General features: G+C 40.0%; 2 protein-coding genes and 1 long non-coding RNA gene across 3 annotated transcripts; all 3 read right to left on the minus strand.

Moving 5' to 3' along the window:
* Positions 1-14,904: 14,904 nt before the first annotated feature.
* LOC143850419 (cinnamoyl-CoA reductase 1-like) lies at positions 14,905-26,643 on the minus strand. The gene is made up of 6 exons (XM_077359674.1): positions 26,460-26,643; positions 20,067-20,236; positions 19,693-19,878; positions 18,798-18,969; positions 15,572-15,758; positions 14,905-15,302 (listed from the first exon to the last, which is right to left on the minus strand). Exons 1-6 carry the CDS (start codon positions 26,569-26,571, stop codon positions 15,164-15,166), a joined length of 966 nt encoding a protein of 321 aa, XP_077215789.1. The 5' UTR covers positions 26,572-26,643; the 3' UTR covers positions 14,905-15,163.
* Positions 26,644-28,794: 2,151 nt separating this feature from the next.
* On the minus strand, positions 28,795-41,693 carry LOC143850435 (cinnamoyl-CoA reductase 2-like). Its single transcript, XM_077359689.1, has 6 exons — positions 41,502-41,693; positions 35,808-35,977; positions 35,434-35,619; positions 31,961-32,132; positions 29,145-29,334; positions 28,795-29,059 (listed from the first exon to the last, which is right to left on the minus strand). The coding sequence occupies exons 1-6, from the start codon at positions 41,611-41,613 to the stop codon at positions 28,921-28,923; spliced, it is 969 nt and encodes a 322-aa protein (XP_077215804.1). The 5' UTR covers positions 41,614-41,693; the 3' UTR covers positions 28,795-28,920.
* A 6,379-nt stretch (positions 41,694-48,072) lies between these two features.
* On the minus strand, positions 48,073-48,718 carry LOC143850442 (uncharacterized). The gene is made up of 2 exons (XR_013235989.1): positions 48,220-48,718; positions 48,073-48,117 (listed from the first exon to the last, which is right to left on the minus strand). It is a non-coding gene; the product is annotated as an uncharacterized LOC143850442 (long non-coding RNA).
* Positions 48,719-53,623: the final 4,905 nt, after the last annotated feature.

Raw genomic sequence — 53,623 nt, forward strand, 5'->3', positions numbered from 1 at the left:
CTGATTTCTCTCATTAATTAGAAATGATTATTCTTATTTCATAGATACTTAATAGAATCATTAAATCTTTGGTACACTTTGCCTAAATTAGGATTTTAAATCACAAAGATCTTAGTTGAATTTGATTCTTAGATTGAATAGAATATACGCTTATATATAGTGTTGGCTCCGAGGTCTAAGTCCACGGAAATCCTGAGTCCATTCCAGGCAACATTATATCATAGCTAGTATTCTAATCGGTAAAAGAATAGGATTGACAACTAGATTTCTCTTCCTTGAGTTTGACCCGTATTTACACGATCCGTGCACTTGCGGTTATTTAATTTTTCAAACAGAGAGCCCGGGAGAGGCAGATAGCGGTCGTTGAGGAGGCCGTGCAGAAGAAAGAGGACGAACTTATTAGTTTGTCCAGTGAATCCTACAAGCTGGGATTCTTTGATTGCCTTGGGCAGGTCAAGGAATCCAACCCGGCTGTGACCTTGACGGGCCTCGTTCTCCCTGATCTGATGGTGGTTGCCGATGATGAGCAGGACACTACCCCTGCCCCAGAGGTCCCGGAGGCACACCCATCACGGGGTGGTAGCCACGGGGTGTCTTGAGCTCCCTTTCTTTCTTTTGAATTGGTCATTGGAGACCCTACTTTTTGTAATGGCCCTTCGAGGCCCTATTTTTTGTAATGGCTCTTCGAGGCCCCACTTTCTCATGAATAGAAATTATATTTTGTTATCCACTGTCCACTTATGTCTGCCTCTGGCTAATACTGTTTGATTCTATACTGTGTGTCAAAAATACTCAGGGCAGACGTTCGAGCTTCGGTTGACCCGAGTCCTTGCGGGGGCAAACCGAGGTGAACTAACCAGCGAGTACCCTAGTTTTAGTGAACTGGGTTTCCAAGTAGCCTTGGTTTTTGCTGTCCGGACTCGTTCCTGACCAAGAGTGCGCTCCCAGTCTTTGCGGAGACGAGCCGATGCGAACCAGGCAGCGAGTACCCTAGTTTAAGTGAACTGGGTTTCCAAGTAGCGTTGGTTTTTGCTGTCCGGACTCGTTCCTGACCAGGAGTGCGCTCCCAGTCTTTGCGGAGACGAGCTGATGCGAACTAGGCAGCGAGTACCCTAGTTTAAGTGAACTGGGTTTCCAAGTAGCCTTAGTTTTTGCTGTCTGGACTCGTTCCTAACCAGGAGTACGCTCCCAGTCTTTGCGGAGACGAGCCGAGGCGAACAAAGCAGCGAGTACCCTAGTTTTAGTGAACTGGGTTTCCAAGTAGCCTTGTTTTTTGCTGTCCGGACTCGTTCTTGACTAGGAGTACGATCCCAGTCTTTGTGGAGACGAGCCTAGGCGAACCAAGCAGCGAGTGCCCTAGTTTTAGCGAATTGGGTTTCCAAATAGCTTCGGTTTTTGCAGTCCGGGCTTGTTCCTGACCAGGAGTGCGCTCCCAGTCTTTGTGGAGACGAGCCGAGGCGAACCAAGCAGCGAGTACCCTAGTTTTAGTGAACTGGGTTTCCAAATAGCTTAGGTTTTTGCAGTCCGGCCTTGTTCCTGACCAGGAGTGCACTCCCAGTCTTTGCGGAGACGAGCCGAGGCGAACCAAGCAGCGAGTACCCTAGTTTTAGTGAACTGGGTTTCCAAATAGCTTCGGTTTTTGCAGTCTAGGCTTGTTCCTGACCAGGAGTGCGCTCCCAGTTTTTGCGGAGAGAGCCGGGGCGAACCAAGCAGCGAGTACCCAAGTTTTAGTAAACTGGGTTTCTGAGACGGTTTGGTTTTTCTGCGCGGGCCCGTTCCCGACCAAGAGTGCGCTCCCGGTCTTTGTGGAGACGAGCCGGGGCGAATCAAGCAGCGAGTACCCAAGTTTTAGTGAACTGGGTTTCTGAGATGGTTTGGTTTTTCTGCGCGGGCCCGTTCCCGACCAGGAGTGCGTTCTCGGTATTTGTGAAGATGAGCCGGGGCAAATCAAGCAGCGAGTACCCAAGTTTTAGTGAACTGGATTTCTGAGATGGTTTAGTTTTTCTGCGCGGGCCCGTTCCCGACCAGGAGTGCGCTCCCGGTCTTTGTGGAGACGAGCCGGGGCGAACCAAGCAGCGAGTACTCAAGTTTTAGTGAACTGGGTTTCTGAGATGGTTTGGTTTTTCTGCGCGGGCCCGTTCCCGACCATGAGTGCGCTCCCGGTCTTTGTGGAGACGAGCCGGGGCGAACCAAGCAGCGAGTACTAAAGTTTTAGAGAACTGGGTTTCTGAGATGGTTTAATTTTTCTGCACGGGCCCGTTCCCGACCAGGAGTGCGCTCCCGATCTTTGTGGAGACGAGCCGGGGCGAACCAAGCAGCGAGTACCCAAGTTTTAGTGAACTGGGTTTCTGAGATGGTTTGGTTTTTCTGTGCGGGCCCGTTCCCGACCAGGAGTGCGCTCCCGGTCTTTGTGGAGACGAGCCGGGACGAACCGAGCAGCGGCATGATCTGAGGAACTCGGAACTTTGCAAAGAAGCAGTAGCCTTTTTTCATTATCCACACAAGCGTAAATACAATGGCATCTGCTTTTGTGTCGGGCGGCAGGCTATTGATAGTATTTTTTGAGGTCTTCGGCGGGTTCAGTCACCTGGGCTTCGTCTCTCAGATCAAGTAGCTCAATCGGCAACGATTCCGATGCATCTTTGCCTTTTGAGTGCCATGTCATAGCACTCCCTGGACTGTGGTTGATCTCCTCTGACGTCACCCACGCCGTTTGGTGTTATAAACTTCATCTTCTAGTGATATGCTGAGGCTACGGCGAGGATGCGGTTCTGGCCGAGTCGTCCCAAGATAGCGTTATAGACCGAAGTGGCCCTCACTACCAGGAAGTTGACCATTGTGAAAGCTTGACAGGGAGGCTCTCCGACGAGGACTGGGAGTTCAATCTGTCCTTCCACTTTCACGACCTCCCCTGAGAAACCGAACATATCGGAGTTTGCTGGCCTCAACTGGTCGTCTCCTATCATCATTTGCTTAAAAGCATGATAGTATAGGATATCGGCTGAACTTCCGTTGTCGACAAGGATTTTCTTCAGCTCCCAGTTTGCGACGAGCATGGTTATGACCAGTACGTCGTCGAGAGGTAGTATCAAGTTGTCGAGATCTGCATCTGAAAAGGCGATTTCGTTCTCCGTCTTCATCTTTTTGCCGCACGTGTGCACGACATTGACTCGACGAAATAAAATCATATTCAATTGAAGGATCCACAACCTAATATAAAAAATAAACAACCAAAAGACCCACTAAATTGTCTGCAAGCTACTCATATAAAAACATAACCAGATACAAAAATACCCATGATAAAAAAAGAACCTGGGTCTCTGACCGTCCCATGAACCATGTAACCCTTAGAGATGAGAAGCTTCACCAACCATGATGCCACATACCCTCCTGCACCCGTTACACATACTCTCCCTTTCTTCTCCATTTCCATCTCTCTCTCTCTCTCTCTCTCTCTCTAGTTGATCAGACTATGGCTATATCTTTCACGTCCTCCTGTTGAACTGACTTTTTATAGTTTTCTTCTTGGTTCGACCAAGTCAAGTTCCAGGAAACTAGGTAGCAGTCACATTTATCATGCATCTATCTTCTTTTTATGATGTTTTTATCCTAGAGAAATTATATGATGAGCCTTTGTTTTTGGGAATGGGCTGGATATGAGTGCGCTCAACCTATAGTAAAGCCCATGCCTAGGTCTGTTTGATAATGACACTCTTGAGCCCAACCCAATATTTGCAGAAAGAAGGGCTACCCTTATTAAGGAATGATAATATGAGAAGCTCTTGATAATTAAAAAGTCGATTGCCGTTGGATCAAATATCAAGGGTGTACTTATCACACCATCTTGTACTAACCCAGTAGCCAAGGTCCATAACCATTGTAACATTGGGCTGGGCCTCATATATATGACAATTGGGAAATATTATGCAACTTTGGTAATGAGCACTTTTCTAAGCAGAATGCTCAGAAATAGTCAAACAAAAGGGGTGGATAAGCTGAGAAAGGGGGTGGAAATATCATTAATTTTATGGATAGATAGATCAATCCTTTGTGATTTGCATGCGTAAGCACTTACGTACAGGGGGGTCTAATTGAAATAAAAGGGCAGATCCATCCTTCTTCGGCCATAATAGACAGAAATGTTTAAATTGGGTATTTATGGTCATCTAAGAAAAGAAAGAAAGATGTCTACATAAGAGAGTTGGACTTCTTCCTATCTTGTCTTTTCTTTGTGATTCCAAGTGGTCCTTGAAGAATAGGATGCGACTTCATCCCATTTCTAAACTTGTGCGAGTGAATATAGTTGAGAAAGGTTCTGAGTAGGGCTGCAACTCGAGCCGGGTTTTACCCGACCCGCACCGACCCGACCCGAAAATAGCCAGGGTTGGGTTCAGGTTTCATGGGTTTCGGGTCGAGCCGGGTTGAGCATTCAAAAGCCCGCATGAATCTCGGGTCGAGCCGGGTTTGAAGGGGCCCGACCCAACCCGACCCGAGTTACATAAGTTATAGTATGTACATTTTTTTTTATTGTTAGTTAAAAGTTAAAAGTGAAAACCCACGCACCCACTGTTATTGTATGTGAGTGTAATTTCTGCTTCTATGAGTTGAGTTGATTCAAGTGTTTGATTCAGCATTGTTTGATTGTAATTACAACATTGTTTGATTACAGTATTGTTTGATTCAAGTGTAAAGTGAGTGTAATTACATCATTGTTTGATTCAAGTGTAATGTGAGTGTAATTTCTATTTCTATGAGTTGAGTTGCCTTGCCAAACAAGAATTTTCCTTAAAAAATTGCGTCAACGTGAAAAAACCCGACCCGACCCGAGATATTTCTCGGGTAGGGTTGGGCTCTCCAAAACCCGACCCGCCCAACCCGAGTTGCAGCCCTAGTTGTGAGCCCTTTTTACTCTTCCTCGTGATGCTCACTCCAAACCACAAGCATTAGATGTACCGTTGAACGATACAAATCTTTCAACTGGTGGGCCTATCAATAATCATAGTTTCAGATGATTTTAATCAGTCAGGGGTCGACGAAAGACGCTTTGATGATGAAGAAAAATTCAAGTTCTCCACCTGTTTTAGGTGAGATGATTTTAATCAGTCAGGGGTCGACGAAAGATGCTTTAATGATGAAGAAAAATTCAAGTTCTCTACCTGTTTTAGGTGAACTTAGGACAAGTTGTTTATTTTTATATTGGGAAAATTACATTTACACCCACACTAGTTTCTGACACATCCACTTCTACCCCTGTAGTTTAAAAAGTGACAAGTACACCCCCCTGTAGTTTCAATTTGTATAAGGTAGGCCACCTCAGTTGACGGTTCGTCCACAGATTGAAGGGTTAGGATGATCCGATGGAGCTGATTTTTTGGGCACACCCTATCTATGTCAGGGCCCATCAAATGAACGCTTTTAGGATCATTTGATGGGCCCTGACATAGATAAGGTGTGCCCAAAAAATCAGCTCCATCGGATCATCCTAACCCTTCAATCTGTGGACAAACCGTCAACTGAGGGGGCCTACCTTATGCAAATTGAAACTACAGGGGGTGTATTTGTCACGTTTTAAACTATAAAGGTAGAAGTGGATGTGTCAGAAACTAGAGGGGGTGTAGATGTAATTTTCCCTTTTATATTCGGTGGCTTAAAGTCCACGTAGACACGAATGACGCTATGAGGATGAAGAAAATTGAAAGTTCCACCTGTTTTAGGTGAACTTAGGACAAGTTGTTTATTTTTATAGAGAAATTATATGATGCCCCACCGTGAGAATGTAAAGGGCGGGTAGAGACAAAACCTGCTGCCTTGGTTTTTGAACCAAGGAAAAGTCGGAAAAAGGGCTTTCTCTTGGATTAAAAATCAAGGGGGAGATGGTTTTCTCTCTCCGCCCTTTATAACCTGACGGTCGGGCATCATATAAGTTCTCATTTTTATATTCGGTGGCTTAAAGTCCACGTAGACACAGTCACTAATTTCAACCAACTTACAACTAATTACACATTTTAGAGTTCCCCAAAAATGACTCATGCAACTAATGCGGGGGTTGCATAAATCCCTTCTGATTAAGATCCTATTAACCTGGGGCTGATGCACATATAGCATGAGGGGGTCCATGGCCCCCAATGTCTTGCAAAACTCTATTTTATGGTGCAAGGTTGTACATGCATGCTTAGCTAGTTTAGTGGGCATGGCCCTCCAATGACCAATGTAGGCAAGTGTAACAACAAAATGGCTGCTAATCCTTATTTAATAGACAGGGGACCCTTAACCAGATAGTTAGGATTATTCGATGAATGTGTCTGTGTTGTTGGGGGCTCATTTATCATCACCCTTCTATTTTATTCATTAGTTTCTTACTATCATTTCAGATTCTCTTTCTTTTTCGTTTTTCTATGGCTCTATTCACTTCTTTTCCCCGGAAAGGAAAGGAAAGGATTTCCTTTTCCTTTCCTTTCCAGGTGACATGGCAGAAGGAAAAGAATCCAGGGAAACTGTCAAGGCTCTGTTCACTTCTTTTCCCTGGTGCTGTTTTTCCTAGAAAACAGCCTTTTTTTCTGACAAGATCTTGACAAGACAGAATTTCTGTGTTCACTTCTGTTCTAGGGAAAAATATTATCAGATGTGGAATTTCTTATTTAAAAGCTAAAAATGACGTGGAAATTGACTTTTTCCCTGTTACTCGAGATTTGGTTTCCGATTAAATATATCGGAAAGAGGTTTTTCTAGGAAAATGAAACCTTGTCCTTGACAGTTTCCTGGATTCCTTTTCCTTCTGCCATATCACCTGGAAAGGAAAGGAAAACAAAATCCTTTCCTTTCCTTTCCGGGGAAGAGAAGTGAACAGAGCCTTAATCGGAAATCAAATCTTAAGTAACAGGGAAAAAGTCAATTTCCACGTCATTTTCAGCTTTTAAATAAGAAATTCCACATCTGATAATATTGTTACCTCGAAAAGAAGTGAACACATAAATTCTGTCTTGTCAAGGTCTTGTCAGGGAAAAAAAGGCTGTTTTCCAGGAAAAATAGCACCAGGGGAAAGAAGTGAACAGAGCATATGTGGAGACTTGGTGCCTCTTTGGATTCCACCGTAATAGCTCTTTCCATGCAATAAGATTAAAAAAAAGGTAAACTTACATGCGAGGGATTTGGTAGGCAATTTCACTGCTCACTTTTGGACGAGAGAACAGCCACACGGTTTGATTTTTTAACACATTTTGTCTTATTCATTTAAATCATATGAGGTGGCTTTTTCCTCATGCAAAAGTGAAGCTTTCTGTGAAATTGGCTAGCGAACCCTTATATACAAATGGGACTTTAAAACTTCATAGGAGGCCATCAGCTATTTAATTTGAGGGATTTGCTAGGCAATTTTGCGGAAAGCCATTTCGCGGCTTACTTTTGCACGTGAGAACAGCCACACAGGGGTTGACTTTTTTGCTGATTTTGTCTTTTTCATTAATTCTTGTGGGGTGGCTGTTCTATAATGCCAAAGCTAGTCGTGAAATGGCTTTCTGTGAAATTTGCCTATCAAATACCTTAATTTGAAGATAGATATAAAAGTAAGATGGTTTGTTAGGAATACCCTATCTATGTGAGGTTCTATAGAATGAATGGGTTGGATGAGTCAAACAACATGGAGAGGGTGTATTTATAGTGACTTGCTCAAGCTGAGCTATAGCACAGAATCCTCGTCCCCAAGTAAGGGAAAAGGTTTCTGAGGTATCGCGCAGCCTGAGGAGCCCACTATATACACGATCTCCCATGTTGTTTGAGTCATCCAACCCATTCATTCTATAGGACCTAACATAGGTAGGGTGTCCCTAAGAAATCATCTCCATAGGATCATAGTAACCATTAATTTGTGGAGATTTAGAATGGACGGCTAGAAAATGGGCTTCTACAGATCGAATGGTTAGGATGATTGTATGGAGATGGTTTGTTAGGAACATCATATCTATGTGAGGTTCTATGGAATGAATTGGTTGGATAAGTCAACCAACATGGAGATGGTATATTTATAGTGGCTTGCTCAGGCTGAGCTATAGCTCAGAAACCTTGCCCCCATAAAAGTATAAAACTATGAGAAATATCCATGATAACTAACGAGAGAGAAAAGGTCCGATTTTTGTGATTTTTCCCCATCACTCTCTCTTTAGTTTTACGGATGCCCCCCCCTCCCTCCTCTCTCATGTAAATGTTAAATCTCTTCTCTCTCTCTCTCTCTCTCTCTCTCTCTCTCTCTCTCTCTCTCTCTCTTCCCTACTTTTAATTTGCTTAAAAATCCCCAAATCCTCGCTTCGAAGTAGCCTCCGAAACACAAGTTGCTACTTCTTCTCGCTACCCTCTTCAACCAAATTCTCTGATTAGCAAAGTGACTTATGTTGGACGTTTTCTCTCTTTATGTGGGTTTCCAAAATTAAAATTTCTTTTTGGAATGCAATTCTATAACATTGTTGAATGATCTAGAATTGATAAATAGGCTTGTGGCTTTGCATTCAAGCAACCTTTCATTACATATTAGAAACCATTAAGTTTAGTAACGTTTGGATAAGGAAAGTTACCCCAAATTTGGTTTAGTAATGTTTGGATAAGAAAAGTTACCCCAAATTACTCTTTCTATCTTGGGTGTAATTGCCAAGCGAATTTGGATACTCTAGCAAAGCTCTATAGGAGCTTTTGCCTATAAAAGAGAGCCTTGGTCCCTCTTTCTACATACTACGAACTTGAGAGCAATCGAGAGATTGAGAGTTTGCTCAAAGAAAGGTTTCCATAGACTAGATGGTGTGCAGAGAAAGAGAAAATCAAAGGGGCATTTTTGGGCCCTTCGCCGTGCTCAGAAGAGCTATGAGGATTGTCGGATTACACACCTTCAAGCACAAGCCATGGTGAAAGGTACATCAAACCCATCTCTCGTTAAAATCAAGTTTTTCTTTGTTTTCAATGCCAAAGATCCGATGGGATCATTAAGTTAATGTTTAGAATAACAATTTAAGCCTACCAATTGTTTGAGAAAATGCTCAAGATGAGGTCAGGGCTTCATCTTGTACTTCATATATTCTAATTTAGAAATGGAAGGGTCACGTGTGTTTTAAGCAGCCCTTCTATATTCATCTTTTCCTTACTTTTCATAATCATAATTTCAAATGTTCAACACATTTTTTAATCCGCCACTATGTTGTTAGCTAATACAAGTCATTGTGTTACAGATTGAAATATGGCAAAAGCAACTACATGAAGAGATGCAGTTGCGTGTGGTCTTTGAAAATGTTGTAGATCATGTTGTAAAATTATCCAGTTTATTGTGCCCCCCACCCATTGTAAGATGTTAATTTTATGGATTATGTTTTGTATAAAGCTTAAACTTTGAAATACAGTACTAATGTTAAGTTTGGAAATGTAGTGAAATTTCGCCAAATAGGCCCAGAAAATGACTGCTATCTTTTATTGTCTATAAATTCTAATCGTAGTTTTAAAACTCTGCCCCCTGCATCATCTTGGACTCCCCCGATTCATCTCCCTTTTCCTTTGACCACGTTTCTTGTTTTGCCCCCATGTTCCACGTTTTGCCCCTACATAGTCAATAAGACTCCTTTGAATCTCCTGAATTATGACTGAGTCAACCGAGTACTCGACCACATCGTGCCGAGTCAACTAGGATTTTCTTCGACCGCGTTTTGACCTGTTGGATACTGACCCGGCATGGTCGGACTTTCTCTTTGTCTAAGTGGCACATTACTCTATAAAATAAAGACTTTGTGTATAGGAGGATGGGTTTAACCCTTAATGATTCTATAATGGGACGATCTCGCCAAGTACGTCTCCCAAAATGAATTATTGAACGAGAGTTAGGATGACGGGTTTGATGCACCTTTATCCTAATGGTTGGCCACCACTAAAGAGAAGTGGAGTGAGGTTCCTCGTTAGAGGAACCAAACGGAACGCTTCTAAGAAGATACAAGTCTTCAAATATTCCTAAAAGTAGGAAGTACTACTGTGCCGTCATGAGCGTAGCGAATGGAGTAAGGCCTAAATTAGGGATTAATTAAGCCCTGAATCTCGAGCCTCCCCCATGATTAGTTCATGATTAGTTTAATTAGGTAATTTAATTAGAAAATAAATAAAGGTCATTTAACAATTTTACTTTGTTTAGAATTTTTTTGGGTTAATTACGTAGGAAAAAGATTTATTTTTAAGCCTCGTTTGAATCTCCCTAGTTTGTTAAAGACTCTCATTTTTAGCCAAATTCGAAATTAAGGTCTTGTATATGGATTGTAAGAAAAACTTTTCTCCTGGAGAGTATTTTCCTTTATAAAATTTTCCATAAACTCTTGCAATCCAAAGAGGCCTTGAATTGATAATTGCACCCACCTTTTACAACATCAAAATGAATTTTCAAAGACATTAAAGGGGGTTTTATTTTCTTTTTGAAAAGCCATTTACTTCCTAGAGTGTGCCAATGAAACCCTAGATATTAGATAATTGTAAATCAATTTAAGACTTGGACCAATTTGAAATCTCCCAAATGTTAGTGGCACTCATGTTTGTTTAACTAATCTTGAAATTTTCATGTGTCGCTCAGACTTTGGGGGTTAAGGGTGCAACTCGGGGCAGGAGGAACCCATTTTCCAACCCGACCCGGCCCGAGGAACCCATTTTTCCAACTCGAACTCGACCTGAACCTAGTTCAACCCGACCCAACCCGATTTTTTAAGCTAGCTTAAATAAAAAAATGATAAAAAATGCCGGGTTTCACTCCGGTCGGGTTGCCAAACCCCTCAACCCGACCCCGACCCGACCCGACCCTAACTCAACCCGGTTGGGAAACTCAACCTGAACCGGAACCCGAACCGAACTCAAAATGACCCGACCCGACCTTTTTTCGGGTTGAACCCTACTCGACTTGCACCCCTAGACTTCTCTTAAGATGGTTTCTCTGATATAAATGGCAGAGACGAAAGAAGAAAACTAGGTTTGATATGATAGAAATGGCAAAGAAGAAGGAAGAAAAAGGGGCTCTCACGTTTTGGGGGAAATGGGCTGCAAAAGCCTAAAGGAGGAAAAACAAAGAGCTCTTGCTCTAGGGTTTGTGAAGAAGAAGAAGGAGCACAGAAATGTCGGAAAACACACGGCAATCGCAATCGTCCTTGCCCACTCTAGGTGATGTTATCTTCCATTTTACGATATTAACACTACCACATTTTAACAATTGCACAAGATCATCTTGTCTTTTCTGTTTTAATTAGTTTCTTAGAGCTTTTTTTTTGGTAGAACTGTAATATAATCTTTCATGGTTGTTTTAATAAAAGAGAAAAATGAGTTTAGTGCAACTATCAAAATAGGGTAGTGACCACTGACCCCATCAGCACTCTTGTCCGGTGATATTGGCGCTATCACGATTTAGATAATTGCACAAGCTCAGATTGTCTTTTTCATTCCTCTTAGCTAGTTTGTGAGAACTTTTCAAGTAATAAAATATCAACATTAAAATAGGTAAGTGTACGACAAAGCCATTAGTTTCATTTTTAAAATAGGGGAGTGATAAATCGACCCTTAAAATATCGTAGTGCAGATATTAGCGGTTGGTTATTGAAATTAACACTATCAGGTTTTTGATATTTGCACAAAATTATCTTGTCTTCTTTACTTTCGTTGATTTTCTTTCTTATGGAATCTTTTGGGGAACCATAAAAGGTCCCTAATAAAGGCTTTAATAATAATTAAAAAAGAATGAGATAAGATTAGTTTAGTGGAATCATAAAAATTGGGTAGTGCTCATGTTGATATTCCTTTTCTTTTATGTATTAATCACCTAGAAGCCATGTATTAGCACTAGATAGGATGTTCGATTTACTCTCTTTCTAGATTGTTTCTGATTGTATACAATTGTACTTGGGATTTGCTAGTGTCAATCGCAGAAGGCATTTTGCGGATGGTCTGTTGCATGTGACAGTAGCCACACAGGCTCACTTTTAGGCACATTTTGTCTTCATTCACAAGGTGGCTGCTGTCACATATAACAGACCATCTGCAGAATGCCTTCTGCGATGGACGCTAGCAAATCCCATTGTACTTTCATTTTCATTAATAAGAAAAATCCTTTCTATATTCTCCGTGTCGCTTTGGTTAATTAGAATAATGGAAAGATATGGAAATCTATGGGTGCCATGTGGTCACAATTTCTGAGACTTGTGGGTCTAGATACAGATAAACCATTGCCATCTTGGGTTTTTAAGCGAAAATTAATTGAAGGAAACATAGCTAATATTTAGAGCAAATAAGGCTCAAGTTCACGAGACCGGTCTTAACCGGGCGGGGACAGTGCCTAACACCTTCCGTTACCGTAACCAGACAACGAATCCCATCTAAGGAGACACAGACATTATGCGCATAACCATTCATGGGTCTTGGGCTCTAACTCAGGTGGTGACTCCAGTCTATTTTTTTTGTAAAATCCGGGTCTTTGACCTCAAATTCATGGGAAATACGAAATTACGCAAAAAAGGTAAAAATAACACCATAAACATAAAAGCAACGCCATACGCGGGAAGATTGATTGACGACGGGTGTTCGGTAGAGGAAAACAAGAGCAGCTCACCTCTTAAAATTTCCCCTTTGCGAGATCTGACTGGAATGTCGCTCGATCGGGCTGCGGCGCGGGTCCCACAATGTGTTATAGGGATTTTACCATACAAGTCAAATGCATAATTTTAAAAATAGTTTGGCTCAGGAAGGTTTTCTTACAATGAAGAGATCATAGAAAATGCTTCAATGTTTATAAACTAAGGAGGATAGAATCAAATAAAACTTCATATTAGCAGATGATAGAAAATGCTTTCATGTGAAAGAAGGTTGATAATTGGAATGACTATGGAATTAACATTTCATACCATATCTAAATTTCCAAGTATTTGAAATAAACTAATAGCATTGCACCATGTAAACAATGAGGTGCCCAATTAAATAGCTAAAATAAGTGAATAACTGGTTTCTTCTACAACAATGGGTGTTTTTCCACCTCTTTATGATTCAAGATTAAAAATGTTACTGAAATTCTAAAACGAAGGAAGCTTTAATTAAACCCGAAGCCTCAAAATTTAAGGAAATCGGCATAGAGAGGAAATATTATAGAAGAAAAATGCAATAAAGAAATACATGTAAAGAGGAGGATTTGAAGCATGCTGTGGGTTCCTTTCATAATTACTATGGTCAATCCAAAAGCTGTTGTCAGTGTCCAAAGTACCAAAATAGAAAAAATTGAACCAACTAACTCAAACAGCTTTAGCATGTCATTGGTTCATTTTTGCTTAGAGGAATAAGTGAGACGAAATAATCAACTAAATCAAAGAGCTTTAACCTCTCATTGGGTGATTGTTACTAAGAGGCATAGGAGAAATAAAACAATTGGTGTATATCCGAGAGATCTCCTTTATTCTTGTGATGTTTCTTTAAAAAGCTATTTTAAATGCAGAGAAATTGGGAAAATCTCTCTCTCTCTCTCTCTCTAAAAAGCGATTTGAAATGCAGAGAAATTGCAAAAAAAAAAATGTGTAAGTTTGTTTGAAGGAAAGTAGATAGAAAATTTTCAAATAAAAAGTGATAAGAGTCACATGTAGTCCATAAGTTTGGATATAATAGAATAAAATCTAAATCTATTATAGGCATTTTATATGTTTGGAAATAATAGAGTAAAAACTAAATCTGCATAGGCATTTTACCATATAGGTGAAATGCATATTCTAAAAACAGTTTGGCTTAGGAAGGTTTGCTTATAATGAAGAGATCATTGAAAACGCTTTCATGTTTATAAATAAAGAGGATATAATAAAAAAAAGAATTAATCATTCATAGGTTCAAATCAAGGTCATTTAGAATTTTGCCCAAACACTTAGATGCAAAAATTGCATGAAAAAAGGACCAAGGCCACATGAAAACTCTGGGTTGTGAACATATAAGTAGAGATTGCAAACTCAGCTCATAACTGTTTGACTAAAGAAACATCAGGAAAATGGTGAAGAGTTCAATGAAAATTACAATAATCTTGGAGAGACCTAGTGTTGGGATGAAGATGATAGAAAATGGGTATAATACTTGATGGAAGTCAGAGTAATATGCAGATCAAACCTTTCTTATGCAAAAAAGGAGATAAGCATACAAAAAAAAAACTGAGGTTGACTTCATGACAGAGATAGAGATAAGAGTGTCTATATAGTAGATGATGTGATATTCCAACTGCCTATCAATAATATCCATTAAAAATCCAACTAAATTAATGGAATAAAAAATAAAGAGTGTGGCAGATGGATATATCATTTGCAAACATGATTTCATGTAAACTACATAAAAGTCTCTATACATAGCACATGCATATTGTTACCTGCAAGCTTAACAAAATATACATAGCACTCTCTATACATAGCACATGTATATTGTTACCTGTAAGCTTAACAAAATATACATAGCACATCACATGTATAAAATTAGAGCAGAAATGAACACTCTTAGAACCAAAAAAATACCTTATTAAACTTGAATTTTTAATACCTTATTAAACTTGAATTTCTTGTATATTGTTACCTGTAAGCTTTACTAATACCTTATTAAACTTGAATTTTTCTTTTTCCTTTTTTTTTCCTGATAACATTTTGCTAACTACTGTTTCGATTACAGTGTTAACTATCATTTTTCACATTTTTCTCAGGCAGAGAAACCAATATAAAATTCAAAAATTGAATAAGCAAATCCTTGTATATTAATCTCTAGAGACCGTGTTTCATGAACTTGGGGGGGTTCTTAATAGAGAAACAACAAATTTCAGTAGGTGAACCCCCCAAATTTCATAAGTTTCATTATAGACAAGGGATGGAAGGTAAAGGACAACAGTTACCTTCAAACAAACATTAATAGAGAAACAACAGGAACATATATCAACTTTATTGTATTTCAGTCAAACATGTTGCAACAGAAAGATAACCATGAAAATGAGTAGGTGAACCCAAATTTCATAAGTTTCATCATAAACAAGGGATGGAAGGTAAAGGACAACGGTTACCTTCAAATAAACATTAATAGAGAAACAACAGGAACATATATCAACTTTATTGTATTTCAGTCAAACATGTTGCAATAGAAAGAAAACCATGAAAATGAGATGAAAAACAATCTAAAGCTTATCTACAAGACCAGCCTCCTGAAAGTATACAACTGAGTCAGAAAGGGTCTCTTCTAATGGCCTGCATTTCCATCCCAAACTCTGTAGTTTCTCTGAACTCATGTTCTGTTCTTCCTCTCCCTCTATATAACTGCCAGTAGAAAAATGTATTCATGTAACAATGAGAACCATAAAAGCATAAATTGAACTAGGGAAATGTTATCGGCACAACCATATTTTGACTGCACGAACCCACCTGTCTTTTCTTCTTTAATTGGCTCCTGAGAGCTTTTTTTGGGTAATGTATTAAACTTTTAACAGCTCTTTGAATAACAAAAGACAAGATGGTTTGTGAAAATATCAAAATATGGTTGTGCTGATATCATTTCCCATTGAACTAGTGTAATAAAAGAACCTTACCTCTTAACATAGTTGTAGTTATGATACATATTCCTCAGCTTTTCAACAAAATCTCGGAGCCGAATTGTATGCGATGTACATATGTATCTTCCAGCCGCATCTGGCTTCTCATATGCCAGCAGCAGTGAGTCGGCGACATCTCGGACATCAACCACAAAATGAACACTGTTTTTCAATGTATCAACTCCTGTTTATAATCATTCAAGATAGTAGTCAATTAGTAAGAGGATAAGCTAAGAGTCTCAATGCTCTGTTTACATGACATGTTAGACTATTATCAACGTCCAGAATGAAAAACCAAATGCAGATGGTTTGTGATTGATCTTTATAAACTAGCATCCACATAACAAATGTGTTAATCATGGAAAAATATCTTAAGATTTTTTTTCCTTAAAAAGTAGCAATTAGAAACATTTATTAAACGAAAAAGACTAAGAAAATAGAAAAGAGAGACTATATAGAGATTGCGCAATAGAAAAAGGTCATTAGTAAGCCATAAACTGAGAGAAAAGCAGGCATTGACCCTCCAGACAAATCCAAAACCTCATCCAATCTCCAAGGACCTGAATTACTTCTTGTCTGTCAAGTGATCACACAAGTTGTTTGGATGCAGGAAAAACTTATCTTGGAAAATATTTCCATGAGAAATGAGTTTTCCAAACATGGGAAATCTTTTCATCATAAACAAAATTTCCCTGCTTACTAGAAAAATTGCAACCCTTTCTTTTGATAGGAAAGCCGGTTGAAGAACAGAGACTCGAGCTGTGAGATAGGGCCTCAATCTCGAAAAGTTGCAACCCTAGTAGACCCAATAATTTTTTTTATGGAATATTGATTTTATTTAGAATTTTTTCCCATAATTTCCCCATCCTCCTTGCTGCTCTCTGAAGGTACAGACATGCTCTTAGAAATAAAGAACAAATGAATAGATTAGCTTCCAGAATGAATTTCTTTTCCATGGAATATTAGCTTACCCAATGGTGACGGGGGCCTGAGAGGGAGATACTGAGAGGAACTAAATGAGATCGTGAGAAAAGGCTGAAAAATAAGGAAACGAAAAACTCCGCTCAAAATACAATTTATTTTTCCCTTCTCAAAATACAATTATGCCTTCTCAAGTCTCTCCTTCTCCCATCCTTCACCACCACTCTCTCATCACTTGATAAACTAATATTTAATAGGAAAAAAAATCATGTTAGCTAAACATGGGTAGACCGAAAACAACTTGGGTAGAAACAGTAAGGAAAGACTTGATAGCTAGGAACATAATAGAGAACATGACCTTAAATAGGATAGAATGGAAGAAAATGATACACGTAGAAGAACCCAACAAGAGCCGGGATTAGATCCGAGTAGATTCCTTTCACCTTTGTTAAGTGAGAGAGGAAAAAGAGAAATAGTGAGTTAGGGCTGTCTCCCCCTCCTCCCCCTCATTGATTTATTTATATACTGAAAGACAAAGCACAAGTACTAGAATGCCCATACTAGGCTTATTCTAACACTCCCCCTCAAGCTGGAATGTATAAGTTATACATTCCCAACTTGCTACAAATGTCACTCAACTTTGCTTTATTCAATGGCTTTGTGAACATATCAGCAAACTGTTTCGCAGAACGAGCGAATACAGTACATATCTCCCCCTTCTGAATTCTCTGATGAATGAAATGACAGTCGACTTCGATATGCTTTGTTCGCTCATGGAAGACTGGATTTGTCGCAATATAGATGGCAGCCTTGTTGTCATAATACAACTGTGAAGGCAAAGGAAACACAATACCAATCTCAGACAGGAGTGATCTCAACCAGATAATCTCTGCACTAGTGTGTGCCATGGCTCTATATTCTACCTCAGCACTTGACTTTGCAATGACATCCTTCTTTTTGCTTTTCCATGAAACCAGGTTGCCTCCCACAAAGGTACAATACCCGGTAGTTGATCTCCTATATCCAGGAGATCCAGCCCAATCAGCATCAGAAAACCCATCAATTCGCATATGACCATGTCGTTTGAATAATAAGCCCTTTCCTGGTGCACCCTTCAGATATTTGAGGATTTGAACTACTGCACTCCAGTGTGAAGTACGAGGAGAGGTCATGTACTGATTGACCACCCCAACAGCATAGGATATATTAGGACGAGTAACAGTAAGGTATATGAGCTTGCCCACAAGCCTTCTACACCTACCAGGATCCTCCAACAAGTTACCCTCTTCTGGAACTAGTTTTACAATGGAATCCATAGGTGCAGACACAGGTTTTACACCAAGATTTCCTATTTCCTCCAACAAATCAAAAACATACTTTCTCTGTGATAGAGACAAGCCACTAGAGGAGTATGCCACTTCTATCCCAAGGAAGTATCCGAGACGTCCCAAGTCCTTTGTAGCGAACTCTTTTTGTAAGAAAGCCTTTAGTTTCTGAATTCCCCCTGAGTTACTACCTGTAATAATGATATACGGGTGGGAGACGGGAGATGGGAGACGGGAGACGGATGGGGAGGGGCCACGGGAGACAGAAGGGAGGGGGAGGGGTATACGTAACAGAGAGAGGGAGACGCGAGTGAGACCACGGAATGTGGAGTTGGAGAAGATGGGTTGGAGATGGAGAAAGGCTTGCGAATGGAGAGAGAGAGAGAGAGAGAGAGAGAGAGAGAGAGAGAGAGAGAGAGAGAGAGAGAGAGAGAGAAGACGGGTCGGGGCGGTGCAGTAAAGGGATTTGGCTTTGGGTGGAGGCTGGAGAAGGAGAAGATGGAGGCTGGCGTTTTGTCCCTAGGGATCGGAAACCCTAGGTCTCTGATACCATGTTACGCGAGAGAGGAAAAAGAGAAATAGTAAGTTAGGGCAGTTTCCCCCTCGCTGATTTATTTATATACTGAAAGACAAAGTACAATATCTAGAATGCCCATACTAGGTTTAATCTAACAACCGTCTTCATGAAATTTTTCTAAAGGATTCATTTTAGCCGACCCGAACTAGTTTGGGACAAAGGCTTTGTTGAGTTGAGTTGGTAGCTAAACATGGGCTAAATGAATAACAAAAATGGAGAATGACACAAGTACTCTTGTTTACATCTAGCAATATACACAAGCTTGTTTCATTTCTGCAGCAATAGCTAGCATGTAATAATTGAGATTTTACAATTATCAAAGTTAATGCCAATATCATGTTATTAAACACAATAAAGAGTAGTTTTAGCATGGGTTGAGAGTTTTAGTATGGGTGAAGACCTTTTAATAGACTAAGGATAAACCCCATGCTAGAATTAATGGTAGGTTGAAGTAATGGCCCATGAACCGCAGATGGACAAATTGTTACAACTTCGAGCTCACTTTTCTCTCCATACTCCAAAGCCTCTCTTTCTGCTGCTGTTTTGGCAAGGCAGTACCAGCCAAACGCGTTCTGGAATAAAATGAAATGGGGAGCTTAGCTTTTACACTGAGAAACTCTTCACATAACCAGTACATAAAAATAAATTCGTGAGTTAAAGAATGTTGAACCATATTATATAGGCCATCCATACAATGTGAGTTTTCTTTAATAAAAGGATTTTGCCTACAATCCCTATTTTGTAAAATATTTTCTAAGAAAATCATGAAATGGAAAAAAAATGAATTTTTTTGAAGAATTCTTCAAAAATCCCAAAATAACATATCCAACTTTTGCTGATGAAGAAAATTATGCCATTACCTAGAAATAGAATGATCAATTCTCCCTGATGTATACAATCATACAAATAAGGAGATGAAATACATAAATTCCTCATTGCATAAGACTAACACATAGAAAGAGATAACTACAAGCATGCCCCTTAAAGGAGTAGACATCTATCAACACCTTTTTTCATATAGTTCTAAATTCAAATTTTTTCATATGTTGTAACATAAATGCAAAAGTATTTCATTTTTGAAAGATATTTATTTTTTCATATGTTGTGGCATAAATGCAAAATATTTATTGAACAAGAACTCAAGCAGTTGTTTCAGTAATCATCTAGAAGATTCTATTAATATATGTAGTGAGACTTCATGAGGATCATATAAGGAGTTCCAATTTAGTAGTAAACTACTAAATTTTAGCAAACTAAAGCCATTTAATGGTAGATTTTGTGCAAAGAATAGTTACCTCAAGTGTCTTACAATATTCCATGTCAGACCAACAATTCTCGTCCATGACTCTATCCTGTGGCAAATTTGGATTCATCATAACAGTGGCAATAGAAGACACAACTACGACCCGTTTTACTCTTGCCGCGGAACATGCCTTGAGTACATTCTGTGTACCCGTGACAGAAGGCTCTACAAAATCAATCTGCAAGACATTCAATGTGAGCACATTGATGCAAGAAATTTCTCAAATAAATGCTCTTTCTGCACTATAATATGTTAAAAACCTCTATGCAAAGGAATAGTAGTTCATATAAATGACAAGTTGAATTATGAGCTGCATTCAATCTCCATCATAATTAATTGAATGGCCTAATTCTGATATAATCTTGCCTCTTTACTGGGACCATTGGGAGACGGAACTGGACATGCAACATGGATGACTCCATTACATCCGGCGATGGCAGCATATATAGAATCATAGTCTAGCAGTTCTGCTTTGAAGAGTTGTAGGTTCTCTGCCGCCCTGTCTAGCTTCTTCAAATGGGCATTTTTCGCATTATCTGACAAAGATTTTGGTGGAATTGGAGAGGTGTTATTGAACAAAATCTGAGGCGGAACAAACTGATATGGATTGTCAATTAAAAATATTTCCAAATACATGTTTTTAAAGATAAATGAATTTAGTAGTCACATTATTTCGCAAATGGAATATGAAAGCCTCTCTGAAAGTAGAAGCCCCAATGGACCCGGATCGTCGGACATATGTGAAAATTATGGATCCATATTTGGGATCTTCCGGACATGTTCAAAAGCCTAATTAGGGTCAGATAAATTACAAATTACAAGGATATTTTATGATATGATAATATAATATACATTATAAGGATATTTTAATAATTGCTTTTGTTACGTGCCTAGATGGGACCCACTTGTGGTGGAATAAATTAGTTTAGGTCTTAGCAATTCATAGGATTTGCTTTGTAGTGTCCGGTATGTGGAGGAGTCTTAAAGATAAAGTTTAGGGTTTCTGGATTAGCTAGGGTAAGAGTTTTAGAGGAAGTGGTAAGTGAGTATTTTCTTTATAAATAACATGTATTCACTCTTTGGAAAAGAATGAAGAAAAATTGTGTGTTTGTGCACAAAGGAGGACCGATCCTTCCCTCGAAGTGGATTAAGAGGCTGATCTTCCCTCTAAGAAGATCAAATCCGTTGCGAATTGATTCGGGTTCGTAAATTTTTTATAGAAAATATCTAAATTATTCATGTTGAGAAAATCAGCTAGGCAAATCAGATCCGATCGTGCAAAATTAACGAAAAAGTAAAATAAACACAAACTACAAGATGAACACAAAGATTTACGTGGTTCGGCCAAGATGCCTACATCCATGGGCGAGAGCACGATCTACGAGGAAGAACCCAAAAGGGAAAACCCCAAAAAAAAACCCTTATTCTTCTTCTCTTTTTCCCTCCTCTCTTTCTCTTTCTCTTTTTCTCACTCCCAAAAGCCCTAGCCCCCACACCCAAGCTAGTGAGCTTCAAGGCATTTTATACTTTAGGTATTCCTAAAACCTGAAGTTTCTATTTTGCCTTCCTGTGAAAATAGTTATTGGTGGGAAACAAGGCAACTTTCCCGACAGTTTGCTTCTTGCACTAGGCCTAGGTAGTAATATAATTTGCATCAACCATTCAAATATATATATATATATATAGGGGAAAGTGATTGTGAGCGGCCCCTCATATAAGCTTATATGAGGTGACCGCTAAAAACATGATGGGCCCACATTTTTGGGGTGATCCGAACCAGTCATTTGATAGGCCCTGGCATAGATACGAAGTGCCCAAAAAATCAGCTCCATAGGATCATCCCAACCCTTCGTACTGTGGAGGTGAAAGAGGGGAAAATGGACGGATAAGTGGGCAAATTTATACCCGCGCATTTTCCCCTCTTTCACCTCCACAGTTTGAAGGGTTGGGATGATCCTATGGAGCTGATTTTTTGGGCACCCCCTATCTATGTCAGGGCCTATCAAATGACCGGTTCGGATCACCCAAAAAATGTGGGCCACCATGTTTTTAGCGGTCACCTCATATAAGCTTATATGAGGGGCCGCTCACAATCACTTTCCCTATATAGGGGAAAGTGATTGTGAGCGGCCCCTCATATAAGCTTATATGAGGTGACCGCTAAAAACATGATGGGCCCACATTTTTGGGGTGATCCGAACCAGTCATTTGATAGGCCCTGGCATAGATACGAAGTGCCCAAAAAATCAGCTCCATAGGATCATCCCAACCCTTCGTACTGTGGAGGTGAAAGAGGGGAAAATGGACGGATAAGTGGGCAAATTTATACCCGCGCATTTTCCCCTCTTTCACCTCCACAGTTTGAAGGGTTGGGATGATCCTATGGAGCTGATTTTTTGGGCACCCCCTATCTATGTCAGGGCCTATCAAATGACCGGTTCGGATCCGCTAAAAACATGATGGGCCCACATTTTTGGGGTGATCCGAACCAGTCATTTGATAGGCCCTGGCATAGATACGAAGTGCCCAAAAAATCAGCTCCATAGGATCATCCCAACCCTTCGTACTGTGGAGGTGAAAGAGGGGAAAATGGACGGATAAGTGGGCAAATTTATACCCGCGCATTTTCCCCTCTTTCACCTCCACAGTTTGAAGGGTTGGGATGATCCTATGGAGCTGATTTTTTGGGCACCCCCTATCTATGTCAGGGCCTATCAAATGACCGGTTCGGATCACCCAAAAAATGTGGGCCACCATGTTTTTAGCGGTCACCTCATATAAGCTTATATGAGGGGCCGCTCACAATCACTTTCCCTATATAGGGGAAAGTGATTGTGAGCGGCCCCTCATATAAGCTTATATGAGGTGACCGCTAAAAACATGATGGGCCCACATTTTTGGGGTGATCCGAACCAGTCATTTGATAGGCCCTGGCATAGATACGAAGTGCCCAAAAAATCAGCTCCATAGGATCATCCCAACCCTTCGTACTGTGGAGGTGAAAGAGGGGAAAATGGACGGATAAGTGGGCAAATTTATACCCGCGCATTTTCCCCTCTTTCACCTCCACAGTTTGAAGGGTTGGGATGATCCTATGGAGCTGATTTTTTGGGCACCCCCTATCTATGTCAGGGCCTATCAAATGACCGGTTCGGATCACCCAAAAAATGTGGGCCACCATGTTTTTAGCGGTCACCTCATATAAGCTTATATGAGGGGCCGCTCACAATCACTTTCCCTATATAGGGGAAAGTGATTGTGAGCGGCCCCTCATATAAGCTTATATGAGGTGACCGCTAAAAACATGATGGGCCCACATTTTTGGGGTGATCCGAACCAGTCATTTGATAGGCCCTGGCATAGATACGAAGTGCCCAAAAAATCAGCTCCATAGGATCATCCCAACCCTTCGTACTGTGGAGGTGAAAGAGGGGAAAATGGACGGATAAGTGGGCAAATTTATACCCGCGCATTTTCCCCTCTTTCACCTCCACAGTTTGAAGGGTTGGGATGATCCTATGGAGCTGATTTTTTGGGCACCCCCTATCTATGTCAGGGCCTATCAAATGACCGGTTCGGATCACCCAAAAAATGTGGGCCACCATGTTTTTAGCGGTCACCTCATATAAGCTTATATGAGGGGCCGCTCACAATCACTTTCCCTATATAGGGGAAAGTGATTGTGAGCGGCCCCTCATATAAGCTTATATGAGGTGACCGCTAAAAACATGATGGGCCCACATTTTTGGGGTGATCCGAACCAGTCATTTGATAGGCCCTGGCATAGATACGAAGTGCCCAAAAAATCAGCTCCATAGGATCATCCCAACCCTTCGTACTGTGGAGGTGAAAGAGGGGAAAATGGACGGATAAGTGGGCAAATTTATACCCGCGCATTTTCCCCTCTTTCACCTCCACAGTTTGAAGGGTTGGGATGATCCTATGGAGCTGATTTTTTGGGCACCCCCTATCTATGTCAGGGCCTATCAAATGACCGGTTCGGATCACCCAAAAAATGTGGGCCACCATGTTTTTAGCGGTCACCTCATATAAGCTTATATGAGGTGACCGCTAAAAACATGATGGGTCCACATTTTTGGGGTGATCCGAACCAGTCATTTGATAGGCCCTGGCATAGATACGAAGTGCCCAAAAAATCAGCTCCATAGGATCATCCCAACCCTTCGTACTGTGGAGGTGAAAGAGGGGAAAATGGAGGGATAAGTGGGCAAATTTATACCCGCGCATTTTCCCCTCTTTCACCTCCACAGTTTGAAGGGTTGGGATGATCCTATGGAGCTGATTTTTTGGGCACCCCCTATCTATGTCAGGGCCTATCAAATGACCGGTTCGGATCACCCAAAAAATGTGGGCCACCATGTTTTTAGCGGTCACCTCATATAAGCTTATATGAGGGGCCGCTCACAATCACTTTCCCTATATATATATATATATATATATATATATATATATATATATATATATATATGAGGAAACTGTTGGTGAGCTTAAGCTCACCAAACTTATGGTGAGCTAGCTTGCCCAATCACATGGGGGCCCACTTTGTTAGGATGATCCATACCATTCATTTGCAAGGCCTTATCATAGATGGGGGGTGTACCAAAAATCAGCTCCATAGGATCATCCTAACCCCTCCATTTGTGGAGGACAAAAATGGACAGACACAAGTTTGTCCATTTTTGTCCTCCACAAATGGAGGGGTTAGGATGATCCTATGGAGCTGATTTTTGGTACACACCCTATCTATGATAAGGCCTTGCAAATGAATGGTTTGGATCACTCCCCAAAATGTGGGACCCATGTGATTGGGCAAGCTAGCTCACCATAAGTTTGGTGAGCTTAAGCTCACCAACAGTTTCCTCTATATATATATATATATATATATATATATATATATATAATTTGCATCATTTTTGTAATGATAGTAAAATAGTTTTTTGTTTTGTTGTTGGTTCCTTGTTACGGTCCTGAGTGGGTGGGGGGGGGGGGGGCTGCTTAGGTATGGGACTAGGTGGAACCCAACTTGGTATGGGACATGTTTAAAGGGCCTTGCCTAACACTTTCCATCAGCTCTCTAGCCTATGGTGTATTGGTAAGGTACCTAACATTCCTAGACTCAGTTAGAATGAAATTTGATTCAAAATCAAACAGGATCTAAGGAGTTATCTAAAAAATTCCTCCTGCTTCAAAAAAGGAGTTATCTAATTAGGAACCAAGCTTATTGTGACTTGGACATTGGTGGATTCGATCTGAATCCAGCCTGTTGACACCCCTATTTAGAAGCTAGAAACTATATCATTTCTGAAATGATTATAACCATTACTTGTAAATAATCATATGGAACTTCAAACCCAATTTCGTACAAGGTCATATACCAAAGATATCATAAAGTTTGAATCCTACTGCCTTTTAGTTTCTATAACTAATAACGAAAATATGATATGTACTGAGTATATTTAATAAATTAATTTATCTTCGTTTACCCACGAGAATGATATATATGCATTCATTTTTTTTCCATATCTTCATTTGTTTTTGTTTTGAACTTCTCTAAGGGTCTGTTTAAATTGGAAGAGAAAAATCAAAGTAAAAGGACACATTTCCTTTTCCTATCATTGTTTGGTTGCCATTTACTATTCACGTGACAATCCTTGTCGGCTGTAATTTTTCCAAATGCAAATCCTTTTCACTGTTTGAATTTCCTCTCAAATCAGGAGGAAAAGGAAAGTAATGAAATTGGAATCTTTAGCATTCAAATATATATATATATATATATATATATATATATATATATATATATATATATATATATATATATATATATTTTTTTTTTTCCATTTACTTACTGTTTGGATTGCAAGAAAAACATTTTTGATGAAAATATTTTCTTGGTTTTTTTTTTCTTTCCACCACTTAGAGGGAAATGATATGATTGTGGTTGATTTAAAGGGATATTATAATAAATTGAAGGTCTTCCAATTAAAAATTGAATAGGGTTGGTTTAAATTATCTTTTTTTGTGTGGAAAAAAGGCAGGGACTTTTAGAAATATTTTTGCTTTCCAAACTTTTTCAGAAAATTCCTGCAATCCTAACAGGACCTAAGTACATCCAAATGGACCCTAGGCATAAATCTGCCGATCTAACCCCTTTCTCCCCCAAACCAAATCGTTTACCAGAAATCAACAAGAAAATAAACCCTATTGTCAAAAATCTTAATTAATCAAAATCTATTGGCATGTTCTACAGAGCTGCTTTCATCTTTGACTCTCCACAATCGTATCAACAGCTCTACTAGGACTCCCTATAATCAATTTCCTTCAAATTTAACAGGCACCCAGAAAAGTAAAGGTATCAAATAAGGAGGTGAGTGCTATCGAAATAAGAGTGTAGATATCATATCCCTTTACAAGCATCTGGCGTTGATTTTTGAAATTTGTTTGAGCTTCTACTTGAAATCAGATAAGATTCGAGCTGAAACCAGCTCAATTTTATAGCAAAAGCTCATCAAGAACAAACCCAAGTTGAATCTAAACCAGTTTAGTTGAAAACTAAGAGAACTTTTAGGTGTAAACAAATGGTCTAAAAATTTAATAGTTGAGACAACCAATTGGATTATAGGCTGCTATAGGAGAAGTAGTTTCCAGATTACCAGTTTTACTCAGTCATCATACAACTGAGCACATGCTGAGAGTTTACAACTTTGGTAGTCTAAAGGCTAATATTAACAAAAAGGGTACCTGGATCTCTAACAGTTCCATGCACTATGTAACCCTCAGAGAGAAAAAGCTTCACCACCCATGAAGCCACATATCCTCCTGCTCCTGTTACACACACTCTTCCCTTCTCCATTTCAATGTCCCTTCTCTCTCTCTCTCTCTCTCTCTCTCTCTCTCTCTCTCTCTCTCTCTCTCTCTCGCAAAACCAGACTCTTGAAAAAAGTGATAGATCATAGATATCACCATGCTTTGGCTTATTTATAGACTTTTCACTGTGTTTATATCCCACCACGTGGAATACAAAGATGCTAAGGTCTTGGCTTTTATGTTGAACTTTATGTACTAGGACGGCTAGAATGGCACAGAGAAAGTACTAGCATTCTTGGCAAATCCAAACATCAGGTGTGAAATGGTGGTCTTGGCTTTTATGTTGAACTTTGTGTACTAGGACGGCTAGAATGGCACAAAGAAAGTACAAGCATTCTTGGCCCATGAAATCCAAACATCAGGTGTGAAATGGTGATCCCTACCCTATGCATGGGCTTTGTGTGGAGATTGAGGGACCCACACCAGATGCATGTATTTGAATTAATCTTAAACCAACAGGGCGTTTGACTACTAAAGTTACTGGTTAGGCTCCTCACCGGATGCTTGTATTTGAGTTGAGTACGTGAGAAATGAGAATCACCTTAAGTCATCAGAATTTTTTTTTTGTACACGTGGTCAACTTTGGTTGTCGGGTACCCTAAGTCAAGTCCATTGGTAGTGGTCTTTAGATTTTTTTCTTTTTTTGTATATGATGGAATGGGTTTGGGCTATTTTGAACATGGGAAGTAGGAGTGCTGATGGTAGAAGATGAAGAGAAATGAGAATGGAGATGGGGTTTGGGTTAGAGATGGAGGTGACTGGCGGTGATGGAGGTGGCCGTGAGAAGGTAGAGGAGAGGGGCGGCGGTGGATTTTGGTGGAGGTTGGGGGACCAAGGAATGCCGGAGATGGTGTCTCGGTCTCTTCCTTTCTCCTCTCTCTTGCTTCTCCTTCCAAACCTTAGAAGTCCCCTCTTTTAATTGCATTTTGAGTTTTTATATAATCCTAAGTAGGAAAATTGGTCCGCGCTGTCCATTTACCATCAATGACCTAGATGGCTTTTTTGCTTTAGAATTCTCTAGAAGCTATGCCATCATCTTTCAATCACCATCATCCATTTGTCTCTTTCATCCTACAGCGCACATTTGTTGCTTCATAAAGAAGACATGTCAAACTCCAAGAATGCCTTTAAAATGAGAGATAACTCAATTTCCCACCCAAACACTTTTTGTTTGGGAAATGATATTTACGCTCCTTTTGATCCCCAGAGACACCCATTGCCAGTGTACTTTACAATCAAAGCCACTGGATTTCTCTAACATCAAGTACATTAGCCCCCCTTTTGTCATTGATACACTGACTCTGGGTGTCCCTGGTGATCAAAAGGGGGGTAAATATCACTCCCCTTTTGTTTTTGTCTTTTAGAATTCAAAACAAAATTCACTTTCTTTAGAAACAAATGATAGTGTGTCATTACTAAAAATAAATATTAATGATATTATCAATAATAAATAAAAAGGATGTACTTCACGGATTCGGATGTTAAACGGATCGGATATACCATTTACCAGATTCGCATCCGCTAAGAGCTGCATATCTCATAAACAGATTCGGATAATATCCGCTTGAAACGGATTCGAATAATATTCGCTTTAAACGGATTCGGATGCGGACGGTATTTGAATATCCATTTACACCCCTATCCAAAACAACCACTTTTATTTGTTTTTATTAAAATGGAAGTAGCGACGGATTCTGTCGAGCTTCCAAAAAATAAAGTGGCGGATTTTTTACCATCACAAAATCCATTCCCTTATCCATTTAGCAACGCCATTTGTTGGGGCCGAACAATATCAGTCGCTAAAAATATAGCGATGGATTTACACCTTTTGGCGACGTACCAATGAGTGTATTTCTCGCAGGTCTCAAGAGTAAGATTAGTTAGTAAATATTCATATTCTTTGCTAGTTGATTCAATTAATAAATATGCAATTATAGTGAACATTGTTTTACTGCAAAAAATGAAAGTTTTGTCCAAAAATGACCATTATAATCAAATGGCCTTCTACGGAGTACACTACTCAGGCAGTTTTTTTGTAAGCTTGCTGTAAATTGTGATCTCCAAGTACCGGAACAAAGTTCAGCAGCAGTAAAATACAACCATGTAATATCACAACATTGGTATTATGTAATTGATCCCACATGCAAGAAAACACATCTGTAATTGCTAATGGTTATTATCAAATAATAAGTTTCAAACATCTATACTTGCAATCTAGAGCATGCATTACTCCCCACTTGAAAAATTCAAATAAGGATCAAAGTTTTGCATATTGGAATTGAGAATAAGTTACATATGTTGGCTATAAAAGACAATCAAGATAGTTGAAAGTACTCTAATCCTTATCCAGAAGACCTGCCTCTTGAAAGTATCCAACAGTGTCAGCAAGGGTCTCTTCTAATGACCTGTATTTCCAACCCAATCTTTTCAATTTCTCTGAACTCATCTTCAATTCTTTCTCTGCCTCCATATAACTGCCAGTAGAAAAATAAATAAATGGGTATAGTATAAGTGGGGATAAGAGGTATTATGCTGAACTATTGTACTAAAGAAACTTACTTCATGGGATAATTGTAGTTAGGGTACATGCTCCTCAACTTTTCAACCAGATCGTGGACTCCAATCGAATGAGCTAAACATATGTATCTTCCAGATGCTTTTTGTTTCTCATATACAAGAAGCAAGGCTTCAGCTATGTCGCGGACATCGACTATCAACCCCCGGAAATCGTTTTCGATTTCCTCAAATCCTGTTGTTACATAGTTATGCCAGATAATCATTCAAAAAAAAAAAAAAAAACCATTCCCATAGCATATCATGTGGAATAATCATGAGTATTTAAAGAAAAATAAACAAAATATGGATAGCAACAGATTTTCTTAACATATCAGCCATAAAAAAATCATCTAAATATTAGCGTAACATCACAAAAAGCTAAAGGCATAACTGTTAGGATTGATTTGGAATAGAACACAGCTGTCCGTAGATATACTATCCAAAAATAGAAGTTAATCAAGCTTGTGATGAAATGTATTAGCTACATGGTGCAAGATGAAAATAGATCCTAAAATCTTTATCTTTCAACACTCCCCCTCAAGCTGGATTATGAATGTCGAATATGTCTAGTTTGCCAATAATCCTTTGTAGGCAGAATAATTTTCATGAGTATGCTAGCAAGCTGATCCTTTGATCTGCCATACAAGACAGTAAAGATCTTGACCTTAACCTATTCTCTCAGAAAGTGACAATCGACTTCTATATGCTTTGATTTTTATGGAAATCTTGGTTATGACGTGAACAAGTGTTTGGTTATAGCAATAGAGCTTCATGTGGTTATCACAATAGAGCTTCATGTGAATGTCCACCTGGTTATATGTGAGGAGTATCTTAAGCCACAAAAGCTTATAAATTGCATTAGCAAGAGCCCTGTATTCAGCCTCAAACACTAGATCTCTCCATCATAGCCCATTTCTTGCTCTTTCACGTTACTAGCTTTTCTCTCTCTTTTTTTTCACGAGACTAGATTACCCCCAACAAGGTGAAATGACCGCTTACATATCTTCCATTAGTATTGCAAGTTGGGACCAAAATTTCGGCTGAAATCAGACGAAATCAAGAATTTTATGTCGTACAAAATTTTGGCCAAAATTACCGAAATTTTGACTGAAATTTCAGTAGGGCTGAAATTTCGGGATAATATTAAATAATAGATGAATTCCAGATTTATTTGGTCTGAAATTTCAGGAAAAAAGAAATTTTGGTCGAAATTTTAGACCATTTCGGGTTTTACCCCATTTCGATTTCGGTCTCGACCGAAACCCGAAATTTCGGATTTGGGTCGAAATTTCAAACCATGCTTGCACCTGATTTGAACCATTGCTGAAATGGCTCTGTCAAGCCATACTCGACCTAATTTTTTTAGAGTGCATACAACTTTCTTTAGCATACACACTTTTTCTTTCTCCGTCTTAGCTTAAAAAAAATATGGAAAGTCGATGAAGACTTATTCCTACAGATTACCATTAAGGCATTTTAGACATCTAACTAATGAAGAGGCTACTCATTGTTGTCGGCTAAGGAAAGAAGGTTGCCGTAGAGCTGAACTTAGCTATGGGAAAGAATGTCTCCGAATAGTCAATTTAATATAGTTGTACGAACCCTTTTGCTACCAGTTGGGTATTGTATTGCTGTATTGATCCAATAGTCTTTTGCTCGATACTGTATACCTAGTTACACCCAACACATGTTTGGTTTTTGGCAACTCAACCAGATCCCACGTGGGAACCTTCCACTATTGACAATAGGAATTTCAGTGGAAAGGAAGCAATAAAATCAACGATCCACATACACAACGAAGCACTGAGGCATTTGAGAGGGACTGTGGTGAACCAAGTTTGCCAGCATTTACATGATCCTTGAAAAGAATGGCAACATGCTGCTATATGTATTTTGAGGCATTTGAGAGGGACTGTGGATTTGGATTGTTCTATACAGTTTCCGAAGAAAAGGCAGTCAAAAGTGAGTGGTTACTCTGATTTGTATCGACAAATGATTATTTGATCCCCTGGAATAGTAAGAAATAGAATACAATCTCCAAGTTGAGTATAAGAGCTGTATATAGAGCGATGGTCATTACTAATTGACTACAACCAATCTTACATGGCTATGGGACCTCCCAGAAGAGCTTCACTAGAGGTCAGATGCTCACATCTTGTGACAACCAAAGACCATCAAGCTGTTACAAGTTTAACGCAAGGACCAAGCTATATTACACAACTCAAGAGAAAAACATAAAGATATCTCACTGAAGGACTCACAACCAACCATCACCATTATGTTGTGAACAAGCTTAATATGTCTTAAGGAATATGTTAGCCTGAGGAGGAATGTTAGATGTGGTCGAATTTTAGTGTTAGTGGTAAATCAGTCATTCTAAGTAACCACTACACCATACAATTTGTTCCCTTTTCTCCTTGTATGTAACATTGGATGATTGGACTTTCGCCTACATGTACAGGAGATCGAATGGATGTACCCTTGCAAAATAAGGGGCAAAGAGCGCTCCCATTAGTCAAAAACCGTTAAAGATGGCACAGAAAATTGCAATCAGAACGGTCTTTAATGGTTTTTGACCAATAGGGGCGCCCTTTGCCCCTTATTTTACAAGGGCACCTGTGAAGCTAGCATTACTCATAAAAGAATACATTAACTCCCTAATAACTGCATCAAATGCATAACAAGAAAGAGGAAAACAACATAAATGCATTTAGATGCACAATTTTCTTTTCCACAACACTTGCCAAGCGACACTTAATAATTAATTTCATTACCATGTTATTAAAGTCAAGAAAATGGAATGCTTTAGTATGAGTAACCTTTCAATAGATCGGTGAATATCATGCTGCTGCAATTCATGCTCGGTTGTAGCAGGGGCCCAATAATCCAGGCTGCACAAACTGTTACAACTTCGAGCTCACTTTTCTCTCCATACTCCAAAGCCTCTCTTTCTGCTGCTGTTTTGGCAAGGCAGTACCAGCCAAACACGTTCTGGAATAAAATGAAATGGGGAGCTTAGCTTTTACACAGAGATACTCTTCACATAACCAGTACATCAAAATAAATTCGTGAGTTAAAGAATGTTGAACCATATTATATAGGCCATCCATACAATGTGAGTTTTCTTTAATAAAAGGATTTTCCCTACAATCCCTATTTTGTAAAACATTTTCTAAAAAAATCAAGAATACATGCATCTAACAACTATATTTTTGAAAGGTTACTTTTATTGAGTAACCTTTACTCAATGGCTGAACTCTCGGCTGAAATGGTTGTCATTCCTTCCCTGTCAGCAGCTTCTTTCGCTAACTTATCCACGCCCTCGTTCTTTGATCGACACAAATGCTGAAATGACAGTTGACTTCAATATGCTTTGTTCGCTCATGGAAGACTGGATTTGTCGCAATATAGATGGCAAGCCTTGTTGTCATAATACAACTGTGAAAGGGAAGGAAACACAATATCAATCTTAGACACGAGTGATCTCAACCAGATAATCTCTGCACTAGCGTGTGCCATGGCTCTATATTCTGCCTCAACACTTGACTTTGCAATTACGTCATTCTTTTTGCTTTTCCATGAAACCAGGTTGCCTCCCACAAAGGTACAATACCCGGCAGTCGATCTCCTATCTGCAGGAGATCCAGCCCAATCAGCATAAAAAAAACCATTTAATTCGCATATGACCATGTCGTTTGAATAATAAGCCCTTTCCTGGTGCACCCTTCAGATATTTGAGGATTTGAACTACAGCACTCCAGTGTGAAGTACGAGGAGAGGTCATGAACTGATTGACCACCCCAGCAACATAAGAGATATTAGGACGTGTAACAGTAAGGTATATGAGCTTGCCCATAAGCCTTCTATACCTACCAGGATCCTCCAACAAGTCATCCATAGGTGCAGACACAGGTTTTACACCAAGATATCCTATTTCCTCCAACAAATCCAACTAGAGGAGTATGCCACTTCTATCCCAAGGAAGTATCCGAAACGTCCCAAGTCCTTTGTAGAAACTCTTTTTGTAAGAAAGCCTTTAGTTTCTGAATTCCCCCTGAGTTACTACCTGTAATAATGATATACGGGAGACGGGAGACGGATGGGGAGGGGCCACGGGAGACGGAAGGGAGGGGGAGGGGTATATGAAACAGAGAGAGGAAGACGCGAGTGAGACCGCGGAATGTGGAGATGGAGAAGATGGGTTGGAGATGGAGAAAGGCTGCGAATGGACATAGAGAAGACGGGTTGGGGCGGTGCAGTAAATGGATTTGGCTTTGGGTGGAGGTTGGAGATGGAGAAGATGGAGGCTGGCGTTTTATCCCTAGGGATCGGAAACCCTAGGGCTCTGATACCATGTTACGTGAGAGAGGAAAAAGAGAAATAGTGAGTTAGGGCTGTCTCCCCCTCGCTGATTTATTTATATACTGAAAGACAAAGTACAATATCTAGAATGCCCATACTAGGCTTATTCTAACAACCTTCTTCGTGAAATTTTTCTAAAGGATTCATTTTAGCCGACCCCAACTAGTTTGGGAAAAAGGCTTTGTTGAGTTGAGTTGGTAGCATTGGGAGATAGAACTAAACATGCAACATGGATGACTCCATTACATCCGGCGATGGCAGCATATATAGAATCATAGTCTAGCAGTTCTGCTTTGAAGAGTTGTAGGTTCTCTGCCGCCTTGTCTAGCTTCTTCAAATGGGCATTTTTCGCATTATCTGACAAATATTTTGGTGGAATTGGAGAGGTGTTATTGAACAAAATCTGAGGCGGAAGAAACTGATATGGATTGTCAATTACAAATATTTCCAAATACATGTTTTTAAAGATAAATGAATTTAGTAGTCACATTATTTTGCAAATGGAATATGAAAGCCTCTCTGAAAGTAGAAGCCCCAATGGACCCGGATCGTCGGACATATGTGAAAATTATGGATCCATATTTGGGATCTTCCGGACATGTTCAAAAACCTAATTAGGGTCAGACAAATTACAAATTACAAGGATATTTTATGATATGATAATATAATATAAATTATAAGGATATTTTAATAATTGCTTTTGTTACGTGCCTAGATGGGACCCACTTGTGGTGGAATAAATTAGTTTAGGTCTTAGCAATTCATAGGATTTGCTTTGTAGTGTCTGGTATGTGGAGGAGTCTTAAAGATAAAGTTTAGGGTTTCTGGATTAGCTAGGGTAAGAGTTTTAGAGGAAGTGGTAAGTGATTATTCTCTTTATAAATAACATGTATTCACTCTTTAGAAAAGAATGAAGAAAAATTGTGTATTTGTGCACAAAGGAGGACCGATCCTTCCCTTGAAGTGGATTAAGAGGCTGATCTTCCCTCTAAGAAGATCAAATCCATTGCGAATTGATTCGGGTTCATAAATTTTTTATAGAAAATATCTAAATTATTCATGTTGAGAAAATCAGCTAAGCAAATCCAATCCGATCGTGCAAAATTAATGAAAAAGTAAAATAAACACGAGCTCACTTTTCTCTCCATACTCCAAAGCCTCTCTTTCTGCTTCTGTTTTGGCAAGGCAGTACCAGCCAAACACGTTATGGAATAAAATGAAATGGGGAGCTTGGCTTTTACACAGAGATACTCTTCACATAACCAGTACATAAAATAAATTCGTGAGTTAAAGGATGTTGAACCATATTATATAGGCCATCCATACAATGTGAGTTTTCTTTAATAAAAGGATTTTGCCTACAATCCCTATTTTGTAAAATATTTTCTAAGAAAATCATGAAATGGAAAAAAAAATGAAATTTTTGAAGAATTCTTCAAAAATCCCAAAATAACATATCCAACTTTTGCTGATGAAGAAAATTATGCCATTACCTAGAAATAGAAATGATCAATTCTCCCTGATGTATACAATCACACAAATAAGGAGATGAAATAGATAAATTCCTCATTGCATAAGACTAACACATAGAAAGAGATAACTACAAGCATGCCCCCTTAAAGGAGTAGACATCTATCAATACCTTTTTTCATATAGTTCTGAATTCAAATTTTTTCATATGTTGTAACATAAATGCAAAAATATTTAATTTTTGAAAGATATTTAATTTTTCATATGTAGTGGCATAAATGCAAAATATTTATTGAACAAGAACTTAAGCACTTGTTTCAGTAATCATCTAGAAGATTCTATTAATATATGTAGTGAGCCTTCATGAGGATCATATAAGCAGTTCAAATTTAGTAGTAAGCTACTAAATTTTAGCAAACTAAAGCCATTTAATGGTAGATTTTGTGCAAAGAATAGTTACCTCAATTTTCTTACAATATTCCATGTCAGACCAACAATTCTCGTCCATGACTCTATCCTGTGGCCAATTTGGATTCATCATAACAGTGACAATAGAAGACACAACTACGACCCGTTTTACTCTTGCCGCAGAACATGCCTTGAGTACATTCTGTGTACCCGTGACAGAAGGCTCTACAATATCAATCTGCAAGACATTCAATGTGAGCACATTGATGCAAGAAATTTCTCAAATAAATGCTCTTTCTGCACTATAATATGTTAAAAACCTCTATGCAAAGGAATAGTAGTTCATATAAATGACAAGTTGAATTATGAGCTGCATTCAATCTCCATCATAATTAATTGAATGGCCTAATTCTGATATAATCTTGCCTCTTTACTGGGACCATTGGGAAACGGAACTGGACATGCAACATGGATGACTCCATTACATCCGGCGATGGCAGCATATATAGAATCATAGTCTAGCAGTTCTGCTTTGAAGAGTTGTAGGTTCTCTGCCGCATTGTCTAGCTTCTTCAAATGGGCATTTTTCGCATTATCTGACAAACATTTTGGTGGAAATGGAGAGGTGTTATTGAACAAAATCTGAGGCGGAAGAAACTGATATGGATTTTCAATTAAAAATATTTCCAAATACATGTTTTTAAAGATAAATGAATTTAGTAGTCACATTATTTTGCAAATGGAATATGAAAGCATCTGTTAAAGTAGAAGCCCGAATGGACCCGGATCTTAGGACATATGTGAAAATTATGGATCCATATTTGGGATCTTCCAGACATGTTCAACAACCTAATTAGAGTCAGACAAATTACAAATTACAAGGATATTTTAGTGATAGGATAATATAATATAAATTATAAGGATATTTTAATAATTACTTTTGTTACGTGCCTCGATGGGACCCACTTGTGGTGGAATAAATTAGTTTACGTCTTAGCAATTCATAGGATTTGCTTTGTAGTGTCTGGTATGTGGAGGAGTCTTAAAGATAAAGTTTAGGGTTTCTGGATTAGCTAGGGTAAGAGTTTTAGAGGAAGTGGTAAGTGATTATTCTCTTTATAAATAACATGTATTCACTCTTTAGAAAAGGGTGAAGAAAAATTGTGTATTTGTGCACAAAGGAGGACTGATCCTTCCCTCGAAGTGGATTAAGAGGCTGATCTTCCCTCTAAGAAGATCAAATCCATTGCGAATTGATTCGGGTTCGTAAATTTTTTATAGAAAATATCTAAATTATTCATGTTGAGAAAATCAGCTTGGCAAATCCGATCCGATCTTGCAAAATTAACGAAAAAGTAAAATAAACACAAACTACAAGATGAACACCAAGATTTACGTGGTTCGGCCAAGATGCCTACATCAATGGGCGAGAGCACGATCTACGAGGAAGAACCCAAAAGGGAAAACCCCAAGAAAAACCCCTTATTCTTCTTTTCTTTTCCCTCCTCTCTCTCTCTCTCTCTTTTTCTCACTCCCAAAAGCCCTAGCCCCCACACCCAAGCTAGTGAGCTTCAAGGCATTTTATACTTTAGGTATTCCTAAAACCTGAAGTTTCTATTTTGCCTTCCTGTGAAAATAGTTATTGGTGGGAAACAAGGCTACTTTCCGGACAGTTTGCTTCTTGCACTAGGCCTAGGTAGTAATATAATTTGCATCGACCATTCAAAAAAAAAGAAGTGTTGGTGAGCTTAAGCTCACCAAACTTATGGTGAGCTTAAGCGCCCAATCACATTGGGGCCTACTTTGTTAGGATGATCCAAAGCATTTATTTGAAAGGCCCTTACATAGATGGGGTGTGTACCAAAAATCAGCTCCATAGGATCATCCTAACCCATCCATTTGTGGAGGTCAAAATGGACAGACATAATTTGTCCACAAATCTGCCCATTTTTGTCCTCCACAAATGGAGGGGTTAGGATGATCTTATGGAGCTGATTTTTGGTACACCCCCTATCTACGATAGGGCCTTGCAAATGAATGGTTTGGATCACCACAGAAAGTGTGGGACCCATGTGATTGGGGCGCTTAAGCTCACCAACACTTTCCTCATATATATATATATATAATTTGCATCATTTTTGTAATGATAGTAAAATAGTTTTTTGTTTTGTTGTTGGTTCCTTGCTACAGTCCTGAGGGGGGGGGGGGGGGGGGCGCTAGGTATGGGACTAGGTGGAACTCAGCTTGGTATGAGACATGTTTAAAGGGCCTTGCCTAACACTTTCCATCAGCTCTCTAGCCAATGGTGTATTGGTAAGGTACCTAACATTCCTAGACTCATTTAGAATGTAATTTGATTCAAAATCAAACAGGATCTGAGGAGTTATCTAAAAAATTCTTCCTCTTGCTTCAAAAAAGGAGTTCTCTAATTAGGAACCAAGCTTATCGTGACTTGGATATTGGTGGATTCGATCTGAATCCAGCCTGTTGACACCCCAATTTAGAAGCTAGAAACTATATAATTTCTGAAATGATTATAACCATTACTTGTAAATAATCATATACCAAAGATATCATAAAGTCTGAATCCTACTGCCTTTTAGTTTTTATTACTAATGCCTTTTAGTTTTTATTACTAATAACTAAAGGGTGCTCATATTCCCCCCGGCTGGCTAAAGTTTTCCCACCATTTGACCTCTCTCTCTCTCTCTCTCTCTCTCTCTCTCTCCACACACACACAACAGGAACAGTTGGTGGGCCCAACTGAAACCGTTGGTGGAATGGTGGGCCCATCTTTGAACAACTTAGGCCCCGCCCATACCACACCATAGGATAATCCAAACCGTCCATTTGATGGGCCATAAACGTAAATACGTTTCCCAAAATATTATTTCCATAGGCTGATCCTAGCCCTCCGATCAAAATAGAAACTACATCTTATGCAACCTCTATAGATTGTAGGGTTGTGATCATCCTACGGAAATAATTTTTGGGGCACAACCTATTTACATTGTGGCCCATCAAATGGACGGCTCGGATCATCCTATGGTCTGGACGGTCTGGACGGTACACTTCATTTTCAAAAATATGGGTGGGGCCTAAATTGGTACGAACCACACCATAGGATGATCCAAACCATGGACGGCTTGGATCATCCTATGTTGTGGACAGTACGCTTCAATTTGAAAAATATCAGTGGGGCCTACGATTGGGCCTTAAAGTTAGTGTACAACCAACTCCATAGGATTATCCAAACCATGGGCGGCTTGGATCATCCTATGTTGTGGACGGGCCTTAATGTTATTGTACGACCACAGGATGATCCTAACCATTCATTTGATGGGCCAACCCTTTTAGGGGCACAACCCATTTACATTATGGCCCATCAAAGGACGGCTCGGATCATCCTATGGTCTGGACAGTACACTTCATTTTCAAAAATATGGGTGGGGCCTAAATTGGGCCTTAATGTTACTGTACGAATCACACCATAGGATGATCCAAACCATGGACGGCTTGGATCATCCTATGTTGTGGACAGTACGCTTCAATTTGAAAAAATATCGGTGGGGCCTACGATTGGGCCTTAATGTTACTGTACGACCAACTCCATAGGATTATCCAAACCATGGACGGCCTGGATCGTCCTATGTTGTGGATGGGCCTTAATGTTACTTTACGACCAACTTGTGGAACTAGGTGGAACTCAGCTTGGTATGGGACATGGTGGAGGGGGCGTGCTAGGTATGGGACTAGGTGGAACTCAGCTTGGTATGGACATGTTTAAAGGGCCTTGCCTAACACTTTCCATCAGCTCTCTAGCCAATGGTGTATTGGTAAGGTACCTAACATTCCTAGACTCATTTAGAATGAAATTTGATTCAAAATCAAACAGGATCTGAGGAGTTATCTAAAAAATTCTTCCTCTTGCTTCAAAAAAGGAGTTCTCTAATTAGGAACCAAGCTTATCGTGACTTGGATATTGGTGGATTCGATCTGAATCCAGCCTGTTGACACCCCAATTTAGAAGCTAGAAACTATATAATTTCTGAAATGATTATAACCATTACTTGTAAATAATCATATACCAAAGATATCATAAAGTCTGAATCCTACTGCCTTTTAGTTTTTATTACTAATGCCTTTTAGTTTTTATTACTAATAACTACATATTCCCCCCTGACGGCTGGCTAACGTTTTCCCACCATTCTCTCTCTCTCTCTCTCTCTCTCTCTCTCCACACACACACAACAGGAACAGTTGGTGGGCCCAACTGAAACTGTTGGTGGAATGGTGGGGCCATCTTTGAACAACTTAGGCCCCGCCCATACCACACCATAGGATAATCCAAACCGTCCATTTGATGGGCCATAAACGTAAATACGTTTCCCAAAATATTATTTCCATAGGCTGATCCTAGCCCTCCGATCAAAATAGAAACTACATCTTATGCAACCTCTATAGATTGTAGGGTTGTGATCATCCTACGGAAATGATTTTTGGGGCACAACCTATTTACATTGTGGCCCATCAAATGGACGGCTCGGATCATCCTATGGTCTGGACGGTACACTTCATTTTCAAAAATATGGGTGGGACCTAAATTGGTACGAACCACACCATAGGATGATCCAAACCATGGACGGCTTGGATCATCCTATGTTGTGGACGGTACGCTTCAATTTGAAAAATATCGGTGGGGCCTACGATTAGGCCTTAAAGTTAGTGTACAACCAACTCCATAGGATTATCCAAACCATGGGCGGCTTGGATCATCCTATGTTGTGGACGGGCCTTAATGTTATTGTACGACCACAGGATGATCATAACCATTCATTTGATGGGCCAACCCTTTTAGGGGCACAACCCATTTACATTATGGCCCATCAAATGGACGGCTCGGATCATCCTATGGTGTGGACGGTACACTTCATTTTCAAAAATATGGGTGGGGCCTAAATTGGGCCTTAATGCTACTGTACGAATCACACCATAGGATGATCCAAACCATGGACGGCTTGGATCATCCTATGTTGTGGACAGTACGCTTCAATTTGAAAAAATATTGGTGGGGCCTACGATTGGGCCTTAATGTTACTGTACGACCAACTCCATAGGATTATCCAAACCATGGACGGCCTGGATCGTCCTATGTTGTGGATGGGCCTTAATGTTACTTTACGACCAACTCCATAGAATGATCCAAACCATTCATTTGATGGGCCACAATGTAAATAGGTTGTGCCCCAAAAATCATTTCCATAGGATGATCACAACCCTACAATCTATAGAGGTTGCATAAGATGTAGTTTCTATTTAGATCGGAGGGCTAGAATCAGCATATGGAAATGATATTTTGGTACGCAACCTATTTACGTTTATGGCCCATCAAATGGACAGTTTGGATTATCCTATGGAGTGGTATGGGCGGGGCCTACGTTGTTCAAAGATGGGCCCACCATTCCACCAATGATTTCCGTTGGGCCCACCAACTGTTCCTGTTGTGTGTGTGTGTGGAGAGAGAGAGAGAGAGGTCAAAATGTCAAATGGTGGGAAAGTGACACATACGTTAAATCCTAACGTTTTAACGTTAGCCAGCCGTCAAGGGGGGGAAATAGCCTGGGGGGGGGGGGAATATCAGCCCCCTAACTAAAATATGATATGTACTGAGTATATTTAATAAATTAATTTATCTTCATTTACCATTCAATTTTTTTCCATATCTTCATTTCTTTTTGTTTTGAACTTCTCTAAGGGTCCGTTTAAATTGGAAAAGAAAAATCAAAGTAAAAGGACACATTTCCTTTTCCTATCATTGTTTGGTTGCTTACTATTCACATGACAATCCTGGTCGGCTGTAATTTTTCCAAATGCAAATCCTTTTCACTGCTTGAATTTCCAAGTTCAATCTCAACCAGTTTAGTTGAAAACTAAGAGAACTTTTAGGTGTAAACAAATGGTCTAAAAGTTTATTAGTTGAGACAACCAATTGGATTATAGGCTGCTATAGGAGAAGTAGTTTCCAGATTACCAGTTTTACGTAGTCATCATACAAGTGAGCACATGCTGAGAGTTATACAACTTTGGTAGTCTAAAGGCTAATATTAACAAAAAGGGTACCTGGATCTCTAACAGTTCCATGCACTATGTAACCCTCAGAGAGAAAAAGCTTCACAACCCATGAAGCCACATATCCTCCTGCTCCTGTTACACACACTCTTCCCTTCTCCATTTCAATGGCCCTTCTCTCTCTCTCTCTCTCTCTCTCTCTCTCTCTCTCTCTCTCTCTCTCTCTATAAACCAGACTCTTGAAATAAGTGATAGATCATGGATATCACCATGCTTTGGCTTATTTATAGACTTTTCACTGTGTTTATATCCCACCACGTGGAAAACAAAGATTCTATGGTCTTGGCTTTTATGTTGAACTTTATGTACTAGGACGGCTATAATGGCACAAAGAAAGTACTAGCATTCTTGGCCCATGAAATCCAAACATCAGGTGTGAAATGGTGGTCCCTACCCTATGCATGGGCTTTGTGTGGAGATTGAGGGACCCACAACAGATGCATGTATTTGAATTAATCTTAAACCAATAGGGCGTTTGATTACTAAAGTTACTGGTTAGGCTCCTCACCAGATGCATGTATTTGAGTTGAGTAGGTGAGAAATCAGAATCATGCATATTTTATCATTTAAAGCGGTACTACTAAGGTATTTTCTGTGTTTTTGGTGTTTCATGGATATTCTCGAATTTTACGGAATATGGAGCTAAGAAGATGAGAGCGCAACACATTTATCACAATGCCAATATTGGGGCCACAACTAATTTGCCCACAAGACGAATGGTTCGGATCATCCATTTGATGGCTCACCAAACGGACCGTTTAGATCATCTCATGCCCCCCTATGTACATAATTTAATGGGCGCAACCCGTCTACGCCGCGGCCCCAGTGAATGAAGGGCTGAGATTAGCTTATGGAAATTATTTAGATGGAGCGGTCACTTGATATTGTGTCCCAACACATAAGCGGTTTAGATCAATCAGTGGATGGTTAGGAATCAGCCCATGTAAATGATTTGAGGGCCGTTATTAATTTACATTGCGACCACCAAATTGACGATTGGATTATCCAATGAATACCAATTTGGGGACTTTTAGATGAACGGTTTGGATGATCCCATAGGGAATTATTGGGGGTGCAATCACTGTATATGATATATGATCGGTTGGATCATCACAGAAAGTATACGAATTGAATTTTTCTAGTCATGGCTATTTATGGGACCCACCTTGATATATACAACTGCATGCATGCAAGTTGTTTTGGACGTTTTCAGCCTTGGTTTCCATCTCTATTCACAGCAGCCCTCAACTTTGGCAATTGCCATATGGTGTTATAATAATAGTGGGACCCACATGGAAGTGGACAAGCAAGCAAGTTTTATTTGGTGGGACCTACAATCGAAGAGAAGAAAAGAAGAAAGAATTGCCACAGACAAGAGTTGCCAAAAATTTTACGCACTCGGGGGTTTTGGTTTTATTCAATACAAGGGCTGATTATGGAAACTTGGGGTAAAAGGAAAGCACCAACCATTGATTTTTGCAATTGTCAATTTACACACAAGCAGCCCACGTTTCTGTTTTTATTGGATTAGAAAATGGTATTTTCTAATACTATATTCCAAACACAGACAACACATGAGGGACCCACATGGGATTATAAAAGCATGCACTTGTTTTGGAAAGACAACAGCTCACGTTTTTCTTTAGAAATTAGCACTTTTTAATTGCTACTAGATGCAAATGTGGGGCCCACTTTAGGTGAACAAGTTTCATCTCTTAGATAAAAGATCAATGGTTAAGTAAAAGGTTTGCTTTTGGATCAATTTCTTTTAGGAAATCTGTGTTGGAGTTGGACACATAAAAGCAATTAATATAAAGAAGGAAATTCTCAACGAGATATTTTTTTGATAGTTCCCTACCGAATGACCGTTCATTGTCTCTCAGTGTTTGGGCAATTTTGTGTTGCACCCAATTTGGAATGTCTCTAACTATTTTTAGCATTTAAAAAAGAAGAAAGAAAGAAAGGACACTAGCCAACGAAAAGGGATATGTGGCTGCATAAGAAAGGGATCTTAGGACGAGATATTTTTGGTATATTGATATCTCTTGAATTGGAATTTCGGCAACTTTTTCTTTGTGCTTATGAAATGGGAAGTTTCTCTCATCTATTCCTGACTTTTAGAAAGCAACTTTCGTGGGTTATTTTGTAGAAGGTGGGTGACATAATACATAGTCTCTTGCCCTTTCTTCTTCCTGGCTCTCTCCATATCTCGTTTTCTTTTTCTTTTTTTTTATCCTCTCTTTGTCTCTAGCTCTCTCTCCCATACTCTTGCTTTCTCTCTCTATGCTTTTGCTTTTCTTTCTTTCTTACTCCTCTCTCTCCATTCTACTCATTCTCTCTACCACTCTCAAGCTCTCTCTCTTAGGGTTCTTGTTCTCTTTTTCTTTTTCAAGTTTTTATCTCTTCAACCAAGGATCAACCATCCAAGGCTCCACTCCAAGGTGACATCAAGAGACGGAGAAGGACAAGTTGGCCGTTGCTCGAAGGAGAAAAAGACTAAGTGTTCTTTAATTTCTGTTATTTCTTTCAATCCTAGTTAACTGTATTTTTGTTTAATTTTAATTAAAAGAGAAAATACTTTGTGTTTGATTTTTCTTTTCAAGTTCTTAATGGCAATTCTCTTCTCTATTCTCTCTATTTTCTTTGTTTCTTTCCCCTTCTCCATGAATAACTAAATCCATCTACTTGGGGTTTAGATGAAGCCATGGGGAAGGAGAAAGATGATTAATTAAAACCAGTGGCCTATATAACAACTTATGTAAGGATTTGTATTTGTTGGATCCCAATCACGTATGCCACTGGCTTTCCCCAGTCGTATAAGTGATTGCCGATAAATAAATATAATTTCTTATATAATATCTTTAAATTGAGTAGTATATTTGATAAAACACTCATGGGCAATGACATCAATAGATCTTATTCCCCATAGACTAAATTTATCAAATACACTATCCAATACAGAAATTGGTTTGATTAATAATATAATTCCAAACCCGTGGTGGATTCCAGACCCTAAGTACGTTTTTAATCTATCTTTTATCTCTTAAACAAATCTTAGTTTTAGTGGTTTCTTTTAATTCTAGGTTTCAAGTTTGATTTCAAGTCCCACTATTTTCGTTTTAGTGCTGTTAGTTAATTTGCGAAGCCAATTTTGGACAGATAAACGACCGAATCTGTAAAAATCATAAACATAAAAGTTGTAGATCTTTCAAAATCCTTCGAAATGAGTACTCTTGGGTTAAAATCCGAATTGTGATGAGTAAGATACGACTGTTTTACTAAACGTTATTTTTAATTCCAGATTCTGAAATTCAGGTTTTAGTTTTTTTTTTATTTTCTAATTAGAATAGTTTTAATGTGTTTGTTAATTAGAACTGATTTATCTCATTAATTAGAAATGATTATTCTTATTTCATAGATACTTAATAGAATCATTAAATCTTTGGTACACTTTGCCTAAATTAGGATTTTAAATTACAAAGATCTTAGTTGAATTTGATTCTTAGATTGAATAGAATATACGCTTATATATAGTGTTGGCTCCAAGGTCTAAGTCCACGGAAATCCTGAGTCCATTCCAGGCAACATTATATCATAGCTAGTATTCTAATCGGTAAAAGAATAGGATTGACAACTAGATTTCTCTTCCTTGAGTTCGACCCGTATTTACACGATCTGTGCACTTGCGGTTATTTAATTTTTCAAACAGAGAGCCCGGGAGAGGCAGATAGCGGTCGTTGAGGAGGCCGTGCAGAAGAAAGAGGACGAACTTATTAGTTTGTCCAGTGAATCCTACAAGCTGGGATTCTTTGATTGCCTTGGGCAGGTCAAGGAATCCAACCCGGCTGTGACCTTGACGGGCCTCGTTCTCCCTGATCTGATGGTGGTTGGCTATGATGAGCAGGACACTACCCCTGCCGCAGAGGTCCCGGAGGCACACCCATCACGGGGTGGTAGCCACGGGGTGTCTTGAGCTCCCTTTCTTTCTTTTGAATTGGTCATTGGAGACCCTACTTTTTGTAATGGCCCTTCGAGGCCCTATTTTTTGTAATGGCCCTTCGAGGCCCCACTTTCTCATGAATAGAAATTACATTTTGTTATCCACTGTCCACTTATGTCTGCCTCTGGCTAATACTGTTTGATTCTATACTGTATGTCAAAAATACTCAGGGCAGACGTTCGAGCTTCGGTTGACCCGAGTCCTTGCGGGGGCAAACCGAGGTGAACTAACCAGCGAGTACCCTAGTTTTAGTGAACTGGGTTTCCAAGTAGCCTTGGTTTTTGCTGTCCGGACTCGTTCCTGACCAAGAGTGCGCTCCCAGTCTTTGCGGAGACGAGCCGATGCGAACCAGGCAGCGAGTACCCTAGTTTAAGTGAACTGGGTTTCCAAGTAGCGTTGGTTTTTGCTGTCCGGACTCGTTCCTGACCAGGAGTGCGCTCCCAGTCTTTGCGGAGACGAGCTGATGCGAACTAGGCAGCGAGTACCCTAGTTTAAGTGAACTGGGTTTCCAAGTAGCCTTGGTTTTTGCTGTCTGGACTCGTTCCTAACCAGGAGTACGCTCCCAGTCTTTGCAGAGACGAGCCGAGGCGAACAAAGCAGCGAGTACCCTAGTTTTAGTGAACTGGGTTTCCAAGTAGCCTTGTTTTTTGCTGTCCGGACTCGTTCTTGACTAGGAGTGCGATCCCAGTCTTTGTGGAGACGAGCCTAGGCGAACCAAGCAGCGAGTGCCCTAGTTTTAGCGAATTGGGTTTCCAAATAGCTTCGGTTTTTGCAGTCCGGGCTTGTTCCTGACCAGGAGTGCGCTCCCAGTCTTTGTGGAGACGAGCCGAGGCGAACCAAGCAGCGAGTACCCTAGTTTTAGTGAACTGGGTTTCCAAATAGCTTAGGTTTTTGCAGTCCGGGCTTGTTCCTGACCAGGAGTGCGCTCCCAGTCTTTGCAGAGACGAGCCGAGGCGAACCAAGCAGCGAGTACCCTAGTTTTAGTGAACTGGGTTTCCAAATAGCTTCGGTTTTTGCAGTCTAGGCTTGTTCCTGACCAGGAGTGCGCTCCCAGTTTTTGCGGAGAGAGCCGGGGCGAACCAAGCAGCGAGTACCCAAGTTTTAGTAAACTGGGTTTCTGAGACGGTTTGGTTTTTCTGCGCGGGCCCGTTCCCGACCAAGAGTGCGCTCCCGGTCTTTGTGGAGACGAGCCGGGGCGAATCAAGCAGCGAGTACCCAAGTTTTAGTGAACTGGGTTTCTGAGATGGTTTGGTTTTTCTGCGCGGGCCCGTTCCCGACCAGGAGTGCGCTCTCGGTCTTTGTGAAGATGAGCCGGGGCGAATCAAGCAGCGAGTACCCAAGTTTTAGTGAACTGAGTACCCAAGTTTTAGTGAACTGGGTTTCTGAGATGGTTTAGTTTTTCTGCGCGGGCCCGTTCCCGACCAGGAGTGCGCTCCCGGTCTTTGTGGAGACGAGCCGGGGCGAACCAAGCAGCGAGTACTCAAGTTTTAGTGAACTGGGTTTCTGAGATGGTTTGGTTTTTCTGCGTGGGCCCGTTCCCGACCAGGAGTGCGCTCCCGGTCTTTGTGGAGACGAGCCGGGGCGAACCAAGCAGCGAGTACTAAAGTTTTAGAGAACTGGGTTTCTGAGATGGTTTAATTTTTCTGCGCGGGCCCGTTCCCGACCAGGAGTGCGCTCCCGGTCTTTGTGGAGACGAGCCGGGGCAAACCAAGCAGCGAGTACCCAAGTTTTAGTGAACTTGGTTTCTGAGATGGTTTGGTTTTTCTGTGCGGGCCCGTTCCCGACCAGGAGTGTGCTCCCGGTCTTTGTGGAGACGAGCCGGGACGAACCGAGCAGCGGCATGATCTGAGGAACTCGGAACTTTGCAAAGAAGCAGTAGCCTTTTTTCATTATCCACACAAGCGTAAATACAATGGCATCTGCTTTTGTGTCGGGCGGCAGGCTATTGATAGTATTTTTTGAGGTCTTCGGCGGGTTCAGTCACCTGGGCTTCGTCTCTCAGATCAAGTAGCTCAATCGGCAACGATTCCGATGCATCTTTGCCTTTTGAGTGCCATGTCATAGCACTCCCTGGACTGTGGTTGATCTCCTCTGACCTCAGCCACGCCGTTTGGTGTTATAAACTTCATCTTCTAGTGATATGCTGAGGCTACGGCGAGGATGCGGTTCTGGCCGAGTCGTCCCAAGATAGCGTTATAGACCGAAGTGACCCTGACTACCAGGAAGTTGACCATTGTGAAAACTTGACAGGGAGGCTCTCCGATGAGGACTGGGAGTTCAATCTGTCCTTCCACTTTCACGACCTCCCCTGAGAAACCGAACATATCGGAGTTTGCTGGCCTCAACTGGTCGTCTCCTATCATCATTTGCTTAAAAGCATGATAGTATAGGATATCGGCTGAACTTCTGTTGTCGACAAGGATTTTCTTCAGCTCCCAGTTTGCGACGAGCATGGTTATGACCAGTACGTCGTCGTGAGGTAGTATCAAGTTGTCGAGATCTGCATCTGAAAAGGCGATTTCGTTCTCCGTCTTCATCTTTTTGCCGCACGTGTGCACGACATTGACTCGACGAAATAAAATCATATTCAATTGAAGGATCCACAACCTAATATAAAAAATAAACTAGCAAAAGACCCACTAAATTGTCTGCAAGCTACTCATATAAAAACATAACCAGATACAAAAATACCCATGATAAAAAAAGAACCTGGGTCTCTGACCGTCCCATGAACCATGTAACCCTTAGAGATGAGAAGCTTCACCAACCATGATGCCACATACCCTCCTGCACCCGTTACACATACTCTCCCTTTCTTCTCCATTTCCATCTCTCTCTCTCTCTCTCTCTCTAGTTGATCAGACTATGGCTATATCTTTCACGTCCTCCTGTTGAACTGACTTTTTATAGTTTTCTTCTTGGTTCGACCAAGTCAAGTTCCAGGAAACTAGGTAGCAGTCACATTTATCATGCATCTATCTTCTTTTTATGATGTTTTTATCCTAGAGAAATTATATGATGAGCCTTTGTTTTTGGGAATGGGCTGGATATGAGTGCGCTCAACCTATAGTAAAGCCCATGCCTAGGTCTGTTTGATAATGACACTCTTGAGCCCAACCCAATATTTGCAGAAAGAAGGGCTACCCTTATTAAGGAATGATAATATGAGAAGCTCTTGATAATTAAAAAGTCGATTGCCGTTGGATCAAATATCAAGGGTGTGCTTATCACACCATCTTGTACTAACCCAGTAGCCAAGGTCCATAACCATTGTAACATTGGGCTGGGCCTCATATATATGACAATTGGGAAATATTATGCAACTTTGCTAATGAGCACTTTTCTAAGCAGAATGCTCAGAAATAGTCAAACAAAAGGGGTGGATAAGCTGAGAAAGGGGGTGGAAATATCATTAATTTTATGGATAGATAGATCAATCCTTTGTGATTTGCATGCGTAAGCACTTACGTAAAAGGGGGGTCTAATTCAAATAAAAGGGCAGATCCATCCTTCTTCGGCCATAATAGACAGAAATGTTTAAATTGGGTATTTATGGTCATCTAAGAAAAGAAAGAAAGATGTCTACATAAGAGAGTTGGACTTCTTCCTATCTTGTCTTTTCTTTTCTTTGTGATTCCAAGTGGTCCTTGAAGAATAGGATGCGACTTCATCCCATTTCTAAACTTGTGCGAGTGAATATAGTTGAGAAAGGTTCTGAGTAGGGCTGCAACTCGAGCCGGGTTTTACCCGACCCGCACCGACCCGACCCGAAAATAGCCAGGGTTGGGTTCAGGTTTCATGGGTTTCGGGTCGAGCCGGGTTGAGCATTCAAAAGCCCGCATGAATCTCGGGTCGAGCCGGGTTTGAAGGGGCCCGACCCAACCCGACCCGACCCGACCCGAGTTACATAAGTTATAGTATGTACATTTTTTTTTATTGTTAGTTAAAAGTTAAAAGTGAAAACCCACGCACCCACTGTTATTGTATGTGAGTGTAATTTCTGCTTCTATGAGTTGAGTTGATTCAAGTGTTTGATTCAGCATTGTTTGATTGTAATTACAACATTGTTTGATTACAGTATTGTTTGATTCAAGTGTAAAGTGAGTGTAATTACATCATTGTTTGATTCAAGTGTAATGTGAGTGTAATTTCTACTTCTATGAGTTGAGTTGCCTTGCCAAACAAGAATTTTCCTTAAAAAATTGCGTCAACGTGAAAAAACCCGACCCGACCCGAGATATTTCTCGGGTATAAAATTTATGATGATTTGGTAATAGGAATGTGCTTGTACGTTCTCAAGAGTCTTACGGGGACTACAAAGATGTTGGTCAAGTGTTTCTTTAGCGACGGTAAAAATTTATTAAAGGAAAGGGGTGATGCGGACATCCTAGGACTCATCTTCTAATTTTTAAGTGTCTTTTAGGTTTTTTTTTTAAGTCTCTTAAGTTATAGGAGAGGTAACACAATCTTTTCCCTTCAAAATACTTAAGCTCTTTTAGCGGTGAGTGTTTTAAATAGGTCCCCACATGATTATGAAATTTTTATGTGGAGAGGGTCTTTTTTAGTCATTAGAGGGTATTTTAGTTTAAAAGTGTCAAATTTTTATTTACGGTTATAGAACTTTCTTTCTATAACCCTAAATAAGTTTTTAGGCCCAAACAGTTGAAGGGAAAGTTTTATAATACAACGTGAAGCCAGCCATGTTGTACGGCTCAGAATGTCGGGCCACCAAGAAGCAGCATGTGCATAAGATGAGTGTAGCAGAGATGCAAATGCTTAGATGGATGTGCGGCCACACATGGTCAGATAGAATTAAAAATGAAGACATCCGTAAAAAGGTGGGGATGGCACCAATTAAGGAGAAGATGAGAGAGCACCGCTTAAGATGGTTTGGGCATATCCAACGTGGGCCTTTGGATCCTCTAGTGAGAAGAAGTGACTCATGCCAAGTTGATGGAGTAAAAAGAGGAAGGGGCAGACCAGAAATAACTTGGGTAGAAACAGTGAGGAAAGACTTGATGGCTAGGAACATAACAGAGAACATGACCATGGATATGAGAGAATGGACGAAAATGATCCATGTAGACGAACCCAACTAGTGTCAGGATTAGACTTAGTCAATTTGAGCCGGGTAGACTCTTTCACCTTTTTCATGAAAATTTTCTACAGGATTCATTAGCCGACCCCAACTAGTTTGGGACAAAGGCTTAGTTGAGTTGAGTTGAGTTGAGTTGAGAACTTTCTTTCTCTTTCTTTTCTTATATAACTAGCCACATGGAACTTCTCTTCGATACTATACAATGGAACGAATAAAAATTTGAAGTTTTTCCTCTCTTATGTGAATGTAATGCCTTTTGAAGTGTGATGCTTCATATTAGGTCAGTTTTTCATCCCTAAACTCATCTCTCTATCTTACTTTCTCTTGCCTCTCTTTTCTTCTATTCTCACATTCACATAATCCATCTTTCTCTTCCTCCATCCTCCCTTCAACACTTACTCCCCTTTCCTATTTCGTACCTCTACTTGCTTGTCTCATTCTTTCCCTATTCTTCTCCCTTCTAATATCCTTTTCACCCCCTCGGTTGGGTTCATAAACTGATTCCTTTTCTACCCGATCTCCCCTCTTTCTTGTTTCCTTCTTTATCTTGATCTTTCTTTCTTTCTTGATTTTGATTTCCTTCTAGATCTTCATCTTGATCTTTGTCATTTTCTTGATCTTGATCTTGTTCTTGGTCTTTATCTCTTTCTTGATCTTGGTATTGATTATCTATTCTAAATCTCTCTTCTCTTGGCTGTCATGTATTCACATTAATTTGGTATCATAGCCTGGTTTGAATGGAGGGATAGCGAGAATATAATGGTAATATCCCAACCCATAGATCATAATCAATATGCTATGTGGATTAGAGACATATTGGGACTTTATGGGGTCAATGAAAGGGAATGTCTTGATTGGGTAGAAACGTTGGAGACGTATCTATGGTAGCATAAGCTTAGTGATTTACATTACGAGGACAACTTTGACCTGGCATGCCTTAGAGTGGTGATTAACATCGAAGAAGAAACTGTTGGAAAATTTGTTGAGGGTACTGTTGATGATAGAAAACAGAAACTTGTTGCTTCAAGGCGTGATATCACTTTCCTTAAGACAAGATTCGCCCCCACTAGTAGTGTGCAAAGGGGATCCGCGAATTGCCTCCAAGATACAATGAAGCCTAGTAGGGAAGCCCTACTAATGTTTGATGACGCGTAGCACTAGCGGAATCAAACCCGAAATGCCCTTCCGAAATTTCAAGCCTTAGAGAAATCTCTAGATTCTGTTTCTGCAGAAAAACAGTATCTAGAACAGTAAACAAAAGAAAAACAGTATGTAGAAATACTTGGGGATTTTAGTAGGAGTGTAGAAGAGAGTGTAAAGTCAGTCAGAATTGCCAATTCGATTTCTATTTGAAATGACTGAAGTTTGCACATTTTTATAGACCATCTGGTGTCTTTTCAGTGTGAAAAACACCTCTACAGGGCACCTTTCCAGAATGTTTGAAATCTGACCGTTAGATCGCACCCATTGATATTGAACGGTCCTGATCGATCCTAGATGTGACTGTTGGCTTGAGTAAAATCCTCTTTCCAACCCAGTCATCGTTAGATCAATCATCTATGGTGTGGATCGCACCCCCTTGGCACATGACCGTTGGGGAAAGGGACACAACCCATTTGATCACACCCTTTGACCGTTGGAGTCATGGGCCCGTTGGGCCGACCGTTAGGCCCGAACCGAAACGGGCCCACCGTTAGGCCCGAACCGAAGCCCAACCCAACTGAACCATTCGGCTTGATGGGCCTGCGAACCATTTGACCCACCCATCCGACCGGTCCATCTTCATCTTGATCCAACGGTGCAGATCAAATCTGGAAAAATTAAAGGCTCCAATCGCTCCTCGCGACGTTGCGTACGTGCGAAGTGCAAAGTGCGCCTAAAAAAGCGCCAATAAAGCGCCACTATGCGCCCTATAGCCCATTGCCCACGCCGCGCGCGCGCGTGCGCGTGCGCGTGTGCGAACGGTGCGTTGCACCGTCCCGCGGGTCCAACCATGGGTTCAACCCAATGTGCAATCAACAAGAGTTAGAAAATGTAGTGCTTTATAAGCCCTTCTCTTTCTTTTCTCTCATCCGATGTGGAACTATCTTTTTCAACTACACTTCTACATCCTTTTGTAAAAGCAAATATTTTCAAGAAAACTTTTTCTTTTTCCCAAACGCTTTTGATAAAACATTTTCCAAAACACTAAAACATGTAATATACATGATTTTGAAAATGCAAAATCATTAACAATCCCCCACCATTTTCAAAATCAAAGAAAATTTTCTCATCAGGCTTGGAAATCTTATGCATAGATGAAGGTATCTCTCGATTTGAACCTTCACTTAGTGAGGACATATCAAAGTTAACCAGAATTGCATAGTAGACGTATCTTTGAACTAGCTATTCTATTTGGTTAACCGGATACGTCTCACACACAAGATTTCACCTCTTTGGGCAATTTCTAAAACCGACACATGTACTGGCCTTGTGTCTATATCTTGGTTTCATGAGCGCTCTAGAGACTAGCCAGGTCTCATAGGAAGCGGCACCACTTCCACACTCACATAGGTAGGCTTATCAAGAGTGCCCCTGTAACTAAAACACTCTAACACTATGTTATAAGCCTATTAAGAGTTTAAATACTCAGCCTTCTCCTTTTAAACATTACAGGTACCAAGCACTTTACCTTGGGATGGCAAATAATACAGATTATAGTGCTTGCAGTCACTCCATATGATGTACTTGGACTCATTGAACTCAAGACTTGATGTTTATTCAAGTGTTGAGTTGATGTTCCATCATTGGTGACTATTGGTTAATGGCTTTAACCCCATCCCTAATGATGTTTTACACACCAGATCTCTTGCAAGAGCTTTAGTGAATGGATCGGCCAAGTTTTGGCTCGATCTCACAAAATCAATAGTTACTACTCCATTAGTAAGTAACTCTCTTATAGCACTATGTCTAAGTCCTATATGTCTGGACTTACCATTATAAACATGATTATATGCCCTTGATAGTGTGGCCTGA

This window comes from Tasmannia lanceolata, unplaced genomic scaffold (assembly GCF_043159265.1).
Source record: "Tasmannia lanceolata isolate RefF3 unplaced genomic scaffold, GAP_Taslan_0.1 ptg000003l, whole genome shotgun sequence".
NCBI lineage: Eukaryota > Viridiplantae > Streptophyta > Magnoliopsida > Canellales > Winteraceae > Tasmannia > Tasmannia lanceolata.

Coding starts and splice junctions, on each gene's coding strand:
- LOC143850419 (XM_077359674.1), bottom strand. CDS start 26,571: ATGGAGAAGGGAAGAGTGTGTGTAACAGGAGCAGGAGGATATGTGGCT. Junction 18,970..19,692: donor AATATTGTAAGACACTTGAG/GTAACTATTCTT, acceptor ATTTTATTCCAG/AACGCGTTTGGCTGGTACTG. Junction 15,303..15,571: donor AACTACAACTATGTTAAGAG/GTAAGGTTCTTT, acceptor TTCTACTGGCAG/TTATATAGAGGGAGAGGAAG.
- LOC143850435 (XM_077359689.1), bottom strand. CDS start 41,613: ATGGAGAAGGGAAGAGTGTGTGTAACAGGAGCAGGAGGATATGTGGCT. Junction 35,620..35,807: donor CCAATGGTCCCAGTAAAGAG/GCAAGATTATAT, acceptor AATGTCTTGCAG/ATTGATATTGTAGAGCCTTC. Junction 29,060..29,144: donor AACTACAATTATCCCATGAA/GTAAGTTTCTTT, acceptor TTCTACTGGCAG/TTATATGGAGGCAGAGAAAG.